The sequence below is a fragment of the Gastrolobium bilobum genome, unplaced genomic scaffold (genome assembly GCF_033153095.1).
Source record: "Gastrolobium bilobum isolate Gb01-03AN ecotype WA unplaced genomic scaffold, APGP_CSIRO_Gbil_v1 utg2174, whole genome shotgun sequence".
Classification (NCBI taxonomy): Eukaryota; Viridiplantae; Streptophyta; class Magnoliopsida; order Fabales; family Fabaceae; genus Gastrolobium; species Gastrolobium bilobum.
The window spans coordinates 15,430-87,518 of NW_026895675.1; the positions used below are offsets into that span (position 1 = coordinate 15,430).

Sequence of the window (72,089 nt, forward strand, 5' to 3'; positions counted from 1 at the left end):
CCGTTGGGCGTAGTAATCTCCAGAACTTCTGGGTTACTAAGATATATCCGTATATCTCACCCCGTTTTGGAGACTTTATTTCAGGTAGTGGCAGTGGCACTGGAGCAACGGGCAAGAGGCCCGTAGGATGAGCAAGAGAGCTTAGAGCATATTTTGCATTTTGTGGCCATTTGGCCTAGGCAAGACTTAGAACATGAACATTGTATGTGATCTAGGATTATTCATATTGCCATCTCTGTTCATGTCATATTTTTTCTAAGTTTAGTTATTATTTATCATGATTTATTTTAGAGGATTCATTATGTACATTTGAAGTATTATTGTAATTTATAATATTGAGACCTTGTGTAATATTGAAGCATGCTATATGATGAAAGGGCAATAAGCCTATTTTAGGATATGATTTATGTTTTATGTCAAAAGAATGCATGCAAAGGAATTAATGTGGTTGAAACAAGTTAACTTGAGAAAGTAAGTATGGATTCTGTATATTGAATAAATTGATATAAAATGTTAAGGGTTGTAAGATCACCAAGGCATTGTGGTCCTTGAGTGCCACCCATGTTTATTAGGTACCATTTGAGTATAGATAACACACTTTTAAAAGTGGGATATGATGGAAAAACAAAGGAGACTCTGACGAAATTTCTATAAATTGGCAGATTTTGAGTGAACTTTGGGAGAGCATATATCCCTCCACAAAAGTCCAATAGGGAACGTGCCATACACCATTTTAAAGCTTGAGATGTCAAATACCTTGCATCAAAATTTGAGAAACATAGGACTAGCACGCTGCCCTATAGAATCCGTTGAACACAGACTGCCCAAAAATCCCCTGCACTTGGGGCTGTCAGTGTCTGTTTTTGGGAAAATTATTCTCGCCTCAATTCTTGGTCAATTAGGTGCATGATATGCCAATTGAATATTGAGGTGTCTAGTTTTCTGTATAAAAATGTGAGAACAAATGGTGAAGTGGTTTGTCCGGAATCGTGCAAAGAGTGAAGATTGTTTGGAGCCCTGTTTGAGGTTGGCTGGCAGATTTGCTTGTCCAACTTCAAACGGTGATATCCAGAGCAAACGAGAACTTTATGGAGTGTGCGATAGCTTGTTGGAAAGATAATTAATTCCATAATAGCATACTAAAAGATGGGAGGTTCGCGACTCGCGGATTTTCTGCAGTAATTAAAATTCTGAACCATGTTCGGATAGGTAAAAATCGTAAAAGTGAGATTTATGCTAAGTGGGTTTATGGGAATCTCTTAGTGACTTGAGAGAAGTATTATAAGATATTTAGGCATTTTTTTAATTATTCCGCAATTAGTTTTCAGTTACGGTCACAGCTTTTATTCATTACGCTTTATTATTGTTTTAAATCTCGCATAATGAAAAGAAAAAAAGATTACTCGCATTTTTATAAATAAATTGTTGTGATTGTAACTGCGCTTAATATCATAATCAATGTTAACAATACCAGTGTACAACGGGCTGTTACACTTACAATTCCATTTCGTTTTATTGGTGATGCTTATTTATTAATTTAACAAGAATATCAAACTATTTCAATCATGCGATAAATTCCCTGATTAAGTTGAAATTAAGGCATACCTTAACAAGCTCGTCAGTTTTGTACATGTCTAACACAAACTAAAATTTACAAAATTTAGTTTACTAACAATGTATACAAGTCCTTTGGTTAATAAAATGGGCGCAAATTTTAGTATCATAATTCCTCCCCTGCCTCTTCCTTTTCTTTCGACCACACATCCTTTGCAATATGAAAACCCTTAATCTTGCGTAAAACTTCCTCCGCAGTTACCCCTACCTTTTCAACTGATCCATTTGAGGATAGAGCTTCTGATTCGTCATGAGTCAATCGGTCTGTCTACCATATTCTGATGGTTCCATTCTTAGATCCTAAGGCATATGATTCTCCTGCAGGAGAGAAACTGACACAGTGTAGAGGACCATGATGACCCTTGTTGCATGCTGCCATTGAAATAGATCATCACGAGATTTACAACCCAGCAAAATCAAAATAAACTAAAAACCAATATAGATCAACCGATCCGAACTGATTCAAACCGCGGTGACCGAATCGAAAAATTGATAACTGAAAATCGAAAAAACTCACAAATTTTAATTAGATTGGATTGATTTTTAGTTTGGCTGGTGAAAACCGATCCAATATATTAATTCCCTTCTACCTACTTGGGCCTATTTCCTAATCATAACCCAAAAAATTCTAAACTCAAGACCCATTAACCCATCAGCTAAACTCAAGCGGTATTAATTCCCCTCTAAGGAAAATTATGTGTCCTTTTAAAGGATGTATAGTTGTGTCGTTTTAGGAGAGAAAGACGCAATCTAGTATTTTTATTTAAAATTTAAATTTAAAAAAATCACACTTTCTCTCGCATGATTTCCATTACTTGTGTCTTTCTCTCACTTAAAATGACATAACTTCATATCCTTTAAATGTACAAGCACTAAACCTTTTTCATAATCAAATGGTTTAACTGTTATTTTTTCAATTATACATTTCTCCTGCTATATTAGTTTCTCGATGTCGTTAATGCATTTTTGTTTAACTTTTTAACTTTTAAGAAAGAAAGAAATATAACTTTATTTTACACCAAATGTTCTTTTATTGGACATTGTAGCAAGTTTCCATTATTATCTGTTATAGTGATTTCAACCTTTGGATACGATACTACAAAAGTATGAATGTTTTGCTATATAAATATAGCATTTGAATTGAGTTAAGAATTTATTTTTATTTAGTATTATAATTTTAATGTGAATGTGATACTACTACAAAACTTATGCGCCAAAATCTGAAATAAAAAATTGATTTAAGATATCTCTATATTCGTAATTGAGATTAATTTTCCTTATTTTGTTATTGTTTCTAATTTTCCTTTTTATTCAACAGGTGATAAATACTTGATACCGTGTTTAACCAGTTTTAACTTTTTTGTTGTACTATATTGAAAATTTGATTATAGTTTCCTGATGCTTCTAAATTGATCAATAATCATCATACAAACTCTACAAAGCCAATACATACAAAAGACATGTTATTTGGACAATAATCATCATACAAATTTTAAGCTTGTCAAAAAATCAAAAATCTATCCAATCGAAATCGAATAAAATTAGATTGGATTAGATCAAATCTGAAAAAAATTCAAACCAAATAAATAATTATATGATTAAACCAAAAGAATTGGATCGAATAATTTTTACTTCCAAAACCAATCCAGACCATACCGCGAACACCCTTAATTTGAGATACCTTAATTTTTTTTTGGAAGCAAGATACCTTAGCTTCAATTCCTATTTTTAGGTCTCTTACAATTCCCATTTCGTTTTATTGGAGATGATTATTTATTGATTTATCAAGAATATCAAGTCATTTCCGTCATGCGATAAATTCCCTGATTAAGTTGAAATTAAGGCATACCTTAACAAGCTCGTCAGTTCAGTACATGTCCAACACAAACTAAAATTTACAAAATTTAATTTACTAACAATGTATACAAGGCCTTTGGTTAATAAAATGGGCGCAAATTTTAGTATCATAATTCCTCCCCTGCCTCTTCCTTTTCTTCCTTTTCTTTCGACCACACTTCCTCTGCAATATGAAAACCCTCAATCTTGCGTGAAACTTCCTCCGCAGTTACCCCTACCTTTTCAATTGATCCATTTGAAGATAGAGCTTCTGATTCGTCATGAGTCAATGGGCCTGTCTGCCATATTCTAATGGTTCCATCTTCAGATCCTGAGGCATATGATTCTCCTCCTGGAGAGAAACGGACACAGTGAACAGGACCATGATGGCCCTTGTTGCATGCTGCCATCCAAATAAAAATCATCACAAGATTTACAATCCAACAAAATCAAAATAAACTGAAAACCAATATAGTTTATAAAAACAAAAATATGCTAAGAAACTGCAAAATTAAATCTATCCCTAAATAGCTTCAGGCTGCCTCAAATATGCAAGTATTTTCTTTTAGATGTAACTAATGTTCAATAACTTACCAATCTCATCCCCGGTATGGAAATCAAAAACATGAACCCACATGTCTTCTCCCCCAGCAATGAACTTGTTCCCATACTTGGGCTCCAGCGAAGCTGATTCCACAGTGCAGGGCATATCATAGCTCTTTACCAATCCATAGCTGGAAAAACATGGGTAACGCTATGAACCATATAAGCAGAATCTTCAAAAACAAATCGGCCAACTAGGCTTATTACTTACTAATTTGCATCCCAAAACTTTACTGTAGAACCATCAGCAGTTGTGATATAACGACCATCCTGACTCACTTCAGCACTAGTCATAGAAGACTTGGTTTCAAGTGTCTGGACTATTTTACCACTTCTTACATCCCATAACCTGTGAATTATCAACTAGGTTCAGTACAATATACATCCAAGCTTGATAATTAATTCCAAAGTTTAAAAATCAAAACAAGAGAGCTTCTACACAAAAATTACAACCCCAGACAATTTCCAGCATCAAATAGCTAAATGAGGCATACCTGACACCTCCCATATCAGTACAAGAACTCAATATTGTCTGGTCACTATGAAGCCATGCAACAGTCCTAACTGAACCGGGGGATTTATCCACTTCTCTGGGCGGTGCATCTGGCCGATTCAAATCATAAATTCGGAGAATTTTCTCTGCTCCCCCAGTGAGCAAAAGGTGTGTATCCTGCACCCAGGTATACAAATAACAATGCACATGAACAAAGGGGAATTCGCAGGCAAGCCCCAGATAAAGAACCAAGTGTCAATGAAGTATCCAAAATTCAACATAATCTATATAATATTTTATTAATTATCTTAGTGAGTGTTTTGATTAGCTTATTTTTGTATTTACAACAGCTTATTATTTAAAGCTTGCAGAAAGAATTTCGAGAAACAAAAAACAAGCAATATTTTCCCCCAAAAAATAAACAAAACCGAACATGGAAAGAAGATAAAAAGTAAAGGGGAAGAAATATAAAAGTGTAAAGAGAACTTCCACGAAGAGGTCACCAGACATATAAAAGTCCTTGCTCAAATCTACACAAAAATATTACAAAACTAAAAAGCCACAACAATGTTTTCACCAAAAAAAAAAAAAAAAAAAGCCACAATGTAACAACTACAGTATAATAGCATCTCTTTGAAATTCAGAAACATTGATTAAACAGGAAAACCCATGTTCCAACTTTCTGGGATGAAACCATTTCAAGTATTTGTAGCATGACAACACTATTATCACTTAGTAGATTATATGCATGTCTACTACTTAGATAGTTCTAGAATTGTAATTGATGCATTTCACTTGTCTTTGCATGTCCACCATTTTGTGTTTTTGTAACTAGAAACATTTTTCCATCAATAGATATGAATATCAACAACAATCACAGATGTGAATGAAAAAAGCAACATCAAACAGTGCCAATTCTACCTCAGAAAAAGCACATGCTCGAACAATGTGCTTATGTTCAAAAGAGTGTAATTCATCGCCTGTTAACGCATCCCAAAATTTCCTGCACATGAAACCAAAGAATATGATGTGTCAACTTCTGATCAAAGAACTGCAAGTACTTCAATATATATATTGCTTAGTCTAAAATGTTCATACTCCATGTAATATTAAGAAAACAGCAATGTCTAAACAAAAACATATAAGATAATAACTCTCTTATACTGTTAAAAGACTAAAACCAAAGTAGTTAATGGCGGAATGTTATCTCATGCGGACAGCCCCAAAACTATAATGGCATAGCGGATTGCAAAGCAGGCACTACAGAAAAAAATAGTGGCCGTAACAAAAACACAAAAAAAATTAAAAACACTTAATAATCTTAACAATTTGGTTGAATCAATAAAATATGACAATGATTTGATTTGATAGTAATCAATTACCATGTTTGGCATCCATTATTAAAAATAGGATTTGAATTGATTTATAAATAAAGAATTTCCAAGTTCAAATCACCTTGGTAAAGGAGAAATTTTTTTATGTCAGGGAATTGCGATTATCAGGAATATGCGGGGAAAATGAATTTCTCGGGAATGTGACCAAAAAGCTGATTGATAGGCCAAAATATTACCAGGAATGTTGGCTCAAATTTCTTGATTCTATGTTTCGTTGATTGTCAAATATTATTGAAAATATAGGGTAATTTTAAAAATTGCACTAGTGGTGCCATCACCATGCTATTGGTGTCATCGCCGCGTTATTGGCGCGGGAAGTAAATATTGCTTGAAAACTTGGAGCTAGTGGCGCGGGAAGAAAATATTGCTTGGCGGTAGTGGCGCGGAGGTCAAAATATTTTCCACTCTCTCGAGAATCCAAGAATACAACCCCCATAGTGGTATTCTTGGATGACATTTTGCCTTAAAAGTGTTCACAAATCAGAACCCTGGGAAAATCAAATTCTCGGGAAGATTTTCAGCATCCTTTTATCAAACGTGGCTAAATAGAATTCCCAATATCACTTTCCCGAGAATCTAAAAAAATCCTTGTACCAAACGCCCCCTAAAGGAATTCATTTTGTTTTAAGAATTTTAATTTGTTACCCTTACACACAAGGTTGTCGAAATCATGATCTAACTTGTGGATTAGCACTTTTTACATGTTTGGAGTGTATAACAACTCTCATTATCAAATTAAATTAAACAAGGAAATTAAGCAAGATTCAAGGATTCAAGAAAATATTCAAGGAATCCATGACAAGTAAGGTCAAGTGGGGACAAGTTAATCATGCAATTAACATGATTACATGAACAAGGATACAATTCATGCCAATCAAGTCAATTAGGACCTAAATGTAATTATTTAGCAAGATTATGGGTCAAAATTTAATCATAGGATAGTTCAGGGATTATTTTGCAATTAAGCAAAGCTTGACCTAAACTTGAATTAAGTGTAATAATTAAATCGTTTAGCAAATGTGGTAGATCAAATGTGATCTTAGTTTATTGTAATTATAATTAGATTAATCTATAAAAATGAGTCAAGGTATGTATAATTGATAACCAATGAGAATTAAGATAACTTGTAAAAGTCAAAGAATAAAAGGAAAGTTAGTTGGTTTACTAACTTAGTTAATTTCCTAACATTACAAGGTCAATTCCTCTTCATTCCTTGTCTATGTATGCAGCCGAAATTCCATGGGTATTAAAGGGAATCAATAGGAAACTTAATAACTAAGAAAGAAAAAATAAACTTGATGGCAACAAAGTCAAATTAAGTGGCTTAACACCTAAGCAAGCTTGGCTTGCTCACCAAGTCAGTTTTTGTGGCTTCTTAAGGACTCATTTTCACAGCTCTTCCTTCTCCTTTTCTTCATGCATAGCCGAGTCACTAGGAGAAAGAACAAGAGAGATTCATCCAATTTTAGTTACTTTTTGTATAAAACTTATTTCACAAAACTTGTAGTATATGATCTTGTGATCAGAACCCCTATCTTAGATCATGATTTGAGGATGAAATGAGTGAGTTATTCTCTCTTTAAGCTTCGACCTTCATGCTTCCTGCAAGCCAAGGATGGTGATTTTTAAGGTTCAAAGGTTCAAAAATTACTTTTAGGTCATTGGAAGCTCATTAAAGGTAAAAAAATCCTAATTTTAATGGTTTGATTTCAATTTGTGATTTAGGGTTTTTGGGATATATATGTTTGAGTATAATGTTGTCATATCATGTTTTTGTGATGAGTCTGTGTGGATTAAGGTCCTTTGATGTTAAATGAATTAACCTAACCATGTAGAAGCTAAACAAATCATGAAAAATCACATGAAACCCTAACCTACAATTCGGCCATCATATATATTATGGGTTTGGAGTTTTAATCTATGATGTTTAAGGTTGTTTGATACTTCATAGAGTATGTTAAGGTTGATTGGATCAAGTAGATGTGATTAGAAAATAAGTTATGACCAAGATCCTTTGGAGACACCCAATTTGGCAATGTATATGTTTTGGTGGTTATGAACTTAGTTTTATGTCAAGTAATAGGATTATTTAACCTTATATTTAAGGTGATTAAGGCATTTGGTAAATCCAAATGAGCAAGAAAACTTGATAAGTGAACATGTATAGGCTTCGGCCATAACAATGTAAAATGACTTAGAATATAGTATAATTTCAAGTGTTTAATACCAAGTATCAAGTGAACTAAAGTATGTTTCAAGTAGATTTTAGGTTTAAAAACCTAGTTTGACCTAGTATCCGAGTGTAGGTCTTATTTTATAAGAAATTGTAAAAACAAGATATAAATATTTAAGACTATGAAAGGATATAAGTGTTGGATAAATCATGTGAACTATCAAGTCATTAGATATGTAGTTGTAGCTTCTTTAAAATGTGCTTGCATGTATCAGATCTTTTTCCTATCAAGTTTGTTACAGATCTGTTAGTTTTCAGTTATCATTTTATTCAGTTAGTTAGATCATCACTCTATATATATACTAATGAAGTGCATATTGTACAATTCAGATTACATAATACAGTTCTCACATTCTCTCTCTTTCTTCTCTCTTTCTCTCATCTATGGCTTCTCTCAAGAACTCGAATATGGTATCCGAGCCTTCTTTCTGAGGGCCTGATCCATTTTCGTGCTCCACTATGTCTTCCACCTCGAACACCAGCAACAACGCTTCAACAGAAAATAGCGTTCCAGCATCTTCAAGTTCGAACAAAGATTCAACACAAATGGAGAATCGCGCGCCACTCCTATTCAATCATCAAGTCACTGTGAAGCTCACTGAGAACAACTATTTGTTCTGGAATCAAATAATTGAACCAATTATCACTTCACACCAACTTCATTGTCACCTAGTGAATCCAAAGATTCCAATCCAGTTTGCATCTGAAGAAGATCGCGAGAACGAGATCCAGAATCCAGAGTATGTGCAATGGATTACACAAGATTCGATGTTGTTGTCTTGGCTTCTATCAACAATCTCAGAATCTGTTGTCAACGAGATTCTTGGAGTCAAATACGCATACGAAGCTTGGGATAAAATACACAAGCTCTTTCATGGAGTGATGAAATCTAGATCTCGTCAATTGCGCTCAGAACTAAGAACCATCAGGAAAGGTAACAAATCTGCGAAAGAATACTTGTCTCGAATCAAAAGCCTATGTGATTTGTTAAAGGCTATAGGAAATCCAGTAACGAATGAAGATAGAACAGATTACATACTTGAAGGATTTCCAGTCGAGTACAATGTGTTCGTAACCACCGTTCATGGAAGAGAAAATCCTTACTCCATTGAAGATCTGGCTATAGAGTTGATGACACACGAACAGATGCTGTTGAAACAGAGTGAATCTCTTCTTGACTCTGTCACTGTGAATGTAGCTCAAAAACATAGCAACACTGTTGAAACAACTCCTTCGTTTGCCCCAGTTTTAGCGAATCAGGAACAGAGCACTGGTAAGGTCTCTGAACAGACTGGTTTTGTTAATACTCTTCGTTCTAATGACTTAAACAGAGGACGAGGACGATATATTGGAAGGAACAATAGAGGTAGAGGCAGTGGGAATAGACAAAACGTTCATTGTCAGCTCTGTTACAGATATGGTCATGATGTGAGATCTTGCTGGCATTGCTTTGATGAAGACTTCATACCCACACTTCCACCTCCACAGAGTTCATCCAATGGTCAATTCTTTGCTCAAAATCAGACCCCACAAAACCAGCAGCGAAATTATCAGTATGTTCGACCTATTACTGCTGTACCTCAAGCTATGATGACTGTACAACCAAGATTGCTTCCAACTCCAGTCTCTCCTCCAGCCATTGAGTGGTATCCAGACTCAGGTGCTTCACATCATGTAACTGCAAACCTAATGAACTTGCTTCAAAGCCAACAACTAAATGGTTCAGATCAGGTCATCATTGGTAATGGGCAAGGATTGAACATTAAAGCAATTGGATCCTCAAGTTTTATGTCACCTTGTGTTTCTAACACAAGATTGCATCTTGAAAACCTTTTGTTAGTTCCTTCCATCATGAAAAACCTTACGAGTGTTAGTCAATTTGCCAAAGATAATTGTGTTTACTTTGAATTTCATCCCACTGTTTGTTTTGTCAAATCACAGGAATCTCATAACATCCTTCTCCGAGGAGTGCTTGGAGATGATGGTCTGTACAAGTTCTCAGACATCTCACTTCCTTCAAAATATGCTCCTTGTGCCATCCACAACTTCTAGCTCAGACAACACTTCTTCTGGTGCTATTTCACAGTGTAATCATGTTCATAGTGTCAATAAAATTGTTGATCATACTGATCAGCCTTGTAATAGTGATAGATCATGTATGCCTTCAGATTCTGCATTTTTCTTATGGCATTGCCGTCTAGGGCATCCTAATCATGTAACTTTGACAAAGGTGCTTCACTCTTGTAACATTCCTGCTTCTAATAAAATTGTCAGTGAATTTTGTTCATCTTGTTGTCTTGGTAAGGCACATAGACTCCCCTCATATCCTTCTCTTTCTCTGTCTGAATATGATACCCCCTTTGCTCTACTTTATAATGACCTTTGGGGACCAGCTCCTTTTACATCAACCATGGGATACACTTATTACCTGTCAATTGTTGATGCCCATACAAGATACACTTGGATTTATTTACTGAAACAAAAGTCTGATGCTCTCCCTACATTTAAACAATTTCATTCATTGGTAACAACTCAATTTCAGCTACCTATTAAGGCTTTACAAACAGATTGGGGTGGGGAATTCAGATCCTTTACTGATTATCTTAAACTCAATGGCATTACTCATAGAGTTGCATGTCCACACACTCATCACCAAAATGGTGTTGTTGAATGCAAACATCGTCATATTGTTGAAACGAGACTGACAAACTGTCTCATGCTTCCTTACCACTAAAATTCTGGGATTATGCCTTTCTTTCAGCATTATATCTAATAAACATACTTCCCACTGCATCTTTACATTTTGATGTTCCTTACACAAAATTGTATAAGCAAAAATCAGACTATTAGTCTCTTAAAACCTTTGGGTGTGCATGTTTCCCCTTTTTGAGGCCTTATAACAGATACAAACTTGAGTTTTGTTCCCAAGAAGGCTTGTTTCTTGGCTACTCCACAAGTCACAAAGGTTATGTCTGTTTAAGTAAAAAAGGCAGAGTCTATATCTCCAAGGAGATATTATTCAATGAATATAAATTTCCTTATCATTCTTGGACTGACACTAAAATTAATCCCACTCCTCCAATCATTCTAGTTTATGCTCAAATTCCTCTTGTGTCTCCTTATTCTTCTACTACTACTCATACTTTGTCACCTGTGCAGCCTCAATCACCTTTACTGAGCTCTCCTTTACAGTCCCACTCTCAATCTGATTCCTCTTTCTCCTCTCACAGTCCCCTTTCTGCGCAAACAGTGCAGTCCTCTTCAGTCTCCTTGTCTCCTAACTAAGAATCCTGTTCCACTTCTTTTTCTTCCTCAGTCTATGAATATATTCCCCCAAACTCCTTACAAGTAACTTCACCTACACACTCTATTCAGACCAGATCAAAGACAGCAGCCAGATCCATTGCTCTCCTTGCTCATATTGAACCATCTATTGTGAAACAAGCACTAACCAGTCCCCCTTGGTTTGAGGCCATGCAAGCTGAGTATAATGCTTTAATGACTAACAACACATGGACTCTTGTGTCTCCACCTCCTAACAGGAAGTCAATTGGCTGCAAATGGGTATTTAGAGTTAAAGAAAATCCTGATGAATCTGTGAATAAATACAAGGCTAGACTTATGGCTAAGGGATTTCATCACCAAGAAGGGTTTGACTACAATGAAACCTTTTCACCTGTAGTCAGACCTGTCACCATTTGAATCATGCTCACTCTTGCTCTCACTCACTCCTGGTCAATTTGACAGCTGGATATTAATAATTCATTTCTCAATGGTGATTTACAAGAAGATGTCTACAAGTCACAGCCCCCTGGGTTTGAAAATTCTGATAAGAGCTTAGTTTGCAAGCTCAATAAAGCATTGAATGGGCTTAAACAGGCTCCTAGAGCATGGTTTGACAAACTAAAAGGTGCTTTATTACAGTTTGGCTTCCGATCAAGCTGTTGTGACCCTTGTTCATTTCCAAAACATCTTCTCACTGCACTTACATTCTTGTATATGTTGATGACATCATTGTGACTGGTACTAATGCTTCTTATATCAGCAACTGATCCAGCAGCTTCATTCTCAGTTTGCACTAAAGGATCTTGGCAATCTTGATTACTTTCTTGGTGTTGAGGTTAAGCCTCATTTTTCTTTGGCTTGGTGTTGTCCCAGTCCAAATATATACGTGATTTGCTTACTAGAGCTGATATGTTTGATGCTAAAGGAATTTCTTCTCCCATGCCTTCTCACTGGAAACTCTCAAGGTTTGGATCACACTACTTTTCAGATCCTCATCTCTACAGATCAGTTGTGGGTGCTCTTCAATATGCAACCATCACTCGCCCTGAAATTAGTTATGCTGTCAATAAGGTTTGTCAATTCATGGGTCAGCCTTTAGATGACCACTGGAAAATTGTGAAGAGAATTTTAAGATACTTAAAAGGGACTATTACCTTCGGCCTTGTTCTTCAAAAAGCAAATCCTCAGCTTCCTCTTACTCTCACTGCATATTGTGATGCAGATTGGGCAAGTGCCCCTGATGACAGGCGTTCTACTTCAGGAGCAGCTCTCTTCTTGGGTCCTAATCTTGTTTCTTGGTGGTCCAAAAAGCAAACTCTTGCAGCAAGGTCCACAATTGAAGCTGAATATAGAAGTTCAGCACTTACTTGTGCTGAAATCTTGTGGATTAAGTCTCTTCTTTGCGAATTACAAGTCTCCTTTGATACTCCACATGTTTTCTGTGATAACCTTAGCACTCTGGCCCTCTCTCATAATCCTGTTCTGCATGCCCGCACAAAGCACATGGAACTAGACATAGTTTTTGTTCAAGAAAGAGTTCTTGCGCATGAGATTATTGTCAATCATATTCCTGCATCGGATCAGCTGGCAGATACTCTGACCAAGCCTCTTCCTTCTGGTCATTTTGCAGATTTAAGAGCCAAACTCAGTGTTCTTGATTCAGTGACTCAAGACCCCTGAGTTTGCGAGGGTGTATTAGATATGTAGCTATAGCTTCTTTAAAATGTGCTTGCATGTATCAAATCTTTTTCATATCAAGTTTGTTACAGATCTGTTAGCTTTCAGTTATCATTGTATTCAATTAGTTAGATCATCACTCTATATATATATTGATAGAGTGAATATTGTACAATTCAGATTAAATAATACAGTTCTCACATTCTCTCTTTCTCTCATCTATGGCTTCTCTCAAGAACTCAAATACAAGTTAGTTTCAAAATTGCAAGTAAAGGCTAGTAGTATTTCAAGTTGCTTTACAAGAAAAGATTTTGTTAGGTAACAAGTAACAAGTATGTGGTGGTTTATGGTATTTTATTCATGACTCTAGTGTGCAATCATGGAATTGACATTGGAAGATCAAGTTGCAAGTAAAGGCTAGTAGTATTTCAAGTTGCTTTTCAAGAAAAGCTTTTGTCAAGTAAGCTTTCGGTTTATGAGCTTTCTTCTCTATGTTGTTCCACCATGGTCCATTGGATTATGGTTTTTATATATATATTTTGTGATGAATGTTAGAACTTCATATAGTTACATTCATGTAGGCCAAGTACATGTGTGATTTAAGAATTCAAGTATACAAGTACATGATGTGATGTGCTTAATTCAAGTATACAAGTACATGTTGTGATTTGATGTGTTTAATTCAAGTAGACAAGTGTACAAGATGTTGTGATGTGAATTGTTTGTTTCAAGGTTCATGGCCATAGAACAATTACAAGTTGGTACTTTACATGAGGAACACAAGCCTCCGAAGTATCCAATTTACAAGTTTGTTTGACAAGTTACAAGTTTGTGTGATGAATTATAAGATTTCAAGTTATTTGATGAATTACAAGATTTCATGTTGTTTGATGGTTGCATGATTACATTATGTTAGCTATACTTTGTATTTGACTTTCTTACAGGAAGTGAACTCATTGGTGGAGACTTTTCCATAAACCCAGAGTTTACTGAGATGGTTAATCTCACTCCATTTGGGGATATATTTCAGGTACTCCAGTAGCAGGAGAATCCTCTCAGGCCAAGAGGCCTGTGCAGGGTGGTTAGAGGATCCAGCTGGAGCATGCATTTAGTTTGGTATTTTGAGAATGACAGTATATCTTGTTTTGTGAGCATGAGATGTTATGATCATGTATATTTACTGATATTATCTATTTGAGAGGCATGTGTTTGCCTATGTGTAATTATATATTATAGAAACATAATCTATGTATGTATTGTGCATGTTAGATGTAATTTGTATGGCACGGAGTCAAATTCAGTTCATGTATATTGGATGTGATTATCTGGATATCAGGTATCAAGTTTGATTGTGGAATTTTATCCCTAATTGTCCAGATTAGGGGGCGTTATGATGTCCATTAAACTCTATTCAGAACGGTACATGATATCATATTCGAAATGGTCCGTGATATCATTAGTTACAATCAGAAGTTATCAAGTTTTGATTTTGTACAGTTATGGAACTGTATAGTCTATATCATAAAAGAAATAAGTTTGCATGGCAAGTCTTACCTAAAGGGAAAAAGTTAAGTCCCGTATTTGAAAGAACTACTGTGATACTTTACTGTCTTTCGCTACTTTAATCTAGTATGATGCGCTTTTATTACCATTTTTAAGTTAACAAACCGATTTTTAAATTGGGGCGTTACAGGGTGTTGGAACGATCCTGATCATGGTTGAGAACTCCTTTGGCTGGGATCATTGTGGTATTGTGTTACGGTCTAACAAATAACTAGCAAATAACACGAAATTCAAAGGGAAAATAGATCTGAATATTTCATTGATTCAACGTTCATATCAAATATTATAGCTCAGAATGAAAATAATGCCAACTGAAAGGAAAATTACACCACTTAACAAAGAAAATGCTAAACAGAATGAAAAGATAATTTGTGAGACAATTTTAGAGGTCCCACGCTCTCCCAAAGACATCACACTTTTTGCCTACCCTTTCCCCCTTTCTTCCCACTAGATATAACCAACTTCATGCCACCTCATGCTCCATTCTGTTACGGGTTACTGTGGGCATTTCCTTTTGTCAATTTGGGCCTGGTTGTGGCTGGATCCATACTTGTCTGTTCTGATCTCTTTTATACGTCTTGGGCTGGATTGCATCAATACTCCCCCCCATTTGAAGAACCTTGTCCTCAAGGTTGAATTGAGGAAACTGCTTGTTGATGACCTCAATCTCCTCCCAAGAATTTTCAAAAGCAGGCAGGTCACACCACTTGATAAGTACCTGTATTGTGTCATGAAGAGAACGTCTTACATCAATCAACGCTTCAGGCACAACTACCAGTTCCCAATTCTCACTTAATACAGCCAGTAATGGCTGAACTGTTGTTGCTACTTTGATTGCCTTCTTATGGAGGCTAACATGAAATACAAGGTGAACTTTGCAGCCCGATGGCAAGTGCAAGCGGTAAGCCGTTTCCCCAATACGTTCCAGCACTTGATATGGGCCATAGAAGCGTGGGCTGAGCTTTTCATTCATGCGTCTTGGCAATGGTTTTGAGGCGGTATGGCTGTATTTTAAGATATACCCAATCTCCCATAGTAAATTGGACATCCCTACGGTGTTGGTCTGCAAAGTGTTTCATCCGATCTTGGGCTTTGAGTAAATGGTGCTGTAAGTCTTGTAAAATAAGATCCCTTACTGCTAGGGACTGGGATACAGCATCAACAGTAGCCACAAATGTGCCACACTTGAATAAAGTAGGAGGATCTATACCATACAAAGCACGAAACGAGGTCGTACCTGTAACATCCTTGAATGTAGTGTTGTACCAAAATTCAGCCCATGGAACCCATTTAAGCCAACCTTTTCGTTTAGTGCAGCAGAAACAACGCAAATAAGCCTCCAGGCAGCGGTTAACCACTTTCGTTTACCCGTTGGTTTGCGGATGATACGCAGTGCAATAATGTAATTTTGTGTTTGCACTCTTGAAGATTTCTGTCCAGAAATTGCTCAGGAATACTCTATCTCTGTCAGAAACAATGGTGGCTGGGAACCCATGTAATCTAACCACTTCCTTTATGAATACCTCAGCAACATCTTTCGCGGTATAAGGGTGTTTGAGTGGGATGAAGTGTGAGTATTTGGTAAAGCGGTCAACTGCTTAGGAAGACCACCAATAAAGTCTAGAGAGATGTCCTCCCAAACCTGAGTAGGAATAGGGAGTGGCTGTAGCAGCCCAGCTGGGGTCAGATTTTGAGCATTACATTGTTGACAAATAGCACACCCAGCCACATAATTGTTTATGTCTCTCCTCATGCCCTCCCAGTATACCACACCAGCCAGTCTCTTGTAGGTTCTGAAATAACCCGAGTGACCACCCACTCCAGAATCGTGGTACTCATGTAAAAGAGAAGGGATGAAGTGAGAATTTTTGGGTAAAACTAACCTGTTATTGTAGAATAGCCTCCCCTCCTTCACTGTGAACCCCTTGTGAGCATCAGGAGCTATCAACAAGTCTTGCACAATTCCCTTAAGAGCTTCTCATCGTGCTGTATTTCAGATTCTAACTCATCCAAGGCTGTCCAGTGCACAGTAGATAATGCCCCAAAAATCATTTGTCGTGACAGTGCATCAGCAACCTGATTGTCTTTCCCTGGCTAGAACTGAATCTCAAAATCAAAACCCAGTAATTTAACTACCCATTTCTGTTGTTCTTCACTCAATACCGATTGGTCAGTGAGGAACTTGAGGCTTCGTTGGTTTGTTTTGATAATGAAGTGCGGGCCCATGATGTAGTTTCTCCATTTTCTCACTGCAAAGACTATAGCCATCAACTCTTTTTCGTACACAGACTTAGCTAAAGCCCGATTAGAAAATCCTTGACTCATGAAAGCAATAGGTTTATTATTATCTTGGGTCAAGACCGCACCAATGCCCTTCCCGGAAGCGTCAGTGACTACCATAAACGGCTTGTTGAAATTTGGTAAGGCTAACACTGGAACAGAACTCATCATTATCTTCAAATTCTGAAAACTATCTTCAGCCTCCTGGTTCCACTTGAACCCATTTTGATATCTTCCCATAATCCCTCACGAACTTTCTATAGTAGCCAGTCAACCCAAGGAATCCCCTGAGTCCTTTGACGTTCTTGGGCGTGGGCCACGAAACCATAGCCTTAATTTTTTCTGGATCAGCCTTAACTCCCTCAGCAGATACACAATGTCCCAGGTACTCGATGTGAGTCTTGCCAAAGCTGCATTTCTTTTGATTGGCCACTAAGTGGTGCTGCCTCAATACTTCAAACACAACCCTTAGATGTCCCAGGTGCTCCCCTTTGCTGCTGCTGTATACTAATATATCATAAAAAAAAAACCAGTGCAAATTTCCTTAGGAAGGGTCTAAGAATTTCGTTCATAAGTGCCTGGAAAGTTGATGGGGTGTTGGTCAACCCAAAAGGCATCACTACATACTCGTAGTGCCCTTCATGCGTTCGAAACGTTGTTTTGGGGATATCCTCTTCCCTCATCCTGATTTGGTGATAACCCGCTTTCAAATCCAGTTTTGAGTAAATATGAGATCCCCCTAATTCATCCAGGAGTTCATCTACCAAAGGCATTGGGAATTTATCAGGAATAGTAATTTTATTGAGCGCCCTGTAATCAACACAGACACGCCAGCTCCCATCCTTTTCTTAACTAAAATGACTGGACTTGAGTACGGGCTGGTACTGTGACGGATCATGCCATTGCTAAAAAGCTCAGCTACTAACATTTCAATCTCAGTTTTCTGGTAATGACGTTTGGTACTTGGCTTCCTGGCTTGAGGTGGATGGCATGGTCAATAGCACGGGCTGGTGGTAGCTCCCTGGGTTCTTTAAAAATATCACCAAAATCTGACAATAGTTGGTTCAACTCAGCCCACTTCTCCCCATCCTCCTGGGTCTCCCCTTCTGCTGAGTCCACATAGAACCCTTGCCCCTGGTCTCTCGATAGACTTGTATGAGGCTTCGGATCTGGACAAGGACGGGTCACCCTTAATTACTATTTATTTCCCCCTCTCCCCGTACCTAAGAGTCATTTCCTTAAAGTTTGCTTTGATCTCCCCCAGTTGAGTGAGTCACTCCAAGCCCAGAACAACATCAGCACTGCCTAATTCAAATAGGTAGAGGTCTTGCTTGATCTGTGTTCCCTGAATGCTTATGTTCACTCCTCTACATACCCTTTTGCATTCAATTTTGTACCTGTTACCAATTTCCACCTGGTACGACAGGGTGTCTGCGATCAGTAACCCTAGTTCCTCAACCATCTCTTTCTTTACGAAATTACTTGACGCCCCACAATCAACCATAACCACCACATTCTGATCTTTGATTTTTCCCCATACCTTTAGGGTTTGGCTTGAAGAGAGCCCTAGCAAGCTTTGTAGAGACAGTGGTAATTGTTTGTCCGTCTCCTCCACGTCCACCACCGGTCTTTCCCTTTCTTCTTCTCCGTTCCCTTCTCCGTCCTCCACGTCGTCGTCTTCCACCAGCAACAAGTGCAGTTGACGAACCTGACATTTATGAGTTGGGTGCCAGCGTTCGTCGCACTTAAAGCACAGCCCCTTTTGCTGATGATCTCTCCATTCCGCCTATGATAATCGACGCATCTGCCCGCCGTCGTTTTCTCCGAAACGAGTTCCGGTGGTGTGTTGTGGTTTTCGCTACCCCTCCATCATTAGGGTTCTCCATACTTCCAGTTCATGAATTTGATTGACCCACGTTTGGGTGGCTAGAGCCCGTAGCTGATGTCGTGTTGGTGGGTTTGTTCCCATTTCCTGGGCCTGAATTGGAGTTAGCCCATGCTCTAATTTCATTTGGGCCTGATCCTCTATGTTGGCCCACATGTGCACGGTTCAGCCCTGAGGTCCAGTTTCTTCCAAGCGGACCCAATCCTTCTTCCTTCCACGCTGTATTCCTTCGTTCCACCTTAATTGACAATTTCATCATTTCCGTCAAACCGAGCGCCAGCGACATGAGCAGCTCCTCCCGGATGCTGTTGCGCACACCATTCAACCATGCTCCTTTGAGTAGCTCTTCATCTTCGAAACGAAAAGCACCCACCATTGAGCCCGATACTCCATCACGCTACCATTCTGTTTAAGCGTATATAACGCTCGATAAGGATTTTCAAGAGCTTCCGATTGGAAGCGGCTGAGCAACTCTCGCCGGAAAACTCCCCAGGTGACGTTAGGGTGGCTCGCCTCCCACCAGTGGAACCAGTGAAGGGCCTCCCCTTCCAGGACGACCAACACGGCGGCCACCTTCTCTGCCTCTGTTACTCCATTTACAGTGAAGTACCATTCCACCTTGCTCAGCCATCCAAAGGCATCTTCGCCGGAATAAATTGGAACCTCCAAGCGTCTGTTGGCTAGAAAATTAAGGTTCGCCCTCCTTCCACTCCTTCTTTCTTGTGAACCGGCGTCTTCTTCCTTATTTTCTCCGTCACGAGAAGGGGTTTTCCGTCTCTCTGCCATTTCGTCAAGCCTCCTAAGTATCTCGTTCATTCCCCGTTCGTTCGCTCCCAACCGATTAATAATTTCTGCAAGTCAAGCTTCATTTTCGTCTAACCTCAGTAGCATCTCTTCATGCCTTGCGCACCCTCTACGCATTCCTTCTTCGATCAAATCCATCCGATGCTCCATTGATCTCGTCGCTACCATTCCCCAGAGCTCCTAGATCGGAGCTCTGATACCAATTTGTTACGGTCTAACAAATAACCAGCAAATAACAAGAAATTCAAAGGGAAAATAGATCTGAATATTTCATTGATTCAACGTTCATATCAGATATTACAGCTCAGAATGAAAATAATGCCAACTGAAAGGAAAATTACACCACTTAACAAAGAAAATGCTAAACAGAATGAAAAGATAATTTGTGAGACAATTTTAGAGGTCCCACGCTCTCCCAAAGACGTCACACTATCTGCCTACCCTTTCCCCCTTTTCTTCCCACTAGATATAACCAACTTCATGCCACCTCATGCTCCATTCTTTTACGGGTTACTGTGGGAATTTCCTTTTGTCAATTTGGATCTGGTAGTGGCTGGATCCATACTTGTCTATTCTGATCTCTTTTATACGTCTTGGGCTGGATTGCATCATATTGCAATCTTGAGATAAAATAAGTAGAACTTGGATCTTTAATGAAAACCTTGGTACAACATTTCCTTGCCCTAACTAACATCACCCTTTCATGCGTCATTGTCCTACCACCTTGGGTAAAATGAGTGAAACCATGGTGCCTCTAAAACCTTACTACGAGTGGATGCCACAACTTATTCCCTTTATTATGTAAGTGCGGCAACCTCTTTATTTACCTTCTGTAAGTGTTGTAACCTACTGCAACTGCTATGAGTGGGGTCCATGTTGCAAGTGGTTGGGAGTGGGTCGGTACAGTCTTTAATTTCAGGTTGTGGGTGTGGTTTGTAGTTGTGTTTGGGTGCTACATTTCTTTTTAAGATTATGATTTTTAACTTTAACTTGAATTGTGATCTTTGTTTACGCAATTTGAATTGGAGTTTAATTAAATGTCTTATGTGAAACGTTATTTTTCCTATTTATGTTATTGTATATAATTGTTTGTGTGCACAAATGTGTGTTTGAATATAAATTATTTTAGGCAGAATCTTAGGATTTGTGTAATGATCAAGCTTATCAATAGTGGGATATAACACTGCCACATGGCAGTGTAGAGTGACATAGTGCGACCTTTCACCTTGCTGCTACCCAGAAGACATGGCATAGCATTTCAAGTAACGGGTGTAGTGGCCTATCAACCAACACAGTGGAGAAGAGTAGCAAAAGCTATGTTCCGCTTTCAACCACTCCTTGAAGAGTGGGTAAGAACCCCTCTTTGTTCCCAACTTTTAACCAGATTTCAGTTCTGCTTCTATTACCAAACCCTTTGAGACAAATCTCTCTCTACCCTCCCTCCCCCTCTCTCTTGTCAGGTTACTATGCTCATTATCTCTCTTTCTCGTTTGATTTATCAAATCTACACCCACACACTGCTCACCGGTGGTTTGCATCCCTTGCATTCCATTGGCCACTGCTCTATCTCTCTCTGCTATTCCATCAATTTGACACATACACCACTGCTTGCCGGCTGTTTTCCAAACAAGCCCTGCCTCTGCAGTTTGTAGTCTGCACCCTATTTAGTAGTTAGGTTTTGTGTCTATCTGCCTCAATTCAGTTCAATTTTTTCTTTTAACTTTCTGAGTCATCTAGTTCTGACTTTGGCATAAACCTATGACTTGTATGTTTGGCATTGGATTAAGGCTATGACTTTTGATTTAATGATGAATGTCTTTACAGGGTAATTTTATATTTTTGAGCATTTATATATGCCTTGTTGTTAAAATTGCGATTTAAATCGCAGCATCGCACGATCCTACGATTTTCCCCCTTCAAACAATTCAAATCGCACCTGGGATCATGATTTTGTAAGATCACGAGGTATTGCCTTTGAAAATTCTACGATCGATGGCATCGTGCGATCCCACCATGTTTTTCGATCCAAAAAATCCCAAGCCCACAACTTGGAAAACTCACTCAAAGCTACTTGAAATCCCTAAAATTGTAAATCGAAAACCCCAACCTACCTTCCCCCTTTGTTCTCTGACTTAAGATTTCTTTCAACCAAAAACACCTCAACTCAACCTTCTAGAAGTTGCGACTTACAATTGCTGCAGCGGTTGGTGGATGGGCTGCGACCCTCTTGCCTTGGTTGTGATGGTGAGGAGTTGAGGTTCCTAAGTTGAGGTACAAGTAATCGAGACCAGGACCCGATTTATTGGTGCTTCTATTATTTCAATACTGTTTTGAGCTGAATTGAACATGTTGCCATGTTGGTGCTTTTATTAGTGCTTATGATATAATGTTATTTCAATCTTGGATATTTAAATTAAAACATAGCCATTTGAGGCTTTAGTTAAAATAGAGCTTTAGTTAAATAATTAAGCTCATACTGCCATACCATTATATACGGATAATTTTGTATCTTACCACGATCCGTGTTGATCTCACAATTCATGATCCTACCATCCCCTCCTAATCCTATGTAGGATCTCGGTCTGAATAACATTGTATATATGTGTAGAATAAATTATTAAACAAATATTTATAGACTTCAATATAGCGACAACCCCACTATCCGCTATCCAGCTATGCGGTTTTGAGGTCAACCACTCCACGACACTATTCGAGATTGATAAGTATGGTTATGGTTACGATCTAAAATTCTACGTGTCTACTTCCCCTTACAAATCCTAGGTAGGATCTCAAGTTTGTCAACATTGCTTGGCAAAATTAATAAGGTAAAATTATCAATTCGTTCAATTACAACTAAAATCAAATCCTACCAAATTTGAGTGAATTTCTAACTGCACATTAACTTAAATCTTAAACGATTTTAAAATCAAATCAATTCTCAAAATGTGATTCCAAACATTGTAATAACTCCATAGTTTATACCATAAACAAATAAATAGCAAACAAAGTTTCAATACTCAATATTTAAGACATTTATCATGACTCTTAGTCAAAGGATTGTTAAACACTTAAAAAGTTCCAATAATAGAAATTTAATTAGCATAAGCAAATAAAAAGAACAATTATTACCAAGAAAAACATGATTGTGGTTTCAATTACTAAAATGAAGAAGACAGTGATGTAAATTACGAATAGAAAAGGACAGTAATAACTGTTCCATTTAGTATGATTTGCCTACTTGGAAGATAGAAAGGGGAAAATAATTGCTCAGAGGGAACACGAACAGGTGCCATGCAAACAGAGGAACAAACTTCATGGGACTGTGCATTTCAATTCTGAACAAGCACAGCCGCACATGGAGTGAAGTCCAACAACGAGACTTCTACATCTGGCTAGATGGACAATGGGTTCTCAAAACTAGGTGCTGTATATATCAAAGAAGCTCCTCAACAGCCAGATGTGTGATAGGGTTCTTGTCTAGGAAGCCAAAATATTGGTCACTACTCGAACCACAAAGGACAGTGGTGCTATATCTACACCACAATAGTAAAACGCTTTGCGACAAGTGTTTGAGGGTGGAGAGACTCAGGTCCATTCTACGGCGGCACGATAGCAGCAGCTGCGGGCACTATTACCTACCTCTAACTAACATACATTGGAATAAACTTTCCCATTTGCAACAAAAGTATAAACACACGGACCAGTAAAAATCTAGTGGCCAACAATATTTAAAAAGAGATCAGAACCCATGATCAGGTTTCTAAAATAATATGATGAGGACCAACAACAGGGTTCACAAGTAGTATGCATAACCAACGAAAAAATTAAAAAAATTAATCACATACGTTGAGAAATCAGCAGAAGCAGTTGCAGCACGCAAAGCATTAGTATCCAAGCAGCAACTCCATACTGCACCTTTGTGCCCTTCAAAGGTTCCGATCCAATCTCCAGTCTCTCCATTCCTGAGCATAGGACTCGAATCTGAAAACACACAAAAAACTCACATCATCACCATCTTCTACAAAATGCATCACGTTTCAAAATCATCGAGCCAAACCGCACATATCCCACATGCAAAATGCAATCACACCCTAAAATTGATCTTGAGTATTGACCCATCAAAGTCAGATCCATAATAAATAAACAATAAATAAAAAAAAACACAATCGAAACATACTTCGTATTCCCGATTCAGACAAAATAGGAACAACGAAATAATTTAAATTCCAATTAAAACACGGAAAAAGAAAAAGCGTACCCTTGCTTGCGCTGATAAGGAAGAATCCATCGGGAGTAACAGGACTGTAAAAGAGATCAACCACTGGGCGAGAGTGACCATGGCAAACAAGAGGAACCGCCACCCTTTTCTTTTCCATTCTCAAAAGCTGGGAAATTTTATGCTATGTGGATCTTAACTTCAAATATTAATCGGAACTAAGAAATTTACGAGAAGCCCTAAATCTATGCAAAGCAACGCAGCAACAACACTAACAACAAGAGAGAGAGAGATAGTCTATGGGGAGTGATTAAAACGCTAATGGCGGTATTATGGACACAGTTGGGAAACGCTGAATTCGGTGAGGATCGAGAAACTTAAATTTGGCTGAATCCACACCTCCTAACCCTCAAGCTCTAAAAATTTTGGATACGAACAAAACAAGCAAATTTGTAAAAAGCTCGAAACCTAACAAAAATATATATAATAATGACAAAAACGGTTAAAAAAAAAAAGAAAAAAAAAAGAAAAAAAAAAAAGGAGAACAGAGCTAGAAGAGAAAGGACCAGGCGCGAGAATGTTTGGCCAATGCACCTGCTCTTTTATACTGTGAGTTCTTGAATTGCAGGACCCCTCTCCTACGTTTAAATGTCGTAGTGTCGCTACTCTGTTCGTACGATGTCGTACGATGCTTTGATGGAAGAAGGTTATGGAATGCGTTATCCGCAGACGAACAAAAACAAGATACTATTTTGTTGATGAGGCTAGGCCCAACTTCAAAGTACTTGCTCCCTCTCTTTTCTTTTAAAGTGATTTTTCAATTAAATGTTTCTCCGTTAATTTTTTTTTAATGAATATATTATTTTTAGAAAAAAAATTTATATTTTAAAAAATTTATGATAATAAGATAAGTATTGTTTAAAAAAAATTTAAAACTTGTTCTAATGCATCCTAAATCGAGTCAAATTTGATGAGAAATGTTAATTAATCAAATATTATTGAATATTTTATGTTATCACTAAGTTGATTAACTATAAATATGTTTTATTTGATTTAATTTAATTCAAATTTGTCTATAAAATATATATTTTATTTTATTCAATTAACAAGTTAAAAATAGAAAATGCACACGCTTTTGGGATTATGGTGCTTTACAAAAGTAGGGGGAAAATTAAAATATTATTATTTTAATAAATATTTACGAATATATAGATGTATTGAAATTATTTACAGATCTATAGAATTCATTAACGCCTAAATTGGGCATGAATGATCACTCCTAAGTTAGACGTGACTCATGAGACATTAACGCCTAATTTAGGTGTAATTCGTCTGGTGTTGACATGTGGCACAAAAAGTTAACAGTATAATCCTAAAACTTTAAAAGTGTTAGTATATAGATGTCCTAGAGACAATCTTTTAATTAGATTAGAACATATGTGGACCTTTGTATTGTCGCAAATAAATAAAAGCACTATTTATCCTGTTTCATATTTTGTCTCAATATTACTGTTAATATTTTATATGAGTAACTGGATAAACCCCTTGGAATAAAATAGGTATCTCTTGAGTATCTGTGACGAGATCACGATCATGAGGATTCAAGGATACTGGATATTTATTCCTAATTTTATGTTCCTAGTCTAGAGACACTGAGAATGGAGATCAGTGATCTCGGGTAAGACTAGGACGACTTATCTACTTGTATTCGGATGCAAGGTAAAGACCTCATGAGCTACAGATATGGAGATGCCTTAGCTAAAGTCGTGGGTGGATCTATAGGGTATAGCTCGCACCGAAAAGACCCACAAAAGAGACTCTATGAGGAAATCTCACAGAGAGTATCATTAGAGTAGTCTCTTTATATTTGGGTATGTCTTTCCTTAGACCAGAAAGTTATTACCTAGACTGTGTTCTAGAAGGCATGTTTTGACTGTATACCTCGTCTGCCTGAAACATGGAGACTCATAGGTATACTGTTGGGCTTGTCCTGAAAGAGCACAGGGCTAGGGTGATAAGCTGAAGGAATTCGTCAAATCTCTGTGAGAGATTAGGTTATCTGTAAACCGGAGAAATCGGGATGACATTTACAGGGACTCGGGAATCTATGCATAGTAAAAGAGATCATGAGATGATCTGCCTTTAGAGTCAGTAAATTGAAGATTCCCTATTTCGAATAAAGTTTACCCTAAACCGCAAGGGTTGATACGTTTCCTTACCCTAGGTTTTATGGGAAGGTAACCGAGACGAAAAGAAATACATACGGCAACCAAATATGTGTAATAGGATGATCAAGTCATGAATCTAACTAGCTCTGGGGCAACAAAGCATTGCTAGTGCTCTGTGTTGTCATTAAATGGGTTGTGGGCTTGTTGGGCCTGAGCCCATTTATGTCAGTGGCTATGTTGGACCAAATGGGTCACACACTAACACCTTAATGTCATGATGATATAGCATTAAAGGTATTGGGCCTAATAATGGTTGTTAGCCCAAGATGAAGTTTGGAAGCCCACCTAAGAGAGAGAGGGCGCATGGTATTGTTAATGGGCTTGGATGGTCCAAGACCTTACTAATTAATTTAATTAGTTTAATTAATGATCAAATATTTAAATTTTGAATTTTGAATTTAAAATTTGAATTTTGAAATTTAAATTTTGAAATTGAATTTTGAAATTCGAATTTTGAATTTGAAATTTGAAATTTGAAATTTGAATTTTGAAATTTGAAATTTGAATTTGAATTTTGAATTTTGAATTTGAAATTTGAATTTGAAATTTGAATTTGACATTGAAATTTAAATGTTTGAACGTTTGAATTTAAATGTTTGAATTCGAATTTGAATTGGCTATGAAAAGTTGTTTCATAACAAAAGGATAAGATGGGATCTTGTTGGAACAAATCCCTTGTATCAAGAGAAGATCTATGGAGATCTCCAAGGGCTGATTTGGGGCACCATTTTGGTGGGAGATGATTGTCATCTTGTCAAACCAACAAGCTCCAATCAAATTTGGTTGTTGAGAGAATCAGTGAGCTAGTTGGTTCAAACTTGACTGCAACAGCTCAAATGTATCTGGACCCTTTTTGGGCTGAATAAGGGCGCATGAATTGGTGGTCATATGATGACCATTGGTTCAGAATTTTGACTAGATAAAGACCTAGTCTTATGAGGATTCAAAGGGGAGGTTGTTGGGATTTTTGAATTGCAACAACTCCACCTTTGTCTCACTCACTTGTGCGCCACTTTCATTATAAGTAAAGTAAAAATTATGATTTGATATACTAATTCTCTCCCTCTCTTGTGCGCCTAGTTGGTGAGTTCCTCCTTAAGGTTTTTCAAAAGTACCTAGCCAATTCTTCTATATACCATTCCCACTCTTGTGAAGTTTTCATGCTGGAGACTTCACTCTTCTAAACACATATACCTAGCCTCCTTCTTCCCCTATTGAGCGCATAGCAAGCCTCTCTGTGGTGGTCAATTGGTGGCTTTCAAGAAAGCGTTCTTGCATCTTGACGTGGGTGGTGTGGATCAACGTTAGAGGGTTTGAACCCTTCAAACCTAACACTGATCGTCTTGGAGTTTTGAACTCACAAACAAAGGTAACATCATATGCCATAAAGCATGATTCTTGATTGCATATGTAATTTCGCATAAGAAAATTTTTGTTTTCTCTCTCATATGCTACGGCCTTCAAGGCCATTTTACTTTCAAAAAGGTCATAACTATTGACTCGGGTATCCAAATCAGGTAAAAAAAAATTGATTTTACATAACTTTTGAGATCTACGCAATGACACTTCCTTTGGCATATTTTATCTCTCACAAACACAGTTTGAATTTACAACAATGTACCATAAGTAGCATTTAAACTCATAAGTCTCTGAGTTCTTTCCAAATCAACACCAAACACAGTCTTCTTCCTACTAGAACCTCTTTATCCCTATCCTATGGGTTGTATTCTTATTATAACACCTCGTATTTCTAAAACGTGTAATTATATATGAAAATGTGGATTAAAGGGTAGGATTAAGGAAAATCCTGAATTTAGAACCAAAATACGTAAAAATGGTAAAATGGTAATTTGTCAAACACGTAACCTTTGGAAAGGGAAATTGAGTAGAAGGTTTCAAATAGGAAAACTAACAATGGAAATGGATTCAGAACGAAAAATTGAGTGGCTAGGCAAGTTTCTGGAAAAATGATTAATAGTGTTTTTACCAGGTAAAAATATCGCAGTACAGTTGCACCGTGAAGCGTGCCGGATGAATTTTGAGCTCTAGATTTGAAAATAAGTTATAAATGGTAGATAGGACTAGGAAATATGATTTCTGGTAAAAATGGATGACAATTAGGGTTTTTGGGGAAACATGCCCATAACGCGCATAACAGCTTAAAACTGTGATTTCTCCGAACGACCGGAAAACTCTGGATTCATCTGATCAAGGACAATGATTAATGTTAAAATTTGGAGTTTCTAAATAGTTTAGGAATTTAGGGACGTTCATTGGAAAAATCGAGAGATTTGAATTAATTTGAATTGCGTGAGGTGGCGGTAGGACCCACCCCACTTAAGTGACTTATGCCACATGTGATTTGGCACTATTCATCACCATCCTCGCTTCTCTCTTCCTCTCAAACCCGAGCCCCCTCCTCTTTATGCAAGTTTTCTTTCAAATTTTCATTTCCTCCAAACACACTCAAATCTCCACCAAAACACAACTTCCACTACATCAAACTTTAAGTAAGTGTAACACCCCGCAAGATTAGGAAAATACATAACTTACAATTAGGGATGTGAAACATGTTTGAAATTCAAATTAAACTTACGATTAGAGTATAATTTATTAAGTTAGGAAAATTATTTGATTTGCATTTTAAGTGAGTGTACGTATATATATATCTTTATTGAGAATTCAAAGCGCTAGGAAAAGAGTAGGATTAATTTAATATAACCTATGAAAAGCTTATATAATACTTGGAAGGCATGTGAAATGATAATCAATAAATTACACTGAGTAATGCCATTAAGAAATAATAGTTTGGACCCTTTTAGTTAACCGTTAACCTTCTTAAAGAAAAATCTAATTACTCTTGTAATTATCCAAAGAAATCTGCCCTTGCCACCCCTTGCACCCAATAAGAAAAGAGAAATCTCCTTGCATGAAACTCCATTGGCCAAGGGCAGCCACCTCACCTAGCGCCTAATGAGGGCAAAGGCTGCAATATTATTATTTTGCTCTTTTTCTTTTCTTGCATCCTTGAATCAGAATTTTGGTCCCCACATCCTCTCTCCCTTTGCGCTGATTGAAGGGGGTGACCAGCTGACCTTATCTTTCTTTTTTTTCTGAATCAAACCCAGCCACACCTTGTTCTTTAGTTACTCCATGAGCATGGCAAGAGCCATTTGAAGAAAAGTAATTGTTTCCCTTTGGTCTTTCCCCTAGGCGCTAGTTAAATGAACAACAAGACTGATTTATTGTCTTTCATTCAGAATCATACACCTTCCCTCAACTTCTTCAAACCCGTAGACCACTCAAGAAGAACCCCAAGAATGTAACTTATACTCCACCTTTCTTCCAATCGTAGGCCACCACCCCATCCTCTCAAAGCTGTGAGACTAGGGAAGCATCACCACACCAAAATCTGCACTTATTCGTTCCTTCCTTCTCCACTTGAAGAATTAAAGCTAGCATCACCATCTCCACATGCAATGGTTGTGGAACCCAAAACTGTGTGCCTATTGCTTCCACTCTTGGACCAAACCCAACATCTTTCTGCTCAAAACAGTATGACATGTGGAAGGGGGAATCCAAAGCATGATTTCGAAGTTCTTCCGTCATCCTTCCTCAAGATCGTGTGCGCATAGAAGGACAACAAAAGCTCCTTGCACACTCATTTCCTCCTTCTCCTTATTCGACCGAGGAGCATCTGTGAGGAGGTGAGATTAAATTTCGTGACATTTTTGATTCTCCTCTTAGACTGACTTCTGATTTAGTCTTTCCATTTCTTGAACATGACTTTGCCTTGAGTGAGTCTCTCCACCTCTTGCATGCGGCTGGTTTTGATTGGAGAGTGAGGTTGGGGTACTCCACCCATATAACTAACTATTGGAGGCTTGAAAGAAGGTAAAACTCTAACACAAGTTCCTCTCCAACTCACTGTTTGATTTGCATGTACAGTTTAGGAAAATTAGTTCTTGAAATTCCTACCCTTCTCCCTGCCATTCGATCCTATCATGTTGATTACGGGAATGATTTATGTTAGTAGTTTCTCTGGTCTTAATTCTGCTCTTTGAATTGCTCTAGGAGTTGATGAATGTGAACCAAATCTGAATTCTTGTGAACTTGAATATAGTCACTTAAATTGTTGGACTGCATATTGTTAGAAAGATAAGGGTACAACCTTGCATGTATATTTTAGTCATATGGACAGCATACAAAATGGATTTATTAGCTCTTGTCAAGTTAAGAAGGTAGGTCTTGTTAATGGGAATATTGATTTTTGGTTATTCATCCTCGTGGTTCTGTTTTAATCTGAGATGTACATGTCTTGAAGTGAATTAGATTCTGTTTTAAAATAACCTAATAATAAGCACTATGACCCATTGTAACATCCTTGACTAGTGGCCTTATGAAGAAAACTAAGGATAGGAGGACTTGTCATCATGCCTTTAGTGTTCGGTTTTAGTAATAATTTAATGCTGTAGGCTTAATCTGAAACTTTGTGAAATTGGAATTGATCTCATTTAGATCGCTGGACTGCCCTTTTTATTAGGAAAATAATGTGTAGAAGTCATATATTCATAGAAGTGATCATGCCTAGGTGATGTAGGTAATTTATGCTTAAGAGAAAGAAATGAAAATTATTAAGTGTTAGTTATAAGACCGCATGGGTATGCATATATAGTAGATTAGGATTTGAAAGAAGATAAATTTAAGAATCTAGTCTTTCATTTTTCCCTCCTCACTGTTCGGCCACTACTTGTCTTCAAGGGGGTGCATTTTGTTATTTGTTCGCTTGTCACTGCTCATTTAGCCAGCCTTTGAACATAGTGTAATTAAGCCCAAAAGAAAGGAATCTGATTTGGAAAATGGTCCCATCAAGGGTTGGATTATTCCATTAGACTAAGGCTATGTACTTAGCATTGTACATGTTAAATTTTGTGTAGGCAACATCTTCAAGCCTCACTAATGCCCACTAAAACCATGTAGGACATTACATGTAATAGATAAAATTATGTGCACCTAGTTGTTGACTAAACCGAACCTGCATGTGTAGGCCTTTGGAATGTTTCTTTGGTTACTTGCTAGCAATTGATAGACAAAAATTTAAAGGCAGAAAAATATAATTAACCTTGGAAGCATAGAGCTCGATTAAATCCAAGGGTTAGAGAGCATGGTAATTAATTGTAAATCATAGGAAAAATGGATGTAAATTCTGACTTGATACATGTGTTCATTTAGGTGCGCAAATTCCTTAAGAGCGTGGACTATTCTTGTGCTGTTTGATTAATACTTGGCTGTTTGATTGATGCTTGGACGCACAAGGTAAGTGTTTGGTGGTATTACCTAATGTGACTATTAGCTAGCGTATAGAATTATGAATTGTTGCTCACATGTGCCTTGGATTAATGTGCTGTCGTATGCTATATGTATGCTGCCTATGAATGTGACAAGATGGAAAATCATGAATGAGAAGTAATTGTTATGTGGCAGCTTGGTACGGAAAGTACATGAAAGATATGCTATTATGATGATGATCTAGTCATGCATATACACCTCATAATTCATTTGTTTCTTGTTTGTGTGTGAAGCATATCATGGCATACATGCACGAATTTCATGTTGTTCATGGATTAGAATATTTATATAAATATGCATACGATCGAGCACACATCTTATAGGCATCCCTTCGATACCAGGGTATGGGACACTTGGCTTCAGTCCGCATAGGCCACAGTAGGAATTCACCTTTGATGGGAGCCATTATGGAATATCCACTATGTATGTTAGTATGCACACGATGGTGCTATGAGCGTAATGATAGCGTTATATACGCACTATGATATGTTAGTACGCGCACAACGGTGCTATGAGCGTAATGATGGCGTTATATACGCACTATGATATGTTAATATTCCTACGAAAAATGAAATGTTGATGTGACTGTTTTATAATTTTGTACCTAGTCTAATATTGTTGCATTATTGGTTTTGCTATCACACTACTGGGATTTTTCTCACCCCTTTGGGGCTGCAATTTTATAAAAATTGCAGGAGGACGAAAGAGCATATGAGGACGTGGTTATATGGATAATGGCGGTTAATTGCTGCTGTTTGGATTTTTGTTGTTACTGTTTGCCTGATGGATGACTGTATTATTTTGGGAAATTTGGATTACTGTTGGAGCTATGACTTAGCTACTGTTTTAAGACTTTTATGATCAGTTATTACTTTGAAAAAATTCTGAAAACGTTTTGTGAAAATAATTTCTGAACGTTTTATTATGTGCTGATTTATGAACAGTTTTGCGAGCACTTTGCGACAAGGGGCAAACGACCTCCGATTTACTAATAATTTATATGCACGTGAAGCCTCAAATGTACTTTTTCTATATAATAAAGAATATTTTTTGAATCGTTGAACTTGATTTTATACGAATTTTACAAGACAGCAAGATCTGTTAGGAAAGTTAGGAAATTCAGCAAGCTATGTATTTAAAAAAAAAATTGTCACTCTGATTTTTATGAACAACCAGATTTCGACTCAAGTTTTTAATTAGCAACAGAAAAATGATTTTTCAGTATTTAAGTAATGACGTTAGAACTCTAATCCGCTTAGCAAACAACTCTCTTGGATGCATACAAGGGAGGGTGTTACAGTAAACAACCTCCTAAACACAACCATGATATTTTTAAGGCTTGAAACCCACTAATTTGAGAGAAAAATCCAACTCAAATCCGCTGACAAGTGAGAGTTATAGAAGTTCTTGGGTTGTTTGATCAAGTCATTACTTGGATATCACTTGGAGGAGTCCTAGGCCTTGCTTGTGGGTAAGTTTCAACACATTTCATTGGTTGATTTATTATATTTGATTTTGAAAACCTAAAGCTACAGTGCATGGATTGATGTAGTTAGAGAGCTCAAATTGAAAATGTGTATTAGATAAAAGTGTCTTTGAATGATGTCTTACAGTGATTAAACTCATAAAATTTTTTGGTGAAATTGTTGAATAACTTAGGAAAATTTTGAGTGGAAAGTCAAGACTTTGTGAAATGGCATGATTGTAGGATTGTGTAATTGAGTTGTGGAGTCTTTGAATGAGTTAATTATAGGATTATATGATGTGTGGAAGTGTTGAAATGGATTGGAAATCTTTTGGTATGAATGCTCCTAGAATTCAGCCATTGGAGGGGTGATAAGGTTGGATGATGTAAAATTCATGCAATTGGTATTTTGAGGCTTGGAGCTAAGTTTAAATAGGATATGTGATGGTGTGATGTAATTGAATTGGAAGAAAAATCATCGGATGTGTTTGTGTGTATTTCGGCCTAGAGAAGAATAATTGGGGAAAATGGTGTAAAGGAGTAAATTGAATGAAATTGGGGACTTGAATTGGTGTTGGGTTGAGCTTGTGAAGCCATAGGAATCTTAAAATAAAATTAAGAAAATGGTTTGGTAATTATTGGTCATTTGGCCAAACCTATGCAAGTGTGGGGGGGATTATGGAAATTTGTAATTTTGGTTGGTTGCACCTTGTGTAGATGATCCTTGTGTGATCATTGTAGGTTGCCTCCCACAGACGTAAACTTGGAGTATTGAGCTTGGTGGGTTGCTTTTGGTCCTTAACCAAAAGGATTGTGGTAAGTGGTTATGAAAATATGCATGAATACTTGAATAAGCATGTATATGTTTTTATTGATTGTAATTTGAATGAGAATGAACTATGTGTAGGCATTTCTTGTTGGACCAAGCTCGGTGGCATATTGCATTGGAGCTACCTATAGAGGGAGCTTCCATCAGGTAATCCCTTAATACTAGGATTAGTCCCCGTCTGTGCTCCACCATGCCCCTTGAGGGTAGTGGTTGGAGTTGTATGTTGATAGTATATTATAACATCTCATGCATTTATGTATGTATAGTGGTACATAGGATGTATCGTATCTCTGGCCAGTAGACTGTTGCCTTTGGGCTTTACGGACTTCCACTGGATAGGTCTCAGTGACGGAGTTCCAGTTGACCTGAGGTCATGGAGTGTCATCCGTTGAGGAACACTCTAGGAATGTCTCGGGTGTATATGGATGGAGGGTGCCTTGGTTGATGTTCTGGGAACACTTCCTTGGATGAGAACTCGTAGGCTATATACCGAGGCCAATAGGCCGGATGTTGCGTGGCTTTGGCATTGCCCATTTGATAGCGACTCGGCAAGTGCACCGGTCGTAAAGTAATAAAGTGTACTAGAGTACGAGATCGTTCCCACGAGGATCATAATTTTCAAGCACTAGTTCGCTAATCGTGTTTTAGTTGGACAATCGAGAATTTAGATGAAGGGAATTGTAATTGAAGAACTTAAAAATTAAAGACAAGTAATGAGATGCAATGAAAGAAATTTCAGAATTAAAAAGACAATTGAAAAAGATGAGGATTGATTAAAGAATTAAAAAAAAGCGTAGTTAAGGTTTCGACTTCCCCCAATATCCTCAATATGTTATGAATTAAATAGCCAAGAATCTGTTTCTTAATATATTGCCAATCAATTCTATCTGAGTTAATTACAGCTCAATTCCTTGTTACCATAAATTTATGTAATCTTGAAAGAACTCTAGTTCCCCGATTATCCCCCAAGAAAACATGCATTACGATCAAGAATTTCAAGATTGCATAATTACCCTATGTCTATTCCTATTCCTATTCCTAGATCACAAGGATTATAATAAACTATCAATTCAAGGTTCATGCACCAACATCCCTATTGTCATACAATTCTCCAAAATCATTCTATAAGGAACAAACTCATAGAAAACATTAAAGATGGATAATTTATTCAATTATAAAAAGAACAGGATTCAGAGACAATTTAATTCATAAACATAAAGATTCAATTGGGTTCCATCTACCCTTAACTACATAAAAGACTACTCTAGCATACTGAATTGAAATATAACAATAAAGAAAAGAGAACCCCAAGCCTCCATTGGTGTGATGTTGACTTGGTTCCTCAGTGTTCTAGCGCTCTGCAACAGGATTCCTCCTTCAGTCTTGGTGTAATGCTCCGGAATTGTGAATTGGTTTCTGAATTGGTGTCTTGGTCTTGACCCCAAGCTCTTTATTTATAGCTTTTTGGGGTTGTATTCTTCATTAAATCTTCAATGAATCCATATCAGATTTGTGGTTGGTTTCATCTTTATTTCCTTTTTGCATTTGATATCTTGGAGATTGGTTGACGATTTTGAGCTTTTTAAATCTTGTTGTGATCTTCCATAACATCTTCTTATTGGAGTTATATCTTATCTCAATCAAGGTTGATGTGTTTCTTCCTTGTATCTTATACAATCCTGCTGCATATCTTGACTGCGTATGGACGTTTTAGCGTATTGTTTGCGCGCTAAAACGTGCTTAATGTGTATTGTTGTCTGCCTCTGGGCGTTTTGGCGTGCTGTTGCACGCTAAAACGTTCTCTTCGAAGGGAAATTGATGTTGTCAGGGCGTTTTAGCGCTTTGTTGGGCGCTAAAACGCTCTCTCCAGTGGATTTTGCTGTTTTCTTCATCTTGAGCGTTTAAACAAGATTCATGGATGCCAAAACATCCTCTTACAGTTGGTACACACTTGAAATCTTGCTTCCTTGAGGCTCCAACTCAACTTGATGTCTTCTTTTGGTTCCAAAGAGCCATAATAGGTGTCAAAAATCCCTTAAAATAAGAATTATGATAACTTGTTAGCAATATATTCAATTATTGTGACTTTACAGTATAAAACCCTAATTCCCATGCAATTCATGATATATATCAAACTTAATTAAGCCTAAAAACATGGTAAACCAATGGTTTATCAACCATTCCCAGATTTGAACATTGTTGTCCTCAGCAATGCACTAGAATAAACTTAGTGGAATCAATCAAGATTTTTAATTGCATAGAATTCATAAGCAGGATTTAATCAGAGAAATGACTACAGAGCATTCAGACTTAAGAAAAGGATAATACATCAAAGCATTAAGATCAATAATCCATCAGTAGAAACTTTTAATGAAATTCCTTAAGATCAAGAACAGGGGAAACTTCCTGAGACACTCCCTCACTAGGTTTACAATTCACTCACGCTCAACTGTTTAGAGGGTTGGTGTTTCACTCATATCTCACTGAATCAGACTACCATAGGCTTGCTCATATTCTAGCTCTCCACAGTAATAATAAAGTATTCAACAAATCAAGAGGTCTTTATTCAGGTTGTAACTTGGCCTGACTGAAGGGGAAGGAAAATTTGGAGAAAGGGCTCTGAGATTAAAATCCAGATTTTGAAGAGGAATGGATGTAATTTTTTCCAATTTGTCAACAACTTTCTTTTTCTTGTCGTTCGTTCTTCTTCACTTCTTTTTTTCTTGGACTTTTTCTCTTATTTGTCCTTCTCTTTTCTCAGACTACTCTTTTTTCTTTTTTTTCACTTTTTCCTTTTCCACTTTCTTTTCGAGTAGTTTTCTTTCTCTTTGTTTGTTTCTTCTTCCTTCCAACCAACCTTACTTGGCTTTTTCCTTTCTTCCCTGTACTTCCACACATCATTATTCATATATTCAATCAATGAGCACTTGTCCTCAATCTGAAATTCAATCTCAATTAAGGTGAGGAGTGTATGGATAATGGCTTATTCAATTCATAGGTTTTCAAAGAATAAACAGGCCTAGGCTCAAAGTGGTTAACTAAGGAATAGCAGTAATGGTTGGCTATTTGGCCATCTAGTTTAAAGAAAGAACATGCCTCAATCATATTTATAGAATAAATCACATACTAATTCAAGCCAGAAACAAAGCAAGTTCTAGAGTCTTTCATCAGTAGAATGCACACTCAATAAAAATTTTCTGTATAGGCTCAAAACCTCACGGCTATGAATGCACAGTAATTTCCCTATTCTTTATCTAAAAAAAAAAATTCATCACTAAAGAGAGAATATTCAATGAATCATGAAAATCATTACATTGATGCTCATTATGAAAATATTCAAGAAAGTGTATCATCATGCTCTGAATCAATTACTGATCAAAAATTTCTGCCATTTTTGTAACATCTCGTAAAAATTAGGAATGTATATAAACTGTCATTAGTAGTGTTAGTTCTGGTTTTGAACTCGGATTATATATGTGTTCAGGAGGGAATGAATTCAAGTTAGGAAATTAATTTTTGTGCCTGCATGTTATTCGGAATAAGTAGGAATATTTTCTGAATTTGAATATTGATTATAAGTATGTGATAAGTTTTAGTTCCATGAACAAACCCTTAGTAAATAATTAGTAGGATATTATATGTGAGAGGTGGACCTTTAGGGCATTTAATTTTGAACCCCTTTTTCCATTAAGGGCCACGACCCAAGGGTCCTCTTGGAGGACTTAAGTCAGCCCTTGATTCATTAGGTTTTATCATTTATCATCTAATAAAATTTGTATAGTACTAAACCTTAGCCAAGTGGAAACATATGATAACATCTAAACACCTTATCCCCCATCATTGGTGCGTTTAGGATAGAGGGAGGATTCTGACCAATTGTGTGTGTGTTTAAGTCCAAGTCAGCCTTGCCACCACTTACCACCAATGGAGGGAGAGTAATCTACATGCATGCTTTAGTATTGGTCCATAAATCATCTCCCTCACTACTCTTTGTGCGCATAGGGTAGTAAAACAAACCTGAGTTCGATAAACTTGGTTTAGAATGTTAGGTAAACCTTGTTGTCTTCTCCTTCCTCATACGTGCAAAAAAAAAAACAAAAACAAAAAGGAGAACCAACCCAAAGACTGAATACTTTCCTGTTAGTTTTCTTCTTCCCTGAGACGCTGAATTAGGAGTCTTCAAGTTGATTGTCCATCACCATAGATTAGAAACAAACCTGGTCTCTTTTATTCCTCGTGACCGCGAGCCCTTTTGAGTGAAACACAAAAGAAAACCTCAAAGACTTTACATCACCCGCATCCCTTTTAGAAGCCGTGAACCTCAAAGGAAAGGGCACAACAAAATCTGGTCTCAGCTCTTTTCTTCTTCCAGCCGTGAACTCCATGTGTAGGGGGCTAAATGCTTAAGCACATTCTCTTCCTACTTTTCTCTGCTGGCCGAACCTCACCTTGTAAGGAGGTAAGGTGTCATTCCTGTGAATCACAGGTCCTCTAATGATGTTTCTCTCAAACACTTCAAACACACAAGGAGTTCTCTGAATATACCTCTTTGTATATCTTTTAACATTCAAGCATTTCATACAAATGATTTACATGGTACTATTTAAAAGCAATAGCAAATAACTAGAAATACTAATGACTAACTTAGGAAATTTAAACTCATTAATGTCCACTAACAAATTCCTAAGAGACACACCTCTTCACCAAAAACCTTTCATTTTCTATTTTCTTTTATTCAAATAAAGTTTAAAACCCAACAAAACTCCTCCTTAAACTTTAATATCTCTACCATCCTTCATTCCCATCTTCTTCTTGCAATTTTCAAACAACAACGTCGGCAGGGGCTTTGTAAAAATATCTCCAACTTGATCTCGGCTTGCAACATGAGTCAGCTCCACTTTTCCTTCTTTGACTTGATCTCGGATGAAATGAAACCTGACATCAATATGCTTACTCCTCTCATGATTGACCGGGTTCTTTGCTAACTCGATCGCAGACTTGTTGTCAACTCGGATTTCGGTTGCGCCGACTTGCCCTTGCTCCAGCTTGCTTAGTAAATTCCTTAGCCATATTGCATGGCAAACACACCAAGATGCCGCAACATACTCGGCTTCACATGTAGACAAGGTCACAATGGGTTCCTTTTTTGATACCCACGTGAAAGTCGTGTTTCCCATGAAAAACACATAGCCAGTCGTGCTCTTTCTATCATCAACATCTCCGCACCAATCACTGTCTGAATAACCCGTCAACTTGTATTTGTCCGACTTCGAGTAATGAAGTCCTTGTGAGATTGTTCCCTTCACATATCTCAGAATTCTCTTAGCCGCCTTCCAGTGAGTGCACCCCGGGTCTTCCATAAATCGACTTATGATCCCAACACTCAGACACAGATCCGGCCTCGTACACGTCAAGTACCTCAGACTTCCAACTAGACTCCGGTAGTAACTCGGATCAACTCTTTCTCCTCCATCATACTTTGAAAGTTTCAACCCGGGTTCCATTGGCGTTGAAATCGGGTTGCAGTCTATCATTTTAAACTTCTCTAGAAGTCCTTTTGCATAGGCTTCCTGAGAGACGAAGATCCCAGATTTATCTTGTCTGACCTCAGACCAAGAAAGTACCTCATCAGACCGAGATCCGTCATCTCGAACTCCTTTGTCATTTTCTTCTTAAAATCTTGAATCATCCCTTCATCATTACCCAAGAAAATCAGATCATCAACATATAGAGCAACAAGTAGAATTTTACCTCCTTTCTTCTTCACATATAGTGCATGTTCATATGGACATTGTTCAAGTCCATCCTTCTTGAAGTAATTGTCAATTCTTGTGTTTCAGGCTCTTGGGGCCTGCTTCAATCCATACAAAGCTTTCTTCAGTCTCAACACTTTTCTTTCTTGTCCGGCTTTCATGAATCCCGGAGGTTGTTCCAGATATACCTCCTCTTCGAGTACTCCATTTAAGAATGCCGACTTCACATCCATCTGATAGATCGGCCATCCGAATTGGGCTGCTTGAGAGATCAACAGCCTGATTGTCTCCATTCTTGCTACGGGTGCGAACACCTCATCATAATCAATGCCGGCCTTCTGCCTATACCCTTTCGCCACTAGCCGGGCTTTGTATCTTTCGATCTCCCCCTTAGCGTTCATTTTCTTCTTGTAGACCCATTTCACACCAATGGGCCGACTTCCTCTGGGCAGCTCGGCAAACTCCCACGTCTTGTTCTTTTCTATCGCCTTTATTTCCTCCTCCATGGATGATTTCCATTTCTCATCTAGGATTGCTTCTTCAAAGCTTACTTCTTCAGAATCTGCCAATAGACATACCAAGTGTGCTTCACTGGTGGAGTCATACAAATCTTGTAGACTCCTCAATCTCGGTTGTCTCTGCTCTTCATCACTATCTGAGTCATTCGGATTCTCAGGAATCCGGGTCGAAGGTTGTCCAACCTCAATTGATTTTAGTTCGGGTTCCATATTGACCCCAGATGGACTACTCCAGTCCCATCCATCTTCCTCATTCACTTTTACATCTCGGCTCACCAACGCCTTTTTATTGACGGGGTCCAGCAACTTGTACCCCTTCGTCTTCTCATCATAGCCAATAAACACATACTTCTTACTTTTATCTTCTAGCTTTGTCCTCAATTGATCCGGTATGTGTGCATACGCAACACTACCAAAAATCTTGAAATGAGCCACTGATGGCTTTAGACCACTCCATGCTTCTTGTGGAGTTTTATCATTCACACTTGAGTGCGGACATCGGTTTTGCACGTACACGGCACATTGCACGGCTTCTCCCCAGAACTCCTTTGGCATGTTCTTCGTTTTCAGCATAGATCGGACCATATCCAGGATAGTCCGGTTCTTTCTCTCAGCTACTACATTCTGCTGGGGCAAGTACGGAGCGGTCAGGAACCGCCTTATCCCATGTTCTTCACAATACTTCTTGAAAGCTGTTGACACGTACTCCCCACCACGGTCTGAGCGGACCGACTTGATGTATCTTCCAGTACCATTCTCTATCATTGTTTTAAAACTCTTGAATGCCTCTAGCACCTCGGATTTTTCCTTCAAAAAATATACCCAAGTCTTTCGACTAAAGTCATCAATAAAAGTTACAAAATATTTCTTACCACTGAAGGACCCCGGAGTAATGGGTCCACACAGGTCGGTATGTATCAACTCCAGAGGCTTCCTAGCTCAGTATCTCGCCATCCTTTGGAATGGGCTTCTCGCATGTTTTCCTAATACGCAGTCCTCGCAAAATCTTCCTTCAGAATTAATCTTTGGTAGTCCCACTACCATGTCCTTCTTCATCATCTCGGTCAGACCACCATAATGAAGGTGTCCAAACCGTCTATGCCACAAGTCCATCTTATCTTCTACCCCGGCTTGCAGACAGCCGACCTCCATGCTCCTTAGACTCAGCTTGTACATTCTGTTCTTTTCCATCTGAACTCGGGCTATCAGACGCCCTTGTTTATCTTTCAACAGTAGAACTCGGTCTGTCATTAGAACCGAGTAACCCTTCTCCATCAGCTGTCCAATGCTCAATATGTTACTTTTGAGCTCGGGCACATAATACACGTCTCGGATTGTACCAACTCATCCATCCTTTTGCAAGAAACAAATTATACCTCGGCCCTTTACTTCAATTTTGGACGCGTCTCCAAAAGAGACATGTCCGACTTCCACCGTCTTCAACTCCTTAAACAAGTGTTTGTAACCACACATGTGATTACTAGCACCGGTATCCAAATACCACTCTGCCTCATTCTTTGAACTGGTTTCACCATGGGCTAGCATAAGAACTCCTCCATCTCCTTCTACAGCGAGGTTTGAAGCCTCGTCAACTCTTCTTTCATCTCGGCAATCCTTAACGAAATGCCCAACTCGGCCACAGTTGTAACACTTTTCCGAGTTGCAATCTCTTGAGTAATGGCCATACTTGCCACACTTGTAACATTCCATATTTGTTTGATTTGACCACCGGCCTCTTCCACCTCGGCCACGTCCTCTTCCTCTCTGACTCGACTCAGCTCTTTCTTCATTTCTCACCTCATGACCTCGGCCACGACCACCTCGGCCATTTCCACGTCCAGCTCGTCCACGACCTCTACCTCAGACATTTTGAGAATAGAGCGCCTTCTCATCTTTAATGGTTGCTTTTGTCTGGAGTGCTTGCTCCAGCGTCTCCTCTTTTTTCTTCTTCTTGCGCTGCTCTTGCGCCTCAAGGGAACCTGCTAGCTCTTCAACAGAAAGCGTAGCCAAGTCCTTCGACTCCTCAATTGCACATACCATATTTTCGAAGTCGTCGGTCAGCGACCTCAGAATCTTCTCAACAACTCTAGTATCAGATATCTGCTCACCATTCTGCTTTAACTGATTCACCACGGCTTGAACTCGGGTGATGAACTCGGATACACCCTCTGAATCTTTCATCTTCATGCCTTCCAACTCGCCACGTAGAGTTTGAAGTCGGACCTGCTTTACTCGGTCAGCACCTTTATAGACATTTTCCAAGATGTCCCATGCTTCCTTAGATGTCGTTGCTCCTGCTATCTTCTCAAATCCGGACTCGTCTACAGCTCAGAAAAGCGTGTATAAGGCTGACTTGTCCTTCGCACGCGTCTCTTTCAACGCCTTGGTTTGAGCTGCTGTAAATCCTGCAGTGGTTGCAGGTTCAGCAAATCCGTCCTGAACAACATCCCAAACATCCTGGGATCCGAGCAACGCCTTCATCTGGATACTCCAATTCACGTAATTCGCCTTTGTCAGGCGGGGCAACGACATACTGGAAGTGCTCACACTCTCCATAACTCAAGCTCTGATACCAATTTGTGAATCACAGGTCCTCTAATGATGTTTCTCTCAAACACTTCAAACACACAAGGAGTTCTCTGAATATACCTCTTTGTATATCTTTTAACATTCAAGCATTTCATACAAATGATTTACATGGTACTATTTAAAAGCAATAGCAAATAACTAGAAATACTAATGACTAACTTAGGAAATTTAAACTCATTAATGTCCACTAACAAATTCCTAAGAGACACACCTCTTCACCAAAAACCTTTCATTTTCTATTTTCTTTTATTCAAATAAAGTTTAAAACCCAACAATTCCATCCTTGCTCCTGCACTTTTCGTACAGCCTTGATAGGACCACTTCTTTGTTGTATGTAGCTAAAGTCCGAAGCTTTGGGGCATAAGAGAGATTAGGGGTGGTTCGCTGCTCTTTTCTTGGTCGACTGGGATTTTGTTTGGTATACAAATGAGGTAACGTCAAAACTTCAATCTTCTTCCTCTCATTGCTGTTCGGTTTACATGCATAAATCAGGGGGATTATTGTCTTGTCACTCCTATCCCTTACTCCCTTGATTCGGTCCCTCCATATGCTTGAAGGAGGATTGTTTATTTTGGGCCTTTTCCTTTTTGTAATTCTGTCATTTTGAGCAGCTCTAGGACTTGATGCATGTAGGTTAAAGAAAACTGAATTTTAGAACTTGAGCTATAACTCCTCTAATGTTGTAGACCAGTCCTTGAATTGGATAATTTAGTTAAACTTGGTACGAATTAAGACTGCATGAACAGTTTGCTTAAGACCTTGTTCTCTCACTCCTAAACTTTGTAGAAAGTACCTTGTAAATGGATAAATTAATTGTCTCTAGTTTCTGGCCAAGAAAACCAAGCTTACAAGTATGATTTAAGGGGTAGCTCTTTGTCATTTTCCTTCTCTTATTTCTGCCATGCTTGAAACGTTTGGGCTTGGTGTTCTCCAGCACCAAGGATTGTTTTTGGGAGCTTGGAATGAGTCTCCCTTGTTGAGTGGGCTGTTTGTTAAACTAGGACAAGGTAACTAGTGTTGGATTATGTAGCTGTATCAAATTCTTACGGATTAAATTAACTTGGCAGCATGCTGTGTGTTCCCTATAGCGCACCATAGGTCCAGGGAGGTAGAAATTATATGAATGAAATATCATGAGCCTTTTTGGTGTTGAAAATCGAGTGGTTATACGTGAGGGGACTTGGATGGGTTCATTGTTAACAAAATGGTATATTAACTTAAGTCAGAAATTAATCTAGTGTAGGAGCTATGGAAACCGATTACAGAGTAAGAATGAGAAGGATGAAAGTTTGTTGATAAAGTACAGGAATAACATGAAACCAATTCTGACTTGTCACACATGTATTTAGGTGCACGTAACTCTTATTGAGTGAGCTGAATTTTGGTGCTGTTAACTATTGCTTGGACACGAGGTATGTGTTTGGTGGTGAGACCTACCATGACTATTAGCTAGCGTATGGAATTTTGAACTGATGCTCACATGTGCCTTATGATTAGTATTCGGTTATATGTTATATATATTCTGCCTTTGGACTTGTCATGATGGGAAATTTCTGCCTATGGAAGTATTTGTTATTCGGCAGCTTGGTATTAAAGATATAAGAGATATATACTATATGATTATGATCTAGTCATGCATATGCACATCATGTTTCACCTGTTTTGTTTGTGTGTGTTCAAGCATGTCATAGCATACAGCATTATGCATTCATCTTGGAGACTGAAGTATATAATAAAAATAAGCATACGTTTAAGAACGCATCATATAGGCATCCCTCCGGTACCAGGGTATGGGACACTTGGCTTCAGTCCGCTTAGGTTACAGTTGGAGCCCTTTTGAGGAGCCACCCATGATTCTCCACTGTGTTTGTTAGTACGTGCACGACGGTGCTATGAACGTACCCTTTGGCGTTATATATGCATCTTGATTAGTATTTTGGCGTTATATACGCATCTTGATTAGTATTTTGGCGTTATATATGCAATATGATTAGTACCTTGGCGTTATTACGCACTATAATTATATGTTAGCATCTGTCCGGAAATTTAAATGTTGATGCGCCTGTTTTGGAATTTTGTGCCTGGTCTAATATTGTTGCTGTACTGGTTTTATTGCCACACTACTGGGATTTTTCTCAGCCCTTCGGGGGCTCAATTTTTATAAATTGTAGGAGTACGAAAAAGCATTTGATGATGTACTTGTATTGGAGATGCTCTGTTTACATGCTGTTGTTGGAATTTCTGCTGTCTGTCTGATGACTTTGCTGAATGCACATAAAATATTTGATGTTGGTGTAATATTTTGAGAAATTGGAACATGTGAGAAAATGATATTATTTTTCTGCATTTTGGATTTTTACATTCTGCCTTGGACTGATGCATTCTGGTATTTAATTGCGAAAAGAGCTGCTGTTGTAATTGAATTTGGATTTTTGAACTGTTTTGCGAGCATTTTGCGAGTTGTCGTTCTGGGGCTACAGACCTCCGAATGAGGTATAATTTATATGTATGTAAAGCCCCAGTTGTGTACTTTCAGATTATATAAACTTTACAATGAAATTCTGAAACCCCGATTTAATATGATTTTTTTCAAGTCAGGAGGTTTTTAGAGAAATACATCGAATTTTCGTGTACTTTGCGAGTTCTGTTTCGTGGGGCTATTCTCCTCCGATTCGCTTATAATTTATATGAACGCGAAGCCCCGGATGTCTAGTTTCCTTGTGTAAAAGAATATTTTTTAAGCTATTGATTTCGAATTTACATTATTTTTGTAAGACAGGATGTTTTCAGAAAAATCAGAGTTACGCAGCGAAAGCCTTTTAAAAATTTATCTGCTGTTTTCATTTTTCAAAGTCAATTTTCTAGGAAAGCTTTTCTAATTGGTAATATGAAAAAGTTTTTACTGAACAAGCATTTTACTCGTTAACATTTCAACTCTAATCCGCTTAGCAGACAACTCCCTTGGACGCGTACAGGGGAGGGTGTCACAATTTTTCAATTAAAAACACTGAGAAAACTTTAAAAATTTCAGAATTTTCACAAAACATTGGCTTGGGGTTTTCAAAACAAACTAAAAAATAAAAATTTAATTAAAAAAATTAAACTAAAGGAAAGGAGAAAGGATTTGAGATAGTTCAAAAAACATTGAAATTCCTCTGGCTTAATCCATTCCCCATTTCCAGATTTAAATGTTGCTGTCCTCAGCAACAGATTTAAATCTACAAAGAAATCGCGTTGAGAAATAAGAACAACTAATCGATCTTTTGTTGTTGTTTTCTTTTTCTTCACCTGTAAGATTCACTCAATGATAGCTATTAGTCTCAATACCTTCTCCTATGTTTTTGTATTTTTTTCATTATTTAATTTAAAGTAAAAATAACTAAAACAATGAAATTTAAAATAAAACAGTAAATTGTGGGTTTGCCTACCCATTAGCGCTTATTTTACGTCACGAGCCTGACGTACCTGATTTTCATGGGGGCTCAAAGCATGATCTTGGTGATGACCAAGGTCCATCATTCATAAATTGTGTCCTCCCATAGTGCTCTTCTGCATATGGATGAGGTAAAGTAGTCTCAGAAACTTTGAACTTGACTTTTACATGCTTTCCCTTGCTCATCGGCTTTTCCATCTTAACTTTTGGCTTACTTTCTTGAGAAGACTCCTCATTGTGTTCTTCTTCTCCTTTATTTTCACTAATAAAGTAGACTTGATCTTCCGGTTAAGCTACAGATGAGGGGACTTCTTTGTCAAAGAATTTGAAAATTGCTTGCTCTCCGTCTACCTGTAAGATTAGCTCACCTTTAAGTACATCAATCAGCACTCCAGAAGTTGCCAAGAAGGGTCTTCCAAAAATCATAGGAATTGCGGCATCTTCCTCTATATCAAGGATGAAAAAATCGACAGGAATGATGAGTTTGTCTACCTTAACCAATATGTCCTCAATGATGCCATAAGCTTGCTTTGAAGAGTGGTCAGCCAGTTGCACTGTAACATCCCTCGAAATTAGGAAAAACTAATATTGATGATTATGCTACTCTCGAACTTCATGGCTGCTAATGGGGAATTAATATTGAGTTAGGAAATCAATGAGGTAACATCCCACACAATTGAGGAAAATACATAAAATATCATAAGGTATAAGAATGCATGTGTGGAATATTATATATATATATATATATATATATATTGCTTGTTGGCTTTCGATTTTGTTGAGAATTAGCATAGGATTGAAATTAAGTTAGGAAATTATTGAATTATAGTAATAAGTAAGGATTTATTTTGGACATATAAAACCTTAATTATAAAATACAGGAATGTATAAATTGTAACATAGAAAAGAAAAGAAAACATGAAGATATTAGGGCTATAGGTGAACCCAAAGTATTATAGACTATCATCTTAGTAGTGTTATTTTGGGCTGTATGATTTTGGCCCCTAGAATTCATCTTGACCGAACTATGGGGCTTTAGGGAGGGCCTTTGGTTCAGCCCAAAACTCTACACCTTTGCTTGAAATCCTTATCTCACCTTAGCAATCCAACAAGGCAAACCACCATTGGGAAGTAATCACACATGGCAACAAGCTCCACCCATCTTGCATCCGTTCAACTTGTGCGCATAGGTGCAGAATTTGATTAGAAAATTCTGATAAAAGTGTCCTTCTATGACACAAAGCAGTCCACTCCTTTTTCATTATTTTCTTTTGTAAGAACCCGCACCGTTAATTAAGGTATTTAATTAATTAATTATGCAAAATTAGGAAATGATTCCATAATTGACCCTAATAATTATTAAGAGGCTTTAATAATTATGGTAAGTGATTAAGAATGCTGAAAGTCGCTTTTCGGAAGAAAAGTGCAGATACCGGTTCTGCTAGTCGGTATAAATGCATACCGAAAAAGTATCCCGAAAAATTAAATTAAGTACATGATAATTACAAGAATAATATGTAGGACTTTTAAAACAAGTTTCAAGTCCAAATAATGAGAACTGGTGCTAGAAACCGGTACTGGCTTTGAAAAGCGCGTACCGGAAAGGTGCTCAGAAAAATATAATAAAAATATGATAATTCTTAGAAAATTATGTAGTTTCAGAATCCAAAGTTTGGGATTAAAATACTAAGCGTAGCAATTAAAGTTAATACTGTGCGCTTAAGTGAGTTTTGGCTATAAATACTCTTATATGGGCACAAAACCCTAGACCTCCTATTTTCCTACGTGACTTTGGGCGGTTGAGGCTCTCTTGTTACTGTTCCATTGCTGCCTTCTTCCTCTTGGAGAGCCTTGTGGCCTTTTCTTCCTCATTTTTCTTGATTCTTCATCCTTGAGCTTGTATACACTTGAGAGTTATCCTTGTGAAGATGGGAGGGTGCTTTTTCTGAGTCTTAGCCACTGTTTGAGTCAGTCTTGAGGGCAGAGTTTGGAGGTTGAGTAGTGGAAGCCTTGGTCTTGCCATTTGTGAACTCCAAGTGTCTATCTTTGTGGAGAAAAGAGCCATCTTGTTGTGCATTTTCATGCACCTTCTTAGTCAGAATTGTGAGGAGCCATTGGTGAGCTCCAAGAGCACTTCATCCTCTGTTTTAAGTCTTGGGGTGAGTTGCTTAACCTTTGGTCATGTGTTTTGATGATCAAAAGATGTGTCTTTGCATGAAAATGAGTTTAACATGTAACCAACTGATAGTTGAACCTAAAATTGATTAAAGATGCATGCTTGGATGTTACATTGGATTAAAAATGGAACCTTTGAAGGATATCTTCACGAAATGCAGAAACTGCATTCTGTCGTGAAATATCCGAATATTTGCCCGTGGAATATCCGGATATTGGATATCCCGATATGATATCCGGATATGGGGTTTTGGGATATCTGGATATTGGATATCCGGATATGTGAATTTGTATATCCGGATATGGACAGTGAGATATCCGGATATTGCATATCCGGATATGGTCCCGTGGAATATCCGGATATTCTGGGATTTCGCAGAACAGTAGCTGTGATGTGTGTACAGTAGGCTATTGGGGGTTTGTGGACCCTAAATTGATGAAGTTGAACTTCTGTAATTAATGGACTAAGCCAGAATCATAGGATTAAGGGCTTGTGGCTTTGTTAGAAGCTTTAAGACATAAAACGTAATGAAAAGGCATTGTCTTTAATTTGTATGCATGTGGTACATGTTATTGATTTATATTTGGTCCATATCAGATTGTGATCTGCTGTTATTGGACTTTGAGCTTGTGGCATTGGATAGCTAGCTTAGAGGTAAGCTTTTGTGTCCTCGGTTTAGCCATGTTGTGGTTCCACCATGCCCCATGGGGATATGGTATATGCATGCTGTGTTACATGCTTTTGATGTTTTGGAAATGCTGTTGAGCTATGGTATGTTAGTGCCTTGTTGATATGCATGGAGGTGTTCCACCTATACGGTAAGCCTGAGTATGTAGAACATACAAGAGGGTGAGGCTGTGGGTGAGGTGCAAGCGGTGTTCCTTGTACTACATGTAGGGAATAGACGTATTCCTACATTTCTCTGGCCAGTAGATAGTGATTACACACATGCCATAGATATCTGTTGCACTACATAGTTTTAGAACTGATAATGATATAAATGCTTTTTGAACTTATATTGCACATGTAAGTGAGCTTGGGGTGGAAGATCCTTGAGGACCCCTTGTCTTACTGAGATTTCTTGTTTAGAGATCTCACCCCACGTTTGGGGAATGCTTATTTCAGGGTCAGGTAATGTTGAGACATCAGGCGGCAGGAGGCCGGAGCTGAGTTAGATTGCTGTTATATTTTATGCTGCCATGATTGGGTGCTGGATTTGCATGCTGTTTATATGCTTATAGCTTCAGTTATGTTTATGGAGTTTTATGTTGAGACTGGTTGTTTACTATGTTTATTTGGTGAGCATGAGGATTGTCCATGACACATAGTATTGTTATGTCTTGATTATGTCTTGAGTCTTTTGGTGTTGTAATAATGTATCAGGATATTGTCCGGATTACGAGATGTAATACCGTGATGTAGATACACACCTTATTTATATATTGAGGTATTTCAGTAGATGTCTTATTGCAATTTACATACAGGCGATATTTTATGAAATTGATTAAGTAATCAAGTTGGTAATTGATAATGACGTCATAATTGAAAAGAAAAAGAATATTCCGTATTTTTAATTAAGCACCGCTTAATACGATGTAATGTTAATATTCCGGGTATACACGAGGTGTTACACCTTTCACGCATAAGGGCCTGCAAAAGCAACTTGGTTGCTTGTCAAACCATCCAAATAAGCCCCACTTTAGTACATGCAACCAGTGGTTAAAAAGGGTGGTCAGCATTACATGTATTTTGATTAGACTAGAGTTCCATCCTTCCTCACACCTTTTATGCGCATTGAGTAAAGAAGAATGGCCAGAAAATTCCGAACCACCTTGTATTATTAAAAGAGTCCACAAACCTTGTCCTCCTTCATTTAAGCGCTGCTGGAGTTGTAAAAGAGAATGCAGAAATAGTTGTTAAACCATTCCCAGCCATGAATAGCCTAAGGAAAAGGACCAAGACTTCAACTTGACTTCACACTCTTCTCTTCTCCAAACCATGATCCTTCCTTGTTTTAGTTGTCGTAAGTTATCAACCATTTCCCATCTTTCCACTGCTGTAAACTGTAACCCTCACCTTGTCTCAACCCATCATCCTCTAAATTCTTCCCTGCACCTTCTTTAAGAACCGAAGCTATTTTAGTAAGGAAACCCAAGAGATAACGTCACATCATTCTCTGGTTCTTTCAGCCCAAAACCGTGGAACCTCTTGGAGTTGAACTAGGAATTCAATCATATCTTGTCTCTACATTTTCTCTCTCTCGGCTGTGCACCATAGTTCCTAGAGGTAAAACGTTGCCTCTACTTCATTATTATTTATGTTTTGTGTCATGAGGTTTGAAGGAGATATTCATGACTAACTTAAGTTAATTCCTCCTTCCTTCTCCTTTTCACGTGGTCGGCCTTGAAGAGAAGAGCTTGCTGTTTCAAGTAGATAAAAGATTGACGTAGTGTTCTTGTTCTATTCGATTTTACCTTATGGTCCATCAAAAGGTAGGCACAAAAATCTCTCCACCGTTTGTTTGTTTAAAAAACCGTGAAGCATGCTTAGAGAGTAGCTTTTCTTGGTAATTTTAATACTTCTAGATTCTGTTTTATTACACTCTTGAGTCATAAATTAAAAGCTCTTAATATAAAACCAAAAATGATCCTAAATATTAAAAGGTGGGACTATTTAGGTGTTATAATGGTATCTTGAATTTTCTTGAAGCAAAGTTTTATGGACAACCCCTTCTACCCTATTGTAGCGCACCAATTAGGGGTTAGTAAGCCTTGGAATAATTTTATGCTCTTGAAAATGTTGTTGTACATTAACTTTCAGCTCACTGTTTTGTATAAAAGTGCTCACTGTTGGCTGAAGAAAATGTTTTTTGTTTGTTATCGAAGCACTCACTGTTTTGTTGTTGTTTGCTGTAAAATTCTGGACGACATGACATTTTTATTTTAGAAAAACGTTGCCGAAGAATAGTCCTTATACTCTCTGGATGCTGGACAATAATTTTAGACAGCTTATTATACATGTTGTTAGCGCCCCAGTAGGAGATAGGAGAGGAAAGATTTAATGGAAATATTTAAGGTCCTAAGAATGCTAAAAACCGAACCATATAGAGTGTAAATGCTAGGTTTTGTCTCGGATTATTGAAAGATAAGGCTACTGTATGTTATTAAAATTAAAGTTTGAAAATTTCCATACATGACGCATGAAAAACCGAGGCTGTCTAGTGGATAAAATTATAAGGAGTCTCACTGCTTAACGATAAAAGAAGGCTAAATTTGAAGTCAGAAATTTTGTAGGAAAAATTAACTATATGGCCGAACATCATAGGAGACTTTAAGCTTGGAACGTTGATGAATAAATTGAATGAACACTGATTTATTATACTGCATATTAGGTGCGAAAAATACCTGAGGCGTTGGACTGTTTCATTGTGAATCGGTAAAGTAAATTTCGACGTACGAGGTATGTGTTAGGCGGTATTACCTAATGTGACTATTGACTAGTGTATGAATTGTGAATTGTTGCTCAAATGTGCCTTATGATTATTCTGCCATAATTGAAAAATTATTCTGCCTATGGAAATGTTATGATTATGGAAATTCTGTTATGAAAAGAAAGGATGGCTTGGCAGTATGATATCCCATATACATGAAATATATGTTATGGCAATGAAGATATAAGCATGCACCTTGCATCATACCACATTTGTTTTCTGTTTGTGTGTGACAGCATAGCATGACATGCATACTCCGAATTCATTTTAGCCTTGAAAACTTAGAATAGTTATATACATGATCATGTGACTGAGCACGCATCATCTAGGCATGCCGAAGGTACCCAGCAAGAGCACCCTGGCTCCGTGTGCATAGGTTCCTTGGATATTCAGTTCTGTGAGCCAAAAAGAATATCACTTGGAGTTCTGTTAGCATGTGCACCTTAGTGCTATGGACATGCGTTCTGGCGTTTTATACGCGCTCTGTTTAGTACTTTGGCATTATATACGCAATATGATATATGATGAAAAGGAACTATGGTGAAAAGGATTTCATGTTTGTAGCGACTGTTTATAATTTTGTGCCTAGTTTAATACTGTTGCATTATTGGTTTTGTTGCCACACTACTGGGATTTTTCTCACCCCTTTGGGGCTGCTATTTTTACAAAATGGCAGGAGGACGGAAGAGCATTGGAAGACATGATAATATGGATATTTGTTGTTATGTGCTGCTGTATGGACTATTGTTGTTGCTGTTTATTGGATGGATGAATGTATTAAATTGAGTAGTTCGGATTACTATTGAATTATGATTTTATTACTATTTTTAAGACTTTTGTGATCAGCAAGTATTTTGAAAACAAATTCCTGAAACGTTTTGCGAAAATAATTTCTGAGGTTTTTGAATGCTGATTTTCTAAACAGATTTAACGAGCACTTTACGAGTTATATTTAGTGGGGCTACAGACCTCCGATTTGCTTATATTTTATATGCACGCGAAGCCCCACGTGTCTATTTTCAGATTATGTAAACTTTACAAAGGAATTTTGAAAACTGGATTTTATACGAATTTTACAAGACAGCAACGTCGGCCAGGAAATGAATAATTTCAGCAAGTTAAATTTTTTGAAAGTATACTCTGATTTTTGTAAGTAACCCGATTTCAATTATAAGTTTTAATTAGCAATATCAAAATGATTTTTCAATTGTCAAAATGACTTCGAAAACTCTAATTCCGCTTAGCAAACAAACTCCCTTGGATGCATACAAGGGAGGGTGTTACATGCACTATCGTCTTAGTGGGCTTCACTTCAGTAATCCCCAGCTTCTTCATCAAGTAGAGTGGTATGACATTGATGCTAGCTCCAAGATCACATAAAACATTGTCCACTTCCATTTTGCCTATAGTGCATGGAATGCTGAAGCTCCCTGGATCCTTGACTTTGGTATGTAACTTCTTTTTGATGATCGCATTACATTCCTCCGTCAGATTCACCGTCTCACATTCCTGCAACTTACGCTTCCTTGATAATAGATCCTTGATAATCCATCCTAGCCTGGGCATGGCACCCTACGAGGCGTTGTATGGTAGGAGGTGTCGGACTCCAACCTGTTGGTCGGAGGTTAGAGACAAGGAGTTGTTTGGCTTGGATTTCGTCCAAGATACCACCCAGCAGATCTAGATGATCAAAGAGAAGCTGAAGCAGGAACATAATCGCCATAAGAGTTATTATGATGTCAAGCATCGACCACTGGAGTTCAGTGAGGGTGAGCAGGTGTTTGTGAGACTTTCACCTGTCACCGGTGTTGGTCGGGCCCTCAGAGTGAGGAAGCTTAGCCCTAGATTTATTGGGCCATACCAGATACTTGGTAGGATAGGGCCTGTTGCCTACCAGCTTGCCTTGCCTCCGAACTTGGCCAACATCCACGACGTGTTTCACGTGTCTCAGCTTCGGAGATATATAGCATATCCGTCGGACCATTCGAGATCCTCGATCGTGGCGAGAAGAAGCTGAGGAGCAAGATCATTCTGATGGTCAAGGTGCAATGGACAGGAAGAACTCCTGAGGAGTGTACATGGGAGCGAGAGGACGAGCTTCTCTGGCAATATCCCGATTTTCGAGACAGGTATATTTCTGATTTTGCGGACAAAATCCTAAAAGGTGGGGTGAATGTAAGAACCTGCACCGTTAAATTAGGAATTTAAATAATTTAAATGTGAATTTAGGAAATAATTTCATAATTGACCCTAATAATTATGAGACGGCTTAAATAATTATAGTAAGTGATTAATAATGTTGAAAGTCGTTTTTCTCATGAAAAGTGCAGATATCGATTCTGCCTCACGGTATAAATGCGTACCGGTGAAGTATCCCAGAAAATTATAATAAGTGCATGAATATTCTTAGAATAATATATAGGACAAGTATGTCAAGTTTCAAGTCAAAATAATGAGAACTGGCATCAGATCTGATACCGGCAAAGTAAAAGCGCGTACCGACAAAGTGCTGCAAAAAATAAAATAAAAATATGAAAAATCCTTGAAAAATATCTAGGTTCAAAATCCAAAGTTTGGGATTGAAATGATAAGTGTAGCTATTAGTCCTAATACAGTGCGATTAAACTTAATATGGGTATAAATAGCCTTGGCACGGATTTTTAGGTCAGTTTTACTCATTCTATACGTGAAGTTTCTGAGGTCTTGTGCCTCCACCTTGCCACCATCTTCCTTCTTCTTGTAAACTCATGCAAAACTCCTTCTTTCTTCTTGATTCCTTCTCCAAAGATTAGCAAACACTTAGGTGTGTGATTGGTGAGGATTAAAGGTGCCACCTTCTGAGTTGGGGTTGTTGTGTGAGGGGTTTTGGTTGCTGCCTCTGAGCTTGGGTGGTGAATGGATCATTTTTCTTAGCATTTGTATTGCGAAGAAGCCATCTTTTGTGCAAAGAACCAAGCTTTGATCACCATTTTCGTAGCCTTGTAAAGTCAGACTTGTGGGGTGTAACGCCCGGCCACATGCAAGCATCAAAGACTATCCTCACGCACTAACACGAGACTTTTCAGCGTGCTTTGTCTTCACTCGCAAACTTCCCAAGAGGTCACCCATCCCTGAATTGCTCCAAGTCAAGCACGCTTAACTATGGAGTTCTTTCGATCCGGGCTATCGAAAAGTAGATGCATCTTGTTAGTATAGGTAGTACCAATTAATTCTTATAAGCTATCCTCAACTGTGCTATCCTATACCAGCACAATTTATGGAATTCCTTTCTTTCCGATGTTATTCGATTCATTCGTGTACCCCTCCCGCTGATAGTACGCTAGCTCTTCCACTAACCATACATTCAATTGTACATTAGCTCTTCCACTAACCATACAATTGTCAACACTCGAGATGTTACATGGAGCTGCATAGAGAGCTCCAAGAGCACCCCTCTTTTCTGTTTTGAGCTTTGGGGTATGTCCTTAAACCTTATTCATGAGTTTTCTTTGATAAAAGTTGAGTCTTGGCATGTAAAATGAGATGAGTAGGTAACCAACATAAACACTTGCTTAAATGTGTCTAAAAATGCATGCTTGGACGTCTGGAAGTGTAAGAAATGGAACCTTGAAGGGATATCTTCGCAAAAATGCAAAACTGTATTCTGTCGCGAAATATCCAGATATTTGGCTGGAAATATCCGGATATGGATATACAGATATTGGGTCTGGAAATATTTGGATATGGATATCTGGATATTGGGTCTGGAAATATCCGGATATGTCACCGAGAAATATCGGGATATTCTAGGAAAAATCATATTTTGAGCTATTTTACCCAAACAGAAGTGTGTGTTGGGTTTCTGGACCCTTAATTGATTATTATGAACCTCTGGAATAATTTAATTAAGTCAGAACCAATAATATTGAAGGCTTATGGCTTTAAGCACAGTTACAATCACAGTAATTGAGTTAATTAAATTACGGATAAACTTTTTTTTATTACATTCTTTTCTTTAACATTAACCATATCCGTAATCAATTAAAACAACTCCATAATTGTAAATGCAAAACTCGCGGAAGCATAAAACATACCAAATATAATCTCTCCAAGCAATATCATTTATTTTAGATTTTAGAAAGCACATTTTCGAAATTTAACACAGTGGTAATCGATTACCACCCTTGAGGTAATCGATTACCAAAGGTTACTGTAGAAGTCAGAAGCTCAATTTGGGCTCCCCTGTTTTCAGGTAATCGATTACCAATACTCAGGTAATCGATTACTTTGATCACAGTGGCTCAAATTTTCGTCCTCTGTTTCAGGTAATCGATTACCAATGAAAGGTAATCGATTACTATGCAGTAAAAATGACATATGACAGCTTTAAAGGCACAAAATAAGTGATGTAACTTACTCCTAACACCTTGATACTTAATATACACCTTACACAAGTACTAATGTAGGCTCTAGGCCCTTCCATCATGCATATTCATTATGAATGCATCCATACAACAATTCTCAATAACGTAGCCATTTTACACAAGAAAGGGTCTATTTACATCCCAAGTCTTCCAATGCCTCAAAATACAATTATGTGGCCATGGACAAATCCCATGCTCACTCAAAATACAAATATAACAAGAGGCACAACTATACATCAATTTTAAAGGACTTAACATATAGACATAAACATACAAGAGCATGGCAATATCCACATGCAACAAGTTCATAACCTAAGTCCAAAGTATTAAATACTATGCTATGTACATCAAATGGAATCCTTCAATATGTCATGCCCTCCAAATGCACCTCACGCTCTACTCCTCCACTAAGCGAGCCTCTTGCCCGAAGATCCACCATGCTCAACATGACCTGAAATGATGCCCCCAAACGGGTGAGATATGCAAATATATCTCAGTAAACCAAGGGTACTAGAGGATCACTCCACCCCATGGCTCACTCAATGTGCATACAATGATCATCATATAAAATGCATAACATACAAATATCACACAACAACTGGGCACAAATCCAAGGACATCCACATCAGGATTCCCTTCAAGGACCCCATCATATAACTCCCGGAATCTTCCTGGTGCCTCTCCCATGGATGAGACGACCCCATAGCAAAACCCAACTGGAACTCCTCATGAGCCCTATCTAGTGGAAGTCCCACGTTTGGATCATCCTGGTACCGCTCCCAGAGTCGGCCCCACGACAACAACCCGATCGGAATCCCCAAAGGATATCTCCAGCGGAAGTCCAAACCAACACACATCTACTGGCCAGAGATCACAATTATATCACACAACATGCTCCAAGCATGTCACACAATTATGTCAATAATGCATGAACATACATTTATACATAATCAAAGGCATCAAATCTAACCACAACCTTCCATTAGGTGTGGTGGAACACATGAGGGAAAAAACCCAAGTTCCAAAGGTTTACCTCTACTCTGAAGCCAATGCTCCACAACGTAAGCTCTAAGCTTAATTCTCCTCTATTGAGTACGAGAGAGGAAACCTATTATGATCAATCAACATGATCATCAATACAATTTCAAGACAACCAATTCACTTTCTAAATACAATAATTCTAAACAAAACAACTTAGACCTAATGGCCAACTACATTTAATCCAATTACTTCAACCATTTTAGTCATTAAACTAAAATACCATTTATGCACTAAGGCATCACTCATTGGTTATACCACATTTTCACATCATTTTCCTTATTTCCTTGAATATTGTTGAAATCTCACACACACAGCACATCCAACGTTCCTCCTTTCAATTTCACTACATCAAACCAACCTACCATTCATTTAAACACCAATCACGATCATATAACATCAACTATATCATTTTTACATCATCTAACCATCCATGACCTCAATAGGTCAAATTCTTCATTCTAGGATCCCAAAGGATTTTCAATCCAATTCAACACTTACACATGTCATAAAATCCTCTTATTAACCTATACCGATGGTCCATACTTCAATTTTATAAATCACCATAATTTTTATTGCATCAATCATCATTATTTATCATTCTAAGCATTTAATTCCAAAGGAGACATACCATTTAATGCTCCTAACTACCATAACTCAATTTACAACTTCAAAACCCTCATCCAAATTATGATCTCATTGAGAACTAAATGAGAGTGAGAAATCTTACCACCAATAGCTTCCAATGACCGTAGGGATTGATCTCCAAGCAATGAATCAACCCAAAAGTCACCAAAAATTCCCCAAAATCCCCAAATTTTCATGGTTGTTGTAGGGCATTATCTCCCTCCACAATGCTCCCCACAATGTGCACTCTACGTGGAAGTCACTCACAAGAGTGTGGGGAACAACTTTGTAGTTGGAAGTTTTTGCTAAAAGTGGCTAGAAAAGGGAGTTAGAAATTAAAGCTCCAAAACCCTTAAAAATGGTGAAAACCCACGGGAGAGAAGGAGAAGGAGGAGAGAGAGTGTTCTGAAATTGTGATGTTTTTGGTCCACTTACTCACTTAAGCGGTCCCACACGTCATTTAACTTTCTTAAATCACCTAATTTAACCCACAAATTCATAATCTACGTATTTTTCTCGTTCACGTCATATTTTTACTTCCTATAAATTCTGATCATAATTTCACACTTATCGGTACAATTATACCGCAATATTTGACACTGGAAAAATCACTATTCACACTTCCTATAAGTGGAGAGGCTTATTAAGGTAACCTCTTGGTACTGGGGCTTGTTCCCCTTGTGTGTTCCATCGTACCCGTTGAGGGTGATGGTAGGAAATGTATATGAGTAGTGTAGAATAACATGATCATGCATGTAGTATGTATGTTGGTACGTAGGTACCGAGTCTCTGGCCAGTAGACAGTTTTGCCTCCGGGCGTTTCGGACTTCCACTGGATAGGTCTCCGAGAGGGAGTTCCAGTTGACCTAGGGTCGTGGTGTGTGATCCGGATAGGAGCACACTAGGAAGTCTCGGATGTATGCGGATGGGAGGGGTACCTTGGTTGGATGTTCTTGGAACACGCCTTGGATGAGACCTGTAGGCTTATATGCCGAGCCATTAGGCAGGATGTTGCGTGGTATTGGTAGCTACCATTCCAGCTTCGTCGTATTTTGTATCCCTATGTTCCCCAGTTTCTCTAAATCCCTTGCTATATCCCTTTTTTCAAGATGTTATTTTATATTATTTGTATGCATCGAAGTGAGCCATTGGGTGGAGTTTTCTCCGGAACCTCTGGGTTGCTGAGATATATTCGTATATCTCACTCCGTCTTGGGGGCTTTATTTCAGGAGGTAGCAGTGGCACAGGAGCGGCGGGCAAGAGGCCCGTAGGATGAGTGTTGGATTATATTTTGCATTTTGATGGCCATTGGGCCTAGGCTAGACTTAGGGCATGAACATTCCATATGTATATAGGAGGAGATTCATAGTCATATTTGTTCATGTCATTTTGCCTAAGTCTAGTTGTATATGTCATTTTAAGTTTTATGTTTCAAGTTGTAATATGTAATTGAGATGTTGTAATTGTACATGGATACTTGATGTAATATGATGGAAGGGCTTTAGGCCTATTTTAGGATTATGATTATATGTATGCTTAGAAAATGCATGTAAATGGTCATTGGTGATTGAAACAAGTCAAGGATTAATAAAGTGAGCAATATGATATGAATTGTGTAATAACTATAAACTGAGTTGGGTTGTAAGTGCCCCAAGGCATTGTTGGTCCTTGTGTGTGCCACTCATTGATTATTAGGTACATTTGAGGTCCTAGATCACATTAGCAAATTTGGGGATTTTTGTAAAAACAAAGAAAACTCTAGCGAAATTTCTAGAAATTGGCATAATTTAGGCAAACTTCGGGAGAGCATATCTCTCACCATGGAAGTCCGATAGGGACGTTCCATATGCCATTTTGAAAGTTGGGATGTCCTCTAACCTTTGGTAAAATTCTAGAGAATTATGGGTTGAAAGCCAGCTTGGAGAAGGCAGAGAGTGCAGACTGCCCAATTGCTCACTGCACTTGTGGCAGTTCTGGACAATTTTTGGGAAATTAATTCCCGCTTCGTTTTTTGGTCAAATTAGGTGTATGATATATCAAATTGAAGCTTGAGGTGTCTAGTATATGGTATAAATATTTGAGAGCAATTAGTTGAGTGGATTTTCTGCAGTAATTCGTGGAGTGAGGGATGTTAGGAGCTGTTTTGGGGTTGGCTGGCAGTTTTGCTTTTCCAACTTCAAACAGCGATATCCGGAGCAAACGAGATCAAAATAACTCGTGTGATGGCTCATTAGAAAGGTAATTAAGTCCCGTAAAAGATACTAAAAGATGAGACGAAAACGCAGAAAGTTGAGAGAATATAAATAAATATATCGAACCATGTTCGAATAGGTAGAAATCGTAAAATTGAGAAATTGGCTAAGTGGGTTTATGGGCACCCCTTAGTGACTTGATTTAAGTAAAATCAGGTATAAAAATAGTTTAAACAAGTATTCCACAAGAGTTTACAGTTATTGTCACAGCTTTTATTCATTACGCTTTTTACGGTTTTAAATGCTCGCGTAATAAACGGAAAAAGTTTACTCGCATTTTTAATAAAGGAATTGCTGTGATTGTAACTGCGCTTGATATCATAATTAATGTTAACAGTGCCGGTGTACAACGGGTTGTTACAGTCTCAAATGGAAAAACTAACCATGAAAATGGATTAAAAACGAAAAATTGAGTGGTTAGGCAAGTTTCTGAAAATTCGGTGAATAGTGTTTTTACCAGGTAAAAATACCTCGGTACAGTTGCACCGTAAAATGTGCCGATTGAATTTTGAGCTCTAAGTTTGCAAATAAGTTGTAAATGGTACATAGGACTAGGAAATACGATTTCTGGTGAAAATTGATTAAAATTAGGATTTTTGGGGAAGCGTGCCCACAGCGCGCATAACAGCTTAAAACTGTGATTTCACCGAACGACCGAAAAACTCTGGATTCATCAGATCAAGGGTAATTAATGGACTTTGTTGAATGTGTTAGTTTATGGATGTCCTAGAGACAATCTTTTAATTAGATTAGGACATATGTGGACCTTTGTATTGTCGCAAATAAATAAAAGCACTATTTATCCTGTTTCATATTTTGTCTCAATATTACTGTTAATATTTTATATGAGTAACTGGATAAATCCCTTGTATAACACCTCACAATTGTAAATCAAGTAATTAAAATATTAAGTGAGCAATCAAGTGATGGATTAGTGAAAATCCTAAAGATTAGGCCAAAATACAAAGAAAGGGCAAAATGGTAATTAGCCAACACACAACCCTAGGAGGATAAAAATTGAGTAGAAGGTCTCAAATGATAAAAATAACCCTGGAAATGGGTTCAGAACGAAAAATTGAGTTGACAAGCAAGTTTCAGAAAAATCAGTGAATAGTGTTTTTCGCGGGTAAAAATATTGCGTTTCGATTGCACCGTAAAATGTGCCAGCTGAATTTTGAGCTCTAGGTTTCAATATGAGTTAAAAATGGTCTATTGAGTTAGGAAATATGATTGTTGATAAAATCTTATGAAAGTAAGTCATTTTGGGGATGCGTGCCAACGACGCGCGCAATAGCTTAAAACAATGTTTTCTCCGAACGAATGGAGGACTCTGGATTCATCTGATCAAGCATAATTAAAGGAGAATAGTTAATGTTAAAAATTAGAGTTTCTTAATAGGCTTTGAATTTACGGACGTTTAGTGAGAGTTTTGACGCGTTTTGAATCGCGTGAGGTGGCGTGGGACCCACCCCACTTAAAATCACTTAAGTCCACCTCATCCTATCATATCACTATTCATCATCTTCCCACTCCCCTCTCTCTCCCAAACCCGAGCCATCAGCCCTTCCCCACCCTTCTCCATGCAAAATTTTCTTCTCCCCTTTAATCACTCAAATCCTAACCAAATCCAACAAAGTTTAAGTTGAAATTTGTTGGGAATTGTCTTCCAAAGCCATTGGTGGCCTTGTTGAGCCGTGAAAGTGAGAGGATTTTGAGATCTTCCCCCTCAAAGGCCGCGGCTCACATTGGAGTTTGTGTGTTCATGGAGTTTTCAAATGCTCCAATGGTGGAGTATACTTAGGAGGAGTCATTTGCCTTGCATTTGGGTGAGTTATTTCAACATTTCAATGGTTGATTTGTGATTTGTGTTTATGAACCCGAAAGAGGGATGTTATGATGTGTTGTGTTAGAGAGCTCAAATGGAAAATGTCTATTAGATGATAATGCCTTAGAATGATGTATTAAAGCTAGAAACGCAATGAAAATTTTAGGTGAAATGTGATGATTTTTAACTTAGTGGATTTGATGAGGTCATGATTTTGGGACTTTGGAATTTTGTGTTGAGGCATTGTTTGATGAATTGTGGTATGATAATATGATGATATAATAGGTTGTGTGAAGGTTGGAGTGATTAAAATTGAATGGAAATTCCTTGGAATGTCATAGGGCAAAATTCGAACCTTTGAGGAGAAATGAGTAAATTGATGTTGAAAAATGATTTGAATTATGTGTTGTGTGTTTATATGATGACTAGATGGGTTGTGTGGTGGTTGGCAAGTGTTAGAATAGATGGAAAAATAATAAGTGGTTTAGAGGCCTAAATGGACCTAGAGTGAAATATTTAGCGAAACAAGGCTCAAAAGACGTAAAACGGCGAAACGACACTTGAAATGGCCTTATGGCAACCCAAGGATGGGTACTAAAATGAGAAAGAAAATTTAGAAAAATAAATCCCCAAATAACATATAGATGGCCGAACCTTCAAGGCGGAAGGGGGGATTTTTGCGGTTTTCGCGTTCTGATGTAATTCGACGCAAAAATGATGAAACGGCACTTGAACTGACCTCTTGGCAACATATTGAGGCGTAATAAAATGAGAAAGAAAATTTAGAAAAATAAAATTGAAAATAAGCCTAGGATGGCCGAACCTACCAAGTGTGGGTGAGGTGATTTTGTGATTTTGGCGTTTTGACGTTATTTGACGCGTACTGATGGTTGTACGTCATTGTATAGGTTTCCGTACGTCGACCTGAATCCCGAATCTTGAATCAGTGAGCTGCCCTTGGTCCGGGACCAAGAGGATTGAGGTAAGTAATTGGTTCAATGCATGTATAATTGCAAATTAGCATGTATTGGTTGAACTATAAGTGATTGGGAATGTCCTCTGTGTAGGCATTCTGCTGTGCACCGAGTTGAGGGATAAGTTGCTACGGAGCTTGTGAAAACAATATTTAAGGTAACCTCTTGGTACTGGGGCTTGTTCCCCTTTTCTGTTCCACCTTGCCAGTTGATGCAACGGTAGGAAGTGTGTATGAGTAGAGTAGAACAGCATTGGCATGCATGCATATATCACAGTGGGTACTTATGTACTGAGTCTCTGGCCAGTAGACTAGTTTAGCCTGCGGGCAGTGCAGACTTCCACTGGATAGGTCTCCGAGAGGGAGTTCCAGTTGACCGAGGGTCATAGTGTGTGATCCGGATAGGAGCACACTAGGAATGTCTCAGGTGTTATGGATGGAATGGGTACCTTTGGTGGTAGTGATTTGATCACACCTTGGGTGGACCCATGAGCTTGATGGAATGGGTACCTTGGTGGCAGTAATTTGATCACACCTTGGGTGGACCCATAGGCTTATATATGCCCAGGGCGTGCGTGGTATTGGTAGCTACCATCCCGCATCGTCGTATTTTGTATTCCGATATCCCCCAGTTTCTCTAAATCCCTTGCTATATCCCGTTTTCAAAGTGGTTGTTTTATTCTATTGATATGCATCGAAGTGAACCATTGGGTGGAGTTTTCTCCAGAACCTCTTGGTTACTGAGATATATTCGTATATCTCACCCCGTCTCGGGGCATTTATTTCAGGAGGTAGCAGTAGAGCGGGAGCAGCGGGCAAGAGGCCCGCAGAGTGATTCAGTGGAGTTTTAGCTTTTTGCATTTTGTTGGCCATGTGGCCTAGGCTAGACTTAGGGCATGAACATCCCATTGTATTTTGGTAGGAGCTTCGTTAGCATCTTGTTCATGTCATTTTGCCTAAGTCTAGTGGCCATGCCATGTAGTTTATTTACCATTTGTATTATGTTGTAATATTGGAAGATTGTAATTAAGTTTCATTTGGAGTTGTAAGTTGTAAAGCAATATTGTAATCGTACTTGATGCATGTCTATTTATGTAGGAAGGGCCTTAGGCCTATTTTAGGTTATGATTATATGTATGATGAAAATATGCATGAAAAAGGTGTTAGTGATTGCAACTACTTAAGAATGATTAATATGAGTTATATGTCTAATAACTATAAACTGGATTGGGTTGTAAGTTCCCCAAGGCATTGTTGGTTCTTGTGTGTGCCACCCATTGGATTATTACTGTATTATCATGTGTTTATTAGGTATATTTGAGGCTTAAATGATCTTTTACAAATTTGGGATTATTGGAGAAACAAAAGAAACTCTAGCGAATTTTCTGTAGAATTGGCAGATTTTAGGCGAACTTCGGAAGAGCATATCTCCCTCCATAGAGGTCCAACAGGGACGTGTCATACGTCATTTTGAAGGTTGAGATGTCCTCTACCTTGTGTCAAAATTTGAGGAAATTCTGGGTTGGTCTTCGACCTGGAAAAATTGGAGGAACGCAGACTGCTCATGTGCCCACTGCACATGTGGCAGTTCTGGTCCTGATTTGGGAAATTAATTCCCGCTTCGTTTCTCAGTCAAAATAAGCGTATGAAATATCAAATCGAAGATTGGGGTGTCTAGTTTTGGGTGTAAAAATTTGAGAGCAATTGAATGAGTGGATTGAGTGCAGTACTTCGTGGAGTGAGAGAGGTTTAGAGCTGTTTTGGGGGTTGGTTGGCTATTTTGCTTATCCAACTTCAAACGGCGATAACCGGAGCAAATGAGCTCCGAATTGAGCGTGTGAAATTAAGTAAGACAAAGATATAATCTGAAAAGAAAGAAGGTATGGTTGTGAGCGGTGTGTTCGCAGAAAATTGATGAGTGAACCATGTTCGAAAAGGTAAAAACGTAAAGTTTGGTAATTGGCTAAGTGGGTTTATGGAAATCCCTTAGTAACTTATAATAATTATATTGTGAGGTTAAAAATAGATAAAAATAAATATTCCGCAAGAGTTAACAGTTATTGTCACAGCTTTAATTATTACACGTTTTATTGTTTTAAATGCTCGCGTAATAATCGGAAAAAGTTTATTCGTATTTTTATAAATGAATTGTTGTGATTGTAACTGCGCTTAATATCATAATTAATGTTAACAATACCGGTACGTAACGGGCTGTTACACCTTGGAACAAAATAGGTATCTCTTGAGTATCTGTGATGAGATCACGATCAAGAGGATTCAAGGATACTGGATATTTATTCCTAATTTTATGTTCCTAGTCTAGAGACACTGAGAATAGGGATCAGTGATCTCGGGTAAGACTAGCACGACTTATCTACTTGTATTCGGATGCAAGGTAAAGACCTCATGAGCTACAGATATGGAGATGATGTCTTAGCTAAAGTCGTGGGAGGATCTATAAGGGTATAGCTCGCACTGAACAGACCCACAAAAGAGACTTTATGAGGAAATCTCACAGAGAGTATCATTAGAGTAGTCTCTTTATATTTGGGTATGTCTTTCCTTAGACCAGAAGTTATTACCTAGACTGTATTCTAGAAGGCATGCATTGACTGTATACCTCGTCTGCCTGAAACATGGAGACTCATAGGTATACTGTTGGGCTTGTCCTGAAAGAGCACAGGGCTAGGGTGATAAGCTGAAGGAATTCGTCAAATCTCTGTGAAAGATTAGGTTATCTGTAAACCGGAGAAATCAGGATGACATTTACAGGGACTCAGGAATCTATGCATAGTAAAAGAGATCATGAGATGATCTGCCTTTAGAGTCAGTAAATTGAAGATTCCCTATTTCGAATAAAGCTTACCCTAAACCACAAGGGTTGATACGCTTCCTTACCCTAGGTTTTATGGGAAGGTAACCGAGACGAAAAGAAATATATACGGCAACCAAATATGTGTAATAAGATGATCAAGTCATTAATCTAACTAGCTCTGGGGAAACAAAGCATTGCTAGTGCTCTGTGTTGTCATTAAATGGGTTGTGGGCTTGTTGGGCCCGAGCCCATTTATGTCAGTGACTATGTTGGACCTAATGGGTCACACACTAACACCTTAATGTCATGATGATATTGCATTAAAGGTATTGGGCCTAATAATGGTTGTTAGCTCAAGATGAAGTTTGGAAGCCCACCTAAGAGGGAGAGGGCGCATGGTATTGTTAATCGGCTTGGATGGTCGAAGACATTACTAATTAATTTAATTAGTTAAATTAATTATCAAATATATAAATTTTGAATTTTGAATTTGAAATTTGAATTTTGAATTTTGAATTTTGAATTTGAATTTTGAAATTCGAATTTTGAATTTGAAATTTGAAATTTGAAATTTGAATTTGAAAATTTGAATTTTGAATTTGAATTTTGAATTTTGAATTTTGAATTTGAAATTTGAATTTAAAATTTGAATTTGAATTTAGAATTTAAATGTTTGAACGTTTGAATTTAAATGTTTGAATTCAAATTTGAATTGGCTATGAAAAGTTGTTTCATAACAAAAGGATAAGATGAGATCTTGTTGGAACAAATCCCTTGTATCAAGAGAAGATCTATGGAGATCTCCAAGGGCTGATTTGGGGCGCCATTTTGGTGGGAGATGATTGTCATCTTGTCAAACCAATAAGCTCCAATTAGATTTGGTTGTTGAGAGAATCAGTGAGCTAGTTGGTTCAAACTTGAATGCAACAGCTCAAATGTATCTGGACCCTTTTTGGGCTGAATAGGGGCGCATGAATTGGTGGTCATATGATGACCATTGGTTCATAATTTTGACTAGATAAAGGCCTAGTCTTATGAGGATTCAAAAAGGAGGTTGTTGGGATTTTTGAATTGCAACAACTCCACCTTTGTCTCACTCACTTGTGCGCCACTTTCATTATAAGTAAAGTGAAAATTTTGATTTGATACACTAATTCTCTCCCTCTCTTGTGCGCCTAGTTGGTGAGTTCCTCCTTAAGCTTTTTCAAAAGAACCTAGCCAATTCCTCTATATACCATTCCCACTCTTGTGAAGTTTTCATGCTGGAGACTTCACTCTTCTAAACACATATACTTAGCCTCCTTCTTCACCTATTGAGCGCATAGCAAGCCTCTCTGTGGTGGTCAATTGGTGGCTTTCAAGAAAGCGTTCTTGCATCTTGACGTGGGTGGTGTGGATCAACGTTAGAGGGTTTGAACCCTTCAAACCTAACACTGATCGTCTTGGAGTTTTGAACTCACAAACAAAGGTAACATCACATGCCATAAAGCATTATTCTTGATTGCATGTGTAATTCCGCATATGAAAAAAATTGTTTTTCCCTCTCACATGCTACGACCTTCAAGGCCATTTAACTTTCAAAATGTTAAAAAAAATTATTTAATGGATAATTATGAATTAAGTGGTGATTAATGGGTTAAATGAGGTGTTTAAGTGATATTTCGTCTTATTAGAGCCTACGTGGCAATCCAAGTAACTTAAGCATTTTCCCTTGCACTTTCTCTCTCCTGGCAGCAGCTCCTTCACCGTAGACAACACCCAAAACGCAGCCCTCCATGGAAAAGAATGGGAAGCTTCTTTTTTCCTTTATTTCACTCACTTCCACTCATCAAATCAAAAATTGTTGAACATCAAAGTTGTTCCCCTCCTTCTTGTGAACATTTTTCATGTCATGAAGTCCTCCTAAAAGAGAGTGTGTGAGGAGATCATTTTGTGATGAGGGTGACGGTTTTGGAGAAATTCATGAGCATTGGAGCTTGTTTTGCTTAGTTGTACAATTGAAACTCATTCCTTGGAGCCTTGTGACTTGATTGGTGGTGAGTTTTCTTGATTTTGATTGAATTTTAATGGGATCATAAATTGAAGACCTAAGCTATGTGTTGGTGAGTTTCGGTAGTTGGAGACCTCAAATTCAATTTGTGCATTAGACAAATGTTGCTTAGAATGATGAATTAGAGTGATTGAGCTTATAAGAATTATTGTGAAAAAAGTTTGTAACTTGGGAAAATTTTGGTTGGATGAGCATGACTTTGTGAAATTGGATTGTTGTATGCTTGTGTAATTGAGTTAATGATTAGTTGTAGTAGTTAATTACATGATGTATGGTGCATTGGATGAGTGAAAATGAATTGGAATCCTTTGGTTTGCCTTGAGGTATAATTCGGCCATAAAGAGGTATTTAAGGAAAAATGATGCAAAAATTAGGAATTGAGTTGGTTGATGTGTTTAATCAAGTTTGTATGTGGAAATATGAGTGTAATATGATTTAGAGTTGGTTTGCAAAAAGAATAAAGTGTAGGAATTTCAAAAGAACCTTATGGACCTTTTAGGATCAACATAGGGGCTGTTATGTTAAAAAAATCATATCTAGAGCTACAAGACTCCAAATGGAGTGTGGTTTGTTCCAAATTAAAGCTGTACATGTCTATTATATCATATCAAAATTTCAGGTTAATCGGAGTTAAGATGAATTTTTCGTAATTAAAATGGCACAGGATGTTAATGCTGTAAAAAGTGTGTATTTCGGCCTTTTAGTGTTAATTGTGCAAATTAAGTGTTTAATTCATTGGTTATGTAAAACAATGATCCTTAGGACATTTAATGAAGATTGGTTAGTATTTGAACCAAAGAAAAAGTGTGAAAGTATAATTAAGTCTTGTATATAGACTATGTTTGTGTTAGAGTTTGGATGAAAAAGTTATGTAGATTGTTAGTTTAGAAACTTGTATTAACTTGTAGTTATGAAAGATGTGTTAATATGTATTAATTGTAATTTGATGGTACATAGGTTGAAGAAAGTGTAACATTCCGCAAAATTAGGAAGTTACATAACTTACAATTAGGAATGTGAAACATGCTTGAAATTCGAATTAAATTTGCGATTAGACTGGAATTTATTAAGTTAGGAAAATTATTTGAATTGCATTTGTAAGTGAGTGTATATATGTATATTTGAGAATTCAAAGCTCCAGTAAAAGAGTAGGATTAATTTAATATAACCTATGAAAATCTTACATAATACTTAGAAAGCATATGAAATGATAATTAATAAATTACAGTAATTAATGCCATTAAGAAATAATAGTTTGGACCTTTTTAGTTAACCTTTAACTTATCTTAAAGGAAATAATAATTACTCTTGTAATTATCCAAAGAAAACTGCCCTTGCCGCCCTTGCACCCAATAAGAAGATGGAAATCCCCTTGCATGAAACTTTATTGGCCAAAGGCTGCCACACCCCCTAGCGCCCAATGAGGGCAAAAGTTACATTATTATTATTTTGTTCCCTTCTTTCTTGCACCATTGCAATCAGAATTACATCCCTTCCATTCCTTTCCAAATCGCAAACCAACTACACCTCACTGCCTCTTATCGTTTTGTGCAATTAGAGAAGATACATCAAAATCCCTGTGATGAAAAACACACGTGACCTGTTCATCTTAGTAAAGTCCGTTAATCCCTCTTACCCCAACCAACGTACATGTAAAGAGACATTCCTCTTTGGTTCCAATCCTTGTAAGCCGAAGCTTCTCCTACCACCATCATATTAATCTCAATTCTCTTTCGTGCATGCAAGTCTCCAAGCAGTGGCCCTCATCTAAGTCCTTCGGCAGACACCTCCTTATAGTTGGAACCTTTGAACTCTCATCACTTATCATCCTCTCGGTCACCTGTTGGAGGAGGTAGTGGACCCAAAAACCGAAGCTTTATGGGACTAGGAGCTCTGCATGTGTGTAATGGCACCTAATATCTGAGTCCAAGACTACATCCATTCCCTTCCTACTTCTTGTTCGGCTGAGCACCGTCAGCCATGGAGGTGGGGTGTTTGTTCTACATCTCTGCTTCTTCATTCCTTTTTGATTTCTTTAAGAATTTTCCCTTATATATGCAGCTGAGGATTCGACCCCTTTGCAAGGAATCCCATCGAGTTTAAGTTCTGACCAATATCTTCCCTTAAATGAAAGAACCAGAGCGTGAGGGTCCTAGAACGAAATTGGTGTCGAATAATAGATTGAAGGACGAGTTGGATATACATGTTGAGAGGTAAGGATTGAACCTTAAGCGCCATTTATTCCTCTCTGCTTGGACTGTTCGTGTACTCTAGAAAGATGTAATTTCCTGGTCATTCCTCTTCATCATTTCTGTTCAGCCATACTGTTTTGGAATGTGTTGTATGCAAGCTTTGATAATTAGCTTTGTGAACTTAGAAATAGTTTCCCTTGATTTTACTTGGACTGCCCTCGTATGAGAAAAAGATAATTGGCCTTATATGTGACTGAATGCTCAAAACAGAATGTTGATAATTTATTAGTTCAGGCTTTAGGGGCGTGAAATTAATTAACACTTGAAGCATGACAAATTGATTTAAATCATAGGAAGAGAAAGCATGGAAAATTAGTTTAATGGTCAGAAAATGAACTTGACCCTAGGAGCATAAATTCTGAACGGAACTTTGTGATTTGTAAATAAATTAAGTAAAGAAACTCTGTTTGGCACTTTTGATTAGGTTCATAAAACTCAAGGATGTTGGACGAACTTGGGGCTGTTTTGATTAGAAAGCTAAAGTACCAGGTATGTGTTAGGCGGTATTACCTGATGTGACTATTGACTAGTGTATGAATTGTGAATTGTTGCTCACATGTGCCTTATGATTATTCTGCCATAAATGATGAAATTATTCTGCCTATGGAAATGTTATGATTATGGAAATTCTGTCATGAAAAGAAAGAATGGCTTGGCAGTATGGCATCCAATGTACATGAAGTATATGTTATGAAATGATGATATATGCATGCACCGTACATCATACCGCACTTGTCTTTCTGTTTGTGTGTGACAGCATAGCATGGCATGCATATACCAAAATCATGTTAGTCTTGAGTCTTAAAATAGTTATATATATATAGGACCATGTGATTGAGCACGCATCATATAGGCATCCCTTGATATCAGGGTACTAGGACAGTTGGCGTCAGTCCGCATAGGCCACAGTGGAATTCCCCAAATGATGGTGTCGTGCATGGAATTTCCACTGTGATGGCACGCGCACGACGGTGCTAAGAGCGTGATGAAGGCGTTATATACGCAATATGATATATGATGAAAAGGATATATGATGAAAAGGTTATATGATGAAAAGCATTTCATGTTTGAAGCGACTGTTTATAATTTTGTGCCTAGTTTAATACTGTTGCATTATTGGTTTTGTTGCCGCACTACTGGGATTTTTCTCACCCCTTTGGGGCTGCTATTTTTATAAAATGGCAGGAGGACGTAAAAGCTTTTGAGGACTTGGATATTTGCTGTTGGTTTCTACTATTGGGCATGCTGCTGTGATTGTATTATTTTCATGGATGACTGTACTAATTGTGGATGTTTAAATTATTAGTGAACTATGTTTGCATTATGTTTTAAGACTTTTAAGAACAGCAAGTGTTTTGAAACGGATTTCAAAACCGTTTTTACGAAAACTGATTCATGACGTTTTGAAAGCTAAGTTAAAACTGTTTGTGCGAGCATTTTGTAGGTTTGCGTCCCGTGGCTACTAACCTCTGATTTTCTTATATTTTATATGCACGTGTAGCCCCAGGTGTCTAGTTTCATTATATATAAACCTTTCAACGAAATTCTGAAAGCTCGATTTATTATGATTTTTGCAAGTCAGGTCGTTTGATACAAATTCACTGATTTTAACTCTCGCCTTACGAGTTATGTTTCGAGGGGCAAACGACCTTCAAATTACTATTATTTTATATGAAAGCGAAGCCCCAGATGTCTAGTTTCTAGATTACAAAGAATATTTTTTTGAATCATTGAAGTGAATTTTATACGAATTTTTAAAGACAGAAAGGTCTGCCAGGAAAGTTATATTTTTTTTTTTTTTTGTAAATGGAAAGTTATATTTTCAGTAGTTAAGAAATTTTGAAAGTATACTCTGATTTTTGTGACGAACCCGATTTCAACTATAAGTTTTTAATTGGCATTGTAAAAGTGATTTTCAGTCTCTAAAATATGATTAAAGAACTCTAATCCGCTTAGCTAACAACTCTCTCTGATGCATACAAGAGAGGGTGTTACTATAAGTTTAGAAGCATTGGATTAAATACGTGAAATTCAAATAAGCTTTGGAATTGAGCTTTTTACAGGTAATCTCTTAGTACTGGTGTTTAATCCTTGTGTGTGCTCCACCATGCCCCTTGAGGGTAGTGGTTGGAGGTGTATGT

General features: G+C 37.8%; 2 protein-coding genes across 2 annotated transcripts; both read right to left on the bottom strand.

Moving 5' to 3' along the window:
• Positions 1–3,431: 3,431 nt before the first annotated feature.
• Positions 3,432–24,545, bottom strand: LOC133289105 (uncharacterized). The gene is made up of 7 exons (XM_061486983.1): positions 23,926–24,545; positions 23,513–23,648; positions 5,468–5,549; positions 4,548–4,723; positions 4,265–4,402; positions 4,045–4,184; positions 3,432–3,853 (listed from the first exon to the last, which is right to left on the bottom strand). Exons 1-7 carry the CDS (start codon positions 24,041–24,043, stop codon positions 3,579–3,581), a joined length of 1,065 nt encoding a protein of 354 aa, XP_061342967.1. The 5' UTR covers positions 24,044–24,545; the 3' UTR covers positions 3,432–3,578.
• Positions 24,546–38,523: 13,978 nt separating this feature from the next.
• Positions 38,524–39,258, bottom strand: LOC133289098 (secreted RxLR effector protein 161-like). The gene has a single exon (XM_061486972.1). It carries the CDS (start codon positions 39,256–39,258, stop codon positions 38,524–38,526), a length of 735 nt encoding a protein of 244 aa, XP_061342956.1.
• Between the last annotated feature and the right edge of the window lie 32,831 nt (positions 39,259–72,089).

Bases quoted from the DNA above. Each gene is read 5' to 3' on its own strand.
- LOC133289105 (XM_061486983.1), bottom strand. From the start codon at position 24,043: ATGGAAAAGAAAAGGGTGGCGGTTCCTCTTGTTTGCCATGGTCACTCT. The intron at 5,550-23,512 runs GTATGTGATTAA...TTTCATGTGCAG, and splicing joins GCTTCTGCTGATTTCTCAAC to GAAATTTTGGGATGCGTTAA. The intron at 4,724-5,467 runs GTAGAATTGGCA...ACCTGGGTGCAG, and splicing joins GAGCATGTGCTTTTTCTGAG to GATACACACCTTTTGCTCAC.
- LOC133289098 (XM_061486972.1), bottom strand. From the start codon at position 39,258: ATGGAACCCGGGTTGAAACTTTCAAAGTATGATGGAGGAGAAAGAGTT.